Source organism: Rattus norvegicus, chromosome 2 (genome assembly GCF_036323735.1).
Source record: "Rattus norvegicus strain BN/NHsdMcwi chromosome 2, GRCr8, whole genome shotgun sequence".
Lineage (NCBI taxonomy): Eukaryota > Metazoa > Chordata > Mammalia > Rodentia > Muridae > Rattus > Rattus norvegicus.
Window position 1 is genome coordinate 201,753,203 of NC_086020.1, and position 72,089 is coordinate 201,825,291.

A 72,089-nucleotide genomic window follows, 5' to 3' on the forward strand; every position below is an offset into this window, starting at 1 on the left:
TATCTATTATTACCAAATTCCAAAATTTTGGTAGGGCCGAGAGTATAGGAAGGCCCCGCTGAATGGGTCCAAGGGATTCCATCTGATCATTAATGGCCCTCGAATCATGGAGTAATCGCCATTTTCCTGATTTTTTTCTTATTACAAATTTGGGGTGTTCCAAGGAGAGGTGGAGGGTTCCAAATGTCCCAATCTTAGCTGCTCATCCACCAGTCCTACAGCAGCCTGTAGCTTCTCGGAGGTAAGTGGCCATTGAGGAACCCACACCACGTCTTCTGTCTTCCACGGTATGGGTCGTGCTGCCCCAATGGCGCCTAGGAAAAACCCAGGCCTTGTTTATGGGGGTTGGCGATCAGATCAATGGGCATGAGACAGCCCTGTTCTAATCGCCCTAGGCCTTTCCCTTCCTGATAGCCCATCCTTGACATCATGTGGGCCACTTGTGGGGGGTATTCGTTAGATAAGGTTAGTCCCATGGTCTGCATAACATCTCTCCCCCAAAGATTAACAGGTAGGGGAAGTATATAGGGAACAAATTGTCCCTGTTGGCCATCGACAGTCGTCCAAGTTAGAGTGGCAGAGCTGATTTTAGGGCATGACTGGTAGCCTAAGCCTTGTAGCGAGTACGAAGATCTTATGGTAGACCATGATTGAGGCCACCATTTTGAGGAAATTATACTTTTATCAGCCCCAGTATCCAGTATGCCTTCAAATTTCTTTCCATTAATTTCTAAGCTCAATTTTGGGCGGTTGTTAAGATGAACCACCAAATATGCCGAATCATTACAGGGGACCCCATGGGCCCCTTGGTATCCTGTTTTGTAGCTTGGGAGCACGGAAGGAGTAATAACTGCGCTATTCTATCTCCTTCACTTATGGAAAAAACCCCATCGGGACTTGAACAAAGAATCCGAATATCAAGAGAGTGCTGAGTTTCAATAAGGCCTGGATGGACTATCAGTCCTTGTAGGGCGAGAGATCCTCTCCCAAGGACAAGGCCTATGGTTCCCGGGGGTAGAGGCCCCACAGTCTGAGCAGGAATTGGCTGAATGCCCATCTGGGGCATTAGAAAGAAGGCGGAGGCGGCACACAGGTCCAATTTTGTGTCACCTCTTGGGGAGCCTCCTCTGTAAGGGTCATGGCTTTCTGAAAGGGGTTCCCATATCTTTGAGGGCCCTGGGACCGGGGGCCCAACAATCCGTTTTTTGACATCTCATTAGGCTGAGCTTCTAAAGGAGGGAGCAGTTTGCCCTTAATATCCCTCACTGAGCGACACTGGTCAGGCCTATGGTAGCCCTTGCCACATCGGACACAGATAGTTGCAGGCCTCCTGTCTCACTTGGTTATCCTACAGTCTCTTTTTAAATGGCCCACTTTTCCACATTGAAAACATGATCTTTTATCTGTCCCTTTAAGGGGGCGTCGCTGCGACTGGAGAATGGCAGCCCTCCGAGTTCTCTGCAGACTCTGAGCCAATCCTGTAACCCTTTATTTTTTCTGGGGGCTATGGCTGCTCGGCAGTCCTGGGTGGCTTGCTCAAAAACGAGCTGTTCTATAAGCGGCGCCGCTTGTTCAGTATCACCAAAGATTCGTCCTGCAGTCTCTGTCATTCTGGCTATGAAGTCTGAGAACGGTTCCTGGGGTCCCTGGATGATTCTGGTAAGTTGATTATCGACCCCTCCTCTCCTAGTGAGTGCTTTCCAGGCCTTAATAGCTGACCTGGAGACTTGAACATAATGGTAATTAGCTTGGTCCGCTGCGAAGCGGCCCTGTCCTGTCAAGAGTTCAAACGTCCATTCCTGCTGCTCAGGCGTTAAAGCCGTGGCATTAGCTCTGGCCTGTGTTTAAGCCGCCTCATACTAAAGCGCCTTCCATTCCATATATTGGCCCATGTTAACGAGGGCCGCCTTTGCAATCATCTGCCAATCGGCTGGTTTCAAATAATTTAGGGCCAGCCTTTCAAGAATGGTTAGGGTGAAATTGGCTGTAACTCCATACTTTCTGACAGACTCCGCCAGTTCTTTAATTTGGTTAAATTCGACTGGGGCATGAACCTGCTCACCCTCCTGTGTCTCAAAGACAGGGAATGTCATGCGCAGCTTCATTCTCACCCTTTCAGAGACTAAAGAGAATGTGCAAGAGCGCGCCTCATACGGAGGGGGCGCCGTTGGCGACTGCCGTGGCAGAAGCTTTTTATTACCTCCCTTTCGTTCCTTGGGGTGATATCTCTCTTCCTCATATCTAGCTGCTTCCTCATCTAACTCGGCCTCCTCTGAATCTAAGATTCCATTCTCAGAGCTATCAGAACTGTCGAGGTTCACTGCTTCTAGCTCTTTCACAGGGTATATGCTGGCTCCCCCTCCCTGTTGCTGTGTAGAGAGGGAAGTGCCGGAATCTGAAAGCTTTAACACTCCCTTGTCCGCAGACTTACCTGGAAGGCTCTTTTTCTTTCTCAGGACGTCCTTTCTCTTGTGCGCGCCCAACCTCTCACTACGTTCGATTTCTGACATACTGTCTTGGACTACCTCGAGAGCGGTCTGTCCTCCTACAACTGCTGCCTTACACACTTCATCTGCTAAGCAATTTTTGACTAGTTTCCACATGGCTTTAGTTCCTAGACACAGATCTTTCTCCGCCAATTTTCTGTCTAGGTCTTTTCCAAGTTTGTCCCATGAGGCGATTGTAAACGAGCCTGAACAGGCAAACCAGGGAGCCACCCTGTCCACCTCCTTCACAAAGTTTTTAAGTGTTCTTCCTCTGATTTTAATGTCCCTCTGTTTTAGCACCGTTTCCAAGGCCGTGATCACAGACTGTGAGGACCCCATGAGGGGCCAAGAACGCCCGGCGGCTTATCTACGTCCGTCTGACAAGGCGTGAGTAGAAACAGACACGCTGCTCTCTTATGTACGGGAGTCTTACACGCACTTTCCCGGACGGTGCCGCTTATTTACGTCGGCCTTATCGCGTCCCTGCTCCCCAACAGTCAAAGGCAAAGGTAAAAGGGAGCTGTGCGAAGCTCACTTATTTACGAGAGCCTGAGATGCACCTCCAGCTGCTGTCACGTATTCGTATCAGACCAACCACACCAAAATCTTCCTTTTAGCAGCGGAAACGGTGAAAACAGAACATAATAATAAGAAAGAGTAGGGTGGCTCCGAGAACAAATACCATAGCCTCAACAAATCCTTCCCAAGGCGGTGACAACCCCAGACCAAAGTCCAAGAAAAGCATGCCTCTCCAAACGTACTTACCTGCAGTTCTGGATCCTCCTTGTCACCAAGGGGTCTCCGAAGGTGCTGAGGATGGCAAGGTCTTTTTCCGGGTTTCGGCACCAATTATCCCGCACTACGTCTCACCAGCAAGAACGACGCGGGACACACAGGATCCTTCTGCAGGAAATCTTTTAATGTATCTTGAGCGCGAGAGCATAAGCTTACAATACGGAGACCCTGAGTGAGGAAAAACCATCCCTTATATAGGAAACTATCCTCACCTAGGATGTGTCACTCTCTGGCTGGTCGCTGCCAAACGTGCCAGATGACGTACCACAGCATACGTGTCCCCTTGAGTGAGGAATTTACCAGGCGCTTGCGTATTGCCCTTTTTACTAGGTGCATCCTGCCGGATATCGGCGCCATCTTACAATGGAGAATGTGAGGGCGGCCCTCCACAATAATTCACACAAACTACTAGCAACATAAAATCATCAGCATTACTGTGATATTTCCCTAGATTGGTTATAGTAGAATCTTAATCCAGAAACATGGCTTCCCTGGCAAAGTATCTCATCCAAGGTCCTTCTAGGCTTGTTCGATGTAGCTGTACTGGATGCAGACATAGTACTCTCCTCTAACCACTTTGGATGGAATACAGCAGGCCATTGGTGTACACCCACTGTTAATCCCAAACAATGACATACATTGATGGCCAGAGAATGTTACAAATCACTGAAAGACTTGACAGAATGAGTCAGAGATAGTGTATTCCTAGCTCACAGAGAAGAAAGGAAAGAGAGGCTACATAAGAGCAGCCATAGATGAAATGCATGTATGATATGATGTACGGTGGTTTAAGAGTACCTAGAGCAGTTCTATCAGTACTGTTTTACAGAGACAAGTTACAGAGAGAATAAGCTAGGCACACAGGTGAAGGCAGAATGAGACAGAGAATAAGGAGTCAGGAGATTAGAATATATTGCCAAACTTAGTATAAGGACAAGCAGAGCAATTAAGTCAGAAGTAGAGAGAAGCCATTCAGCTTCGAGATTGAGTCATTTATCATGGAAGATTAGATTGTGTGGAGGTAAGAACCAGGTTGAGATCTAGGATACTTGGAACAGACAAAGAGTTCTGGGCTCATCCCAAGTCGTGTATTCACATAGCTTGGATATAGCTCTCATCTCATGTAGCACTTTATTTGAGGGTATAAAAATAACATTTATATTTGGGAATTCTCTCACATGTATAAATCGAGTCCTATAATACATTAAACATAAGAAAATTATCTTTCAGACTGTGTCAATGTCCCTTAGATCCAAAATTTCAAATATAACTTTTCCCATTTTTTCCAATATGGGAATCAGTTCCATAATATCTCAATTTGTTCTCTCATATCTTTCAGTATGAAATGTTTTTCTCTCAGTCTTCTTTTTATGACCTTGATGTTATGGGAGATGAAAGGCTAGTTTGCTTGCAAAGCACCCTTGATTGAATGATGCCTGATAATTTCTTATGATTATATTCACATCATGTACTGTTTTGGACATAAGCAGAAACTTATGCAACCGTCATTTGAGACACGAAATCATTGTTCAGTTACTGATCACAATTGTGTTGTTATCAAAATAATCAGAATCTATAAATATCCCCTTTCTAATGACATTTTTACAACTTTGTTTAATCTTTTTATGTTTAGATCCAATTAAATTACTCCTGAGAGGCTCTGCTAGAGCATGACAAATACAGAAGCAAATGCTCGCAGCCAGCTATTGAACTGAGAACCGGGTCCCCAATAAAGGAATTAGAGAAAGGATTGAAGGAGATGAAAGGGTTTGCAACCCCAAACAGTACCAACCAACCAGAGCTCCCAGGGACTAAACCACCAACAAATCATATTCATGGATAGACCCATGGCTCCAGCTATGTGTATGTAGCATAGGATGGCCTTGTTGGGTATCAGTAGGAGGAGAAGCCTTTGGTTCCACCAAGGATCGATGCCCCCGTGAGGATGAATGTCAGGGCAGGAAGGCAGGAAGGGATGGGTGAGTGGGGGAACACCCTCATAGTAGCAGGGGGAGGGGGATGGGATAAAGGGTTTATGGATAGGAAGCCAGGAAAGGGGTTAACATTTGAAATGTAAATAAAAACTAGAGAAAAAAGAAGTAAATAACTACATGCGGGGCATTATTTCATTTATGATGTGATCTTTTTATCGTGTAATTATTTTATCATCATGCTCCCTATAAGCTGGGTTCAGCACCTTTTGGCTCTCTCCAGTATTCTTTTACAGGGTATTACTTATTTTACTTTTCTCTTGTAATACATGTTTGTATTTTTGTTTCATCTCTAGAAAAAATAATTACTTTAACAAGTCTCAGTGCCCTCTATAGGCAAAAAATACAGTCTGGTCATTAAGCATGGTTTTGCCTCATTCTTGCTTACATGTGCTCCATTCCCAGTCAATCCAGCTTTAGTGTCTTAAATATAGAATGTACCGCTCTCCAAAGGAAAATGGATTTTTGTGTGCATGTATGTATGTGTAGGTGCATGCTTAAACGTATATGTGTGTCTCATTGTCAAGTGAGTACATTCAAATTTTTCTTCAACAATGATATTATATAAAAACTGTGCTTCCTTTTTATTTACAGAAGCTAAAGCTTCGTTCAGGTCAAACTTTCAAACACAAGTAAGTATAAAAATATATATTTTATGCCACTGATTATTTACTGACAGACTAAAATGAATGTTTTCTCAAACACTATATTAAAATCTCATGAGAATCAAATATGCAAATGTGTTTTCTGTGATAATTGAGTATGTTAAACTTATAATAATATAACATGATTTGTAGTTTTATTTAGTTACTTGCCAGTAACTATTTAGACACTTACCATTGTCAAACAGGAAGAAATTAGGATTATCTGAAAGGATATTAATTTTCATAAAATGTGTAGATTCTTACATAAACCATTTCCACTGATAAATAATGTATTTTAACATATACTGGTATGGTTGTAAATACAAAAGGCAAGTATTCTTAAGTAAAATTTTATGAAAAGAGTGTCATTAAATATTTCAGGTTTAAGATGTATTTCGTACATTTATGAGTAAACTGTGTGTTGAGTAACATTGCTATGCACATAATTATAATGCATTGCTAAGAGGATGCCAGGATGAGGACATTTAATCTTCATTTTCTTAGTATCCTACTTTGGACAGAAAATTAAATAGGTATATTAAAAATTAACATGAGAAAAGAAAAATGCGTAACTTTTATGGGAAGAGAAGGCCTTCAAGGAAGGCCCAGAATATAACTGGAGTCAGATACTTAGGTATTATGTTAGACAAAAAGTGTTAGCTCTTAAAGGACAATGATTTTTGAGGCTTAAAATGAGCCAGGTATTTTTTATTGTGGAATATATAGTAGTTTCTCAGACTTGAGTTTTCATCTTTCGGGTAACATCCTAACATATTTTTAGTATAGGAAGTCTTTCCTTCACATTAAATTTGCATGTTCTGACTTTTCATAATTTTTAGAGTATATATATATATATATATATATATATATATATATATATATATATATATTCCCTTGGAGGGAATCCTCCAAGGTCTCCTACGTAATCCTCCATTCTCTCTTGCAAATTCATGGCCTCTTTGGTTATTGTTACATGCACATATGACCATGTAAATATACATGGATGCTCTTTAATAAAGCCTAGTTTGTCTCTTTACTGTTAACTGTATATGTGCTTCCAGGGCTAACAATTTGAAATTTGATAGCAAATTGTTGTATTCTTTCATGGGGAAAGTTATTTCCCCTGCTCTCATGATTTTTTAGTTACCTAGAGAATATTTTGTGTACCATTCTATGTTTTAAATGAACCAGAAGAAGGATACCATAAACTTATTATTCTGCTAATCATCGAGTATTAGTGAAAAGGAGAAAGAGATTACAATGATGATTTTTGAAAGATATTTTTAATAATTTCATACATGAGCACAATGAACTATGTTAACACCTGTCCTCATTTCTTACTTCAACGTTCTGTCATGTGTCCTGATAATGTAAACTGCTCCTCCAATCTTTATGGTTATTTTATGAATTTTGTCTGTTTGGTTTTTGAGAGCTCACTAAGGCAAGTTAGTGCTGCCTGTATGTACTTGGATGTAGGCTAATCCATTTAACATGGGAGTTCTACTTGTAGCCATATAAACATACCAGAATTAATTTCTCCATCTCAGGAAGTATCAATTCTCGAAAACTTGTCAGTAAGGGATGAGGACTGGAGATCATCTACCATATGCAATAGGTGGATTTTCGCTGGCTGACTCATATGTGGGGACTATTTCTCCTGTGAGTTCAGGACGTAATGTCCATGCCTTATGCAGGAGAGCACATTTCATAGCACTTTTGTCCTTCCTCCAGCTCTTAAATTCTTTCTTCCTTTGCTTTCACAATATGACTTTGAACATTGCTGTAGCAGGAGTTAAAACAGATGCACCAACTAGAGTTGAGAAGCAAGTGTTTAATTGTCAATATCATTGACTAGTTATGTCTTTCTCCACTGAACTATGTTCACTGTAAATATAAGCTGCCATTATAGGGTATCTAACAGAAAACAAACAAAAACAACAACAACAACAACAACAACAACAACAACAACAACAACAAAATATACCCCAAATCTGGATTTCATCTTTGTTCTGCTTGACAGTATTTCATACCTGATTCCGGAATCATATTCAAGATCCCATGGATTAGGACATAGGCCGTAGTGTAGAATCTGATATTTTAAATTCTACTAAATTGCCATGCTATCAAATCAATTAATATATATCTATGTCTATACTACAGTCCAAGGTGCTCTCATCTTGAAAGTAATATTATTTTTATCTCCTTGAAAGGCCATAGGAGTGAGGAAAATGGTGTGAGATTTCTCTAGCTGTCAACAGGGTAGACATTTGATAGGACAGGACATCTATGACCTTCCTTGTACTAAGTAGAGAAGCCTCAAAGCCTGCTATTGAGTATACTTCCAAAATCAGTATTTCTATTGCTGGAGTACTTCTCTAACCCAAGGGAATTAATATAAATACAGTCTATTTAGAGAAGCAGAATTATTATTTTTAAAATGCCTAGTTCACAACAAAGAGAATGTCAAATGCCTAAGCTAGTCTTTGAGTAGTTCTAACTTCTTTATATTACTGAAAGGGGATTTTTAATCTCTTTAAAAATCAGACATAGGAAGTAAACAAAGGAAGAAAATAAAGTTGATATAATTTCTCAGCACACAAACAGAGGATCTGCTGCAATATCTAACATTTAGTTTCTCATGCATCTCTAGAACAAATCATTTAAGGTAGATTTACTTGTATTCAGTAGGAGAAGATGCAAAATATTATGTGAAAAAAACCAGTTAAATATACCATACAGACTTTCTATGCAAATGGATCTAGGAAGTGAATTATAATTAACTACTTCTCTATTTTTCTTCTTAGGATTTTTAATATTCATCTTCTTTAAGCCACTTATAAATTACTCGTAGCTCTAATTTTAAGTTTGTGCGTCTCTCAGGAATATGGGTTATATTTAAACTGATTATGTGTTTCTGAATTCTGAGCATAGGAAGCCATAATGCCTTTGCTATTGTACAGTCAAAAACATGAATATACTGAAGTCTGAAGATAAGGATTTTGTTTTATTTAAAAAAAAATAGTCACTATAGTCTCATTATACCAAGTCCAAAAGAGATATCATGGGATAAATATGCTGTAAATATTTATATTCCTTTACAATAATGGGAGTCACAGATAAAATTCCTATGTACCCTTCTAAACATTTGCATTTTTGTGTTAGTAAATGAACAATGAACAATGAACATGAGCAATCATTCTCAGATTTCACAAACAATAAGAAGAGTCACTTTATCTAGAACACTAGATATTTTCCTTTATTTAAGAAAATCTGAGCATGCTACAAAATTTTGCACATATACATATACAAATAACTTTATATTAATAATAATTTTAATAATTTAATAATTTTGTTATACACATATTATACACCCACATTTCTTTTTACCTTTTAATGAATAAGCCCAAAGATATTGATTATAATATGCGTGAGTGTAGTTCAGTAGCCTAATAGATTCGAGGTTGTTGGTTATCTTCCTTTTTAAAAACTTGCATGGTAGCTTTGGGTACTATTATATTTTATTTTTCATCTATCTATCCACCTATCATATATATATATATATGTACATATGTATATAATATTATCTATCTATCTATGATTTTTACACTCCAGATTTTATCCCCCCCCAATCTACCCTCTGACTGTTCCACATTCCATGTCCTCCACAACTCCTGTCTCCATGAGGATGTCCCCATCCCACCCACTTCATTAGACCTCTAAACTTCCTGGGGCCTCTAGTCTCTTGAAGGTTAGGTTTATCTTCTCTGACTGAACCCAGACCCAGGAGTCCTCTGTTGTATTTGTGTTGGAGGCCTCATATCAGCTGGTGTATGCTGCCTGGTTAGTGATCCAGAGTCTGGGAGAGTTCAGGGAACAGGGGGCAGGGAGGTGTTCCAGGTTAATTGAGACTGCTGATCATCCTATACGGCTTCCTCCATCTTTTCCCTAATTCAACCACAGGAGTCAGCAGCTTCTGTTTACTAGTTGGGTGCACATATCTGCATCCGACTCTTTCAGCTGCATTTGAGGTCTTTTGGAGGGCAGTAATGGTAGGTCCCTTTTTGTGAGCAACCCATAGACTCCATAATAGTGTCAGGTCTTAGAGCCTCTCCTTGAGCTGGATCCCACTTGGGCCTGTCACTGGACATCATTTTCCTCAGCTGTTCTACCTTTTTGTCCCTGTGGTACTTTCAGACAGAAAGAATTATGGGTCAGAGTTTTGACTGTGGAATAGCAACCCTATCACTCATTTGATGCCTGTCTTTCTGCTTTAGGTGAGCTCACCTGATCTCTCTTCCCACTTTAGGGCATTTCATATGGGCTCCTCCTTTGAATGCTGAGGTTCTATAACCTCCCAGGTGTCTAGTACATTCTAAAGGTTCTTCACAACCTCCATCCTCCCGAGCTTGCTGTTTCCATTCTTTCTTGAAGGCCCTTAGTGCTTCAGTCCTTTTCACCCACTCAGTAGTAGGTCATGTTCCCCTCTCCCATCACTCCTATCCCCTTTCACTCCAAGGTTCCTCTCTCCCTCTCCCTCTCCACCTGTGCTTGCTTTATCCTCCCTCCCAAGTGGGACTGACGTCCTAACTTGGGCCCTTCCTCTTGTTGACTTTTTTTGAGTTCTGTGGACTGTATCTTAGGTATTCTGTACTTGTTTATTTTGGAGGGAAGTGGGGTGATATATACTTATTAGTGAGAACATACTGGGTATGTCCTTTGGAGTCTGAGTTACCTCACTCAGAATGATATCTACTAGTTCCATCCACTTGCCTGCAAATCTCAGAATGTCCTCATTTTTAATAGCTGAGTAGTATTCCACTGTGTAAATGAACCACATTTACTGTATCCATTCTTCTGTTGTGGGACACCTGCATTATTCCCAGCTTCTGGCTATCACAAATAAGGCCACATGTAGCATGGTGGAGCATTTTGGGGGTATATTCCCAAGAGTGGTATTGTCAGCTCTAAAAGTAGATCTATTTCCAGTTTTCTGAGGAATCTCCAAATTGATTTCCAGAGTGGTTGTAGCAGTCTGCAATCCCAGTAGCAATGGAGGAGAGTTCCTCTTTCTCTACATGCTCAGCAACATGTGTTGTCACCTGAGGTTTTGATCTTAGCCGTTCTGATTGGTGTAAGGTGGAATCTCAGGGTCCTTTTGATTTGCATTTCTCTGATCACTAAGGACATTAATCATTTCTTCAGGTACTTCTCAGCCATTTCAGATTCCTGTGTTGTGAGTTCTAGATTTAGTTCTATACCCCAATTTTTGATTGGGTTTCATGTTTTTTCTGTGGTTAGTTTCTTGAGTGTTTTTTTTTTTAATTTCCACAACAATATGATAGCTTGTTAAAATCTTTCTATAGTTAGGTGGCATTCATATACTTCATTCTTTATATTTTTTACATTCTTTGTTTTTTAGATTTTATTATTTTATTGGATATATTTTATTTAAAATTTAAATGTCATCCTCCTTCTCAGCTTACTCTCCAGAAACTCGTTAACCCATAACCCCTCTCCCTGCTTCTAGGAGGGTGCTCCATCTCCCATCAACCCACCCAATCCCTCGATCTCTTCACCCTGAAATTCCCCTACACTGGGGTATCCTGCCTTGAGAGGATCAAGGGCCTCTCCTCCCATTGATACCCAACAAGGTCATCCTCTACTTCATATGCAAATGGAACGTTAGGTCCATTCCTGTGTTTTCTTAGGATGGTGGATAAGTACCTCTGAGCACTATGGGTCTGGTTGGTTGATATTGTTGTTCTTCCTATGGAGTTACAAACGACTTCAGCTATTTCACTCCTTTTTCTAAATCCTCCATTGGGTCCCTGTGCTCTGTTCAATGGTTGGCTGTGAGCATCCTCACCTGTATTGGTAGAGCTCTGGCAGAGCTTCTCAAGAGACATACATATCAGACTGTCAGCAAGAGCTCCTTAGCATTAGAAAAAGTGCCTGGGTTTGGTGGCTGTATATGGGATGTATTCCCAAAAAATCTCTGGATCACCTTTTCTTCAGTCCCTGCTGAACACTTTGTCCCAGTATTTCCTCCCAGGAATATTTTGCTCTTCCTTCTAAGAAGGGTTGAAGAATCCACAATTTGTTCTTCCTTCTTGAGCTTCATATAATCTGTGAATTGTATTTTGGATATTCTGAGTTTGGGAGCTAATATCTGCTTATCAGTGAGTACAAAACATGCGTGTTCTTTTGTAACTGGGTTACCTCACGCAGGAGGATATTTTCTAGTTCCATCCTTTTGCCACAGAATTTCATGTAGTCATTATTTTTAATAGCTGAGTAGGACTTCATTGTGTAAATGTGGCACATTTTCTGTATCCTTTCCTCTGTTAAAGGACATCTGGGTTCCTTCCAACTTCTGGCTATTGTAAATAATGCTACTATGAACATAGTGAAACATGTGTCCATGTGATATGTTGGAGTATTTTTCAGGTATAAGCCCAGGAGTGGTATATCTGGGTCCTCAGGTAGGACTATGTCCAATTTTCTGAGGGACTGCCATACAGATTTGCACAGTTGTATCAGCTTGAATCCCACCAACAATAGAGGAGTGTTCCTCTTTCTCCACATCCTCACCAGCATCTGCTGTCACCAGAGATTTGATCTTAGGCATTCGGACTGGTTTGAGGCGGAATCTCAGGGTTGTTTTAATTTGCATTTCCCTGATGACTAGGGATGTTAAATATTTTTATAGGAGGGTATTGGCCATTCCATATTCTTCAGTTGATTATTCTATGTTTAACACTTTAGTCCATCTATTAAAAGGGTTATTTGATTCTCAGAAGTATAACTTCTTGAGTTCTTTGGACATATTGGATATTAGCCCTCTACTGGATGTAGGATCAGTAAATATCTTTTCCCAATATGTTGTTTGCTATTTTTGTCCTATTGACAGTGTTCTTTGCCTTATAGAAGCTTCTCAATTTTATGAGGTCCCATTTCTTGATTCTTTATCTTAGATTGTAGACCATTGGTGTTCTGTTCAGGAAATTTATTCCTGGTCCCAGTGTTCGAGACTCTTCCCCACTTTCTCTTCTATTAGTTTGAGTGTATCTGGTTTTATGTGTTGGTCCTTGATCCACTTGGACTCGAGCTTTGTACAAGATGATAAGAGTAGATTGATTTGCATTCTTCAACATACTGACTTCAAGTTGAACAGAACCATATGTTACAAATGCTGTCTTTTTTCCACTCGATGGTTTTAGCTTCTTTGTCAAAGATCAAGTCACTATAGCTGTGTGGATTCATTTCTGGATCTTCAATTATTTTCCATTGATCTACCTCTCTGTTCCTGTACCAATATCATGCAGTTTTTATCACCATTGCTCAGTAATACAGCTTGAAGTTATGGATGGTGATTCCCCCCAGAAATTCTTTTATTGTTGAGAACAGTTTTTGCTATCCTGAGTTTTTTGTTTTTCCAAGTGAATTTGATAATTGCTCTTTCTAACTCTGTGAAGAATTGACTTGAAATTTGCTGGGGATTGCATTAAATCTATAGATAGCTTTCAGCAAGATGGCCATTTTTCAATATTTATCCTGCCAGTCCATGAGCATGGAAGATCTTTCCATCTTCAGAGATCTTCGATTTTGTTCTTCAGAGACTTGACATGTTTGTCATACAGATCCTTCATTTGCTTCTTTAGAGTCATCCCAAGGTATTTTATATTATTTGTGACTATTGTGAAGAGCAGAGTTTCCCTAATTTCTTTGTCAGCTTGTTTATTCTTTGAATAGAGGAAGGATACCCCTTTGTTTCAGTTAATTTTACATCTAGACACCTTGGTGATGTTGTTCATTAGCTGTAAGAATTCTCTGGTTGAAGTATTTGGGATCACTTAATATTCTATTATATCATCTGGAAATAATAATATTTTGATTTATTTCTTCCAATTTTTTATCCCTTTGACTTCTTTTTGTGGTCTAATTGCTCCGGCTAGGACTTCAAGTACTATATTGAATAGATAGGGATAGAATGGGCAACCTTGTCTAGTCCCTGATTATAGTGAGATTGCTTCAAGTTTCTCTCCATTTAGTTTGATGTTGGCTACGGATTTGCTCTATATTGCTTTTACCATGTTTAAATATGGACCTTGGATTCCTGATCTTTCCAAGACTTTTATCATGAAGGGATGTATGTTGAATTTTGTCAAATGTAAATGAGTTGATCATGTGGGGTTTTTTTATTTGAGTTTGTTTATATAGTGGATTATGTTGATGGATTTCCATATATTCAATCATTTCTGCATCCCTGGGATGAAGCCTACTTGATCATGATGGATAATTGTTTTGATATATTCTTGGATTTGGTTTACAAGAATCTTATTGAGTATTTTGCCATTGATATTTGTAAGGGAAATTAGTCTGAAGTTATTCTTCTTTCTTTGGTCTTTGTGTGGTTTAGGTATAAATGTAATTATGGCCCATAGTATAAACTGTGTAGTCTTCCTTCTGTTTCTATTTTGTGGAATAGTTTGGGGAGTATTGGGATGAGATCTATGAAGGTCTGATAGAATTTAGTACTAAACCCATCTAGTCCTGGGATATTTTTGGTTGGGAGACTTTTAATGACTGCTTCTATTTCTTTAGGACTTATGGGGTTGTTCAGATGGTTTATCTGATCCTGATTTAACTTTTTTATCCAATATCTGTCTAGAACATTGTCTATTTCATCCAGATTTTCCAGTTTTGTTGAATATAGGCCTTTGTGGGAGGATATGATGATTTTTTTTTGATTTGCTCCATTTCTGTTATGTTCATTTCTGATTTTGTTAATTTAAATATTGTCTCTTGAGTTTTTATATACATTGTTTATTAACCCTCTATTGGATGTGGGGTTAATAAATATTTTTGCCAATGTATAGGTTACAAATTTGTCTTATTGACTATTTCCTTTGCCTTACAGAATCTTTCCAGGTTCATGAGGTCCCATTCATCAATTCTTAATCTTAGAGCAGGAGCCATTGGAATTCTGTTTAGGAAAATTTCCCCTGTCCTGTGCCAATTGGTTTAATCTCTTTCCTACCTTCTCATTTATTAAATTGAGTGTATCTGGTCTTATGTTGAAGTTTTTGATCCACTTTGACTTGAGCTTTTTGTATAGTGACAATTATGGGTCTATATTAATTTTTTACATACAGAAAGCCAGTTATACCAGCACCATTTATTGAAGATGCTTTCTGTTTTACATTTTATATTTTTGCCTTCTTTATCAAAGATCTAGTGTGCATAAGTGTGTTGTTTCATTTCTGGATCTTCAATTCTATTCCATTGGTCAACCTGTCTGTCTCTGTACCAATACCTTGAAGTTTTTATCACTACTGCTCTTAGTAGAGCTTGAGGTCAGGGATGGTGATTTACCTAGCCATTCTTTTACTGTTAATTATTGTTTTTGCTATTCTGGACTTTTTTCCTCTTCCAGATGAATTTGATAATTGCTCTTTCCATGTCTTTTAAGAACTGTTCTGAGGTTTTTATGTGGATTGCTTTGAATCAGTAGATTGCCTTTGGTAGGATGGTCATTTTTACTATGTGAATACTGCCAATCCATGAGCATGGAAGGTCTCTCCATTTTCTGAGATCTTCTTTGATTTTTTTCTTGATAGACTTGAAATTATTTTCGTACTGATCTTTCACTTGTTTGAATAGTTAGCCCAAGATACTTTATATCATCTGTAGTTATTGTGATGGGAATTGTTTCCTAATTTCTCTCAATCTGCTTATCATTTGCAGAGAGAAAGGCTATTGATTTATTTGTATTAATTTTATATCTGGCAATTTTGCTAAAGTTGTTTATCAGTTGAAAATTTCTCTGGTAGAATTTTGGGGTTGCTTATATCTACAATCATATCATCTTAAAATAGTGATACATTTATTTTTTTCCTTTGCCACTTTGCATCTCCTTGATTTCCTTTTGTTGTCTTATTGTTCTAACTAGCACTTTGAGTACTATATTGAATAGGTATGTGGAGAGTCCCTGATTTTATTGGGATTGCTTCAAGCATTTCTCCATTTAATTTGATATTGGCTGTTGGTTTGCAGTAAACAGCTTTTATTATGTTTAGGCATGAGCCTTTAATTCCTGATCTCTCCACTACTTTTAAACATGAAGTGGTATTGTATTAAAAGATTTATCTGTGAGAAAACATTCAGGTAAGTTCCATCTCAAAGGTCTTTTGGCTAAGCGTTTAAACTTTATATTATTTTCTATCATAGAGACTTCCATTCCACCTCTGGGAGGAATGTACATTTCTTCTAATTAATTGTGAATATTATACAATAATTTTTGCTCTTATCAAACCTCCCTCTATTTCCCTCATTGCTTCTTATGCCCTAATTATTGTCAATGCATATCTACTTTATGTGAACAATTTAATATCTGCACATATTACTGACCAAACAGGAGTTAGAGACAATATATGTCTTTGTATTGTATGAGATTTCCTTGGACAACCTTGACTAACAACTTTTCTCTGTAACCTATGAGTCACCACATCTCCAAAGCATGTTATTTTTCCCAATGTGACAACGATAGATACATACCTTGAAAGTGAGGACCAGCTCTCTGACTAGTCTTTTTTTTTTTCTTTCTTTAGTTTGTATTGGTTATTTTATTTAATTGCATTTCAAATGCTATCCCCCTTCCCAGTTTCCCTTCAACAAATCCCCTCTTTTTAATCCCTCCCCTGCTTTAATGAGGGAGCTCCCCAAACCACATACCCACTCCTTCCTCATCGCCTTAGCTCTTTGCTGTGGCATCTAGTATCCACAGAACAAAGGACTTCCTTTCCAATTGATGCCAGATAAGGCAATCCTCTGTTACATATGCAGACAGAGCCATGCATCGCTCCACGTGTATTATTGGGTTGGTGGTTTAGTCCCTGGGAACTCTGGGGCATCTGGTTGGTTGATATTGTTCTTCCCATGGGGTTGCAAAACTGTCCAGCCCCTTCAGTCCTTCCCCTAACTCCTCCATTGGGGTCCCTGTACTAAGTCTGATATTTGGCTGCAAGCATCTGCATCTGTGTTGATAAGGCTCTGTGAGAGCCTCTCAAGGCACAGCTATACCAAGCTCCTGTTAGCAATGCATCTTGGCATCAGCACTAGTGTCTGGGTTTCATGTCTGCAGGTGGGGTAGATTCAGCGGTGGGTCAGTCTCTTGATGACCTTTCCTTGTGTCTCTGGTCCACTCTTTGTCCCAGAATTTCCTTTAGACAGGAGCAATTCTGGGTTAATGTTTTTGAGATAGGTGAGTGGCCCACTCCTCAACTACAGGTAATGTCTAACCATTGGAGATGGTCTCTATAGGTTCTTTCTTCCCTTCGTTAGGTGTTTTAGCTCATGTCATCCAATGTGGGCCCTAGGAACCTCTTGCTTCCTTGGCATCTGGGACTTTCTAGTGGCTATCCCTAGTTTCCCATGCCCCACTGCTACATACCTCTGTTTAAATTCCTGATCATCAGTACTTCTCCCCAGGCTCCTGATCCTGCCCCCACTCCCATTTTTTCTCCTATTCCTCTCTCCTCCCCAGGTCTCTCTCTCCCTCTATCTTCCATGATCATTTTGTATCCCTTTCTAAACAGGACTAAAGCATCCACACTTTGGTCTTCCCTCTTCGTGAGCTTCATATATCCCGTGGTTGTATCGTGGGTATTCTAAACTTCCTCTGATTATTTAGAGAAACAGCAAGAGGGAAACTATGCTTAGTATTAGAAACTAGCCAACTCCACAGAGCTAATGAAGGTATTGTATAGAAGGAGTACCTACATTTGCCATTTTATTATTCTAGCTTAATTTCTAACTAGATTCTAAATATTTATGTTTATAAGGACATAGAACTATAATTCTCATCTCTCATTCAAGCAGCTTCTTTTTGGAGCACAGACCATCACAGGAAACTGCAACTGCAGAGTACCAGAAACCATGCGGTTATTGGGTCTTTTGAGTATAATACACACTCTGGTAGAGAAGGAGCCACATATGAACAGGAAAGCTTCCCCATTTAAATACTAGATAGAAGAGTATGAATCTGGTGTTTTACAAAATCGCTAGTAACAGACATATTTGATGAGGCATTGAATCAAAAATTCTATTTTAGCAAGACCACCTGTTCAACCTTAATAGTTATAATATTTTTTATTTAATAAATGTTTACAACAATGTCAAATTAATAAATATGGACAGCTAAAGCTCAGAGTAGAATCTGTGTCTTGACCATGAATGACCTTACTTTAGAAGATAATGCATTGAGTAGGATGGGATTTGTGAACTAAACATAAGAACATTTTGAGAAATAACTACATTAAAATAAAACTTAAATGGTAATATATAGAAATTGCTTTAGTAAAATGCAAACAAAACTGTAAGTAAAATTCCATTATATTTTCAGAGTCAGAATTAATGAGTCAAATTTTAGTAAAATTTAGAAATAACCCTGCCCTCTAGTGGTGATTAATAATTAGTAAACCATACAAAAGATGTTTCTGCTACTGCTGCAAAACTATATGAGAAGAAATATTAAAATTTTATAAATTAGCTAGAGCTAATTTATATTCTTTAAACAGTGCTTTCAGATGCTATTTTATAAAGTTATTCACTTGAAAATTTAAAGGAATAAAATGTCACCAAAGAAAAACATTATTATATCTTTTCTCATAAATGATATTACAAAAACTGATTTAAATTCATTAAAAGATTCCTTTTCCCATTGAGTTTATATTTTCCATTGAGAGCAAAGTACACAAACCTAAAATGTTTTGATCCAGCCCACCAACACCTAAATACTTATTGCTTTTTTTCTCTGTTAAAGGTTGGGTTTGATATTCCTCCTCTCTTGAAGAGGACCTTTGAATGATATAGGTGAAAAAAATTATCTAACTTGAATTGGAATTTCTTTTGGATCTCTGATATCTGTGTTTGCCTGCCCACCTTTCTTTCCTTCCTTCCTTCTTTCTTTCTTTCTTGCTTGCTCTTTCTTTCTTCCTTTCTTTCTTCCTTTCTTTCTTTCTTTCTCTCTTCATTTTTATTTCATTTCTTTAATTCATTATTTTTATTAGTAATTGTATTCATTTACATCGCAAAAGATATCCCAGTCCCAGGGAACCTCTCCACAAGGACCCATCCTAAAAACTTCCTTTTCTCCCCTCACCACCTTCTTCTGCTCCACTACTCCAGAGATCAGTGGGAGGGTAGGCCCTTGATCCTGTAGAGATTTGCCCTTTTTTGGTAAATTTCATATCTTTGTTCCATTAAAATAATGTAGGGGCTAGGGAGATTGCTCAACAGTTAGAAATGCTAGATGCTCTTTCCAAAGAAAGAGGTTTAGTTCCTCAGAAACCACATGCTAGCTCACAGCTCTGTCTGTCATTCTCTTCCCCAGCCCGCCCCTGTGTTTGTATCTCTCTCTCTCTCTCTCTCTCTCTCTCTCTCTCTCTCTCTCTCTCTCTCTCTCTCTCTAGCACACACACACACACACACACACACACACACACACACACACACGCACACACACACACACACACACCAAAAATAATCTATAGTCATAAAATTTTGAGGTTAAGAGCGTTAGTGTTAGAAATTATAAACTTAGAACGATTTGATCAGCTGCTCCATTACAAAAGGCAATTATTTAAAGATAATTTAGATGTGATTGGTGCAGTAAATTTCAAATCCTGAGAGAAAAAATGGTTTTCCCCCTTTTAGCTTTAAGTAGAAACCTTTCTGGTTTCCTAGAATCAGAGCTATATCAAGGTAATTTCCTAACGCCAAGAATCTCCATTTATTTCAATTCTGAAAGAAAAGCAAGTGTGGGGTACATGGGAGAAATTAGACATGAACAGAGGAAGGGATTGAGGGAAATTTAACATATGAAAGTATCAAAAATTAATAAAAAATTATGTAAATAAAAATTTGAGAAAGTTTTCTTCATAGTTTGTGTGAATTGACCATAATAGTAAGTAAAAGAGGTAAAAGGTAGGTAATCAGAAAAGAGAATGGATGGACAAAGAGACATCAGAAAAAATGAGGATGAAAGACAAAATTAAAAGGGAGAGAAACACAGGGTTAATACTGAGTTTTGGATCTAGGATGGTGGACCCAGAAACATAAGCAGGCATGTATGTCCCAAGCAACTGATTCCTTCTTGTTGTTCCATAGTGTAGTCAAAATCTTCTCTCTTCTAAGTGAAATAAGAAACATCCTAGCAAGTGTGACATATTTTAATATGATTTTGATTTATACAATGCTGATTATTAGTAAACCTGACATCTTCCAGGATCTTTTCTTGGATTCTCTTATGTCTTATTTGACCCCTCCCCTCACCACCCAGAAAATCTCATCAAGCCTTTTAGATATTTCAAATTTTCTTCTCTTTTCTACTACTTATTCATGTATTTATATTTTTATTATTAAAACATTATCAGGTATAATTTTAAAAGTATATTCCAAGTATGCTATGCTTTTATTACGATGATATTTTTATATGCCATGAGGAAGTAATGACGCTTCATTAAATTTTGTTGTTTCTATATTTGGAGCTCCATCCAATACAGTCCCTGCTGTGGTCACCTGCATGAACTTTCTCACAGCATTTTTCCTTGGAAAGGTATACACATATGCCCTAGATCTAAGGCTGTAATCCAACGTGTAGTTATTTTTACGTCCAGTTCAAACTAAGGACCTAGTGAATTTATGCTACACATATATATCATTATTAAAAATATATTGACACTGCATGAACAGTTTTATTTCTAGAATTTCTATCCTATTCAATGTTCTCTGTGTTTTCACTTCAATGTTATGTTGCTTTTACTTTTATTGCAGTTTGACATATTTTGGGATCAGGTAGAGTCTTTCTTTAAGATATGCTTGTTTGCTCCATAATATTTGGCTATATCACTTATGGTTCCACATGAATTTGATGCTGGCTTATATTTCTATTAGGAAAATGTCGTTAGAGTTCTGATAGAGGATATTTAGAATCTTATTTTTAAAACAGTTTCCACGATACTTTTGGTTGTTTTAACAGTTAGAGATCAGACTATCTGCCCATTTACTAATGCCTTTTTGAATTTGTTACATTACTGATTTATAGTTTCCAATATACAATTATTGTATAGTGATTACTATACAATTACTTTCGTGATTAAAAATAGGAAAGCAGAAAAATCCATTTGTTTCATATACTTGTGTTTACTTTAGGTGTGTATGTGTGTGTGTGTGTGTGTGTGTGTGTGTGTGTGTGTGTCTGTTTTTCTGTCTAAATCTGTGGGCACATGACAGAAGTCAACCTTGGTTTCCTTCTGTGTATTTTGCTTTTATTTCATCAAATTGAGGAATGAAATGAGAGCTGTATGCAATCTGTATGAATATACTGCTTGGGAAGAGCCCAGAATGTTTCCTTCCCTGTTCTAACTATCCACAGGCCTAGGGTTAGAAGCATCTAACCCCCATACAATCCAATTTACAAAGTCAACTCATGCAGTGTGGGTTCTCTTAGCTTCTCACTGAATGGCTCTATTTGGAATTAAACTAACTTTGTCAATATGTTCCATTATTCTGGTTCATTCCCATTGTCTTGTTTGCTCTGTTTTCACCTGTTTCTAGCACGTTCTCTCTGTCACTTGTCTTTATAACGCTGTCCTGCCAAAGGTGTCACACAATACTGTTGTGTTAAAAAACTAAAAAAGGTTTTCTTTTATCCCGCACTACACAAGTGGCGAACCAACACGTTAGGCAAGAATCCACTACATATTGAAGTTTTTCAGTCTCAGAAAGTTTTATTTTCTAAATGAAAAGTGACTGGGGCCATGATGAGTCATGTGATGGCCCAAGCATGGGAAACATAAACAAAGGAACAGAGGGAGCGTCTGTTCACAGGCTCATGTCCCCTACTGTGAAAAGTACAGGCTGCTCCTAACCATAGAGAGCTTAAAAACAAACAAACAAACAAACAAACAGAAAACCAAAAAACAAAAAAACAGAAGCTTTCTGCTTACTTAGCAGATGTTGATTAGGGTATGATTTATTTAAAATGCTGGTTTATTTGCTTTTAGCATATTTATATGCAGAGTCTGTCCAACTCACCTGAGGAATTTTGCATACGATTTGGAACTAGATAGAAATAAATAAAAGTCTGTAACACCAGGCAGAGTGAATACAGACATAAAATATTATAAGAGTTATTAATAAATAAAAGTCTGATGCTCCGTGTAGAGAACTTAACAGATAAATATATTTGGACTAAAATCTTAGTTTGACAAGTTGCTTACTTCTTATTGGTAGTGGTATTAGTAAAAATGTGATTAAATTGTTTTATTAATTAACCTAATAATACCATATGGCTTGACAATGCCAGCTAGAGAGGGTTTGTGGTTATTTTTGATAACCATAGCAGAGTCTCATATTCTTTTAACATGTGCTACATGGAAATTTTGGGTAAATTTCCTGACATGACAGATTAGAAAAGTCTAAACTGGCTCATACATTGTTGTTTAGCTTACTTCGTTTGTTAAAATTGTTCTAATTTTCATAATGGATGTGAGTCTGAGTTTTGTGATTATATTATTTCTCTGGGAGAGAATGTGAGATACACACTTTTCTGGTTGCAGACTAAAGAACATGGTATTTTGGGGAAAAGATATTGTCTTTGTGTTTTTAAAAAAGGGTGATGAGGCTTTGGACACCTTCCAGATTTATACTTATTAGATATGATAAATGTAGGCGACCTGAAAAACTAAATTCAAGAGAATGAAACAAAAAAGATATCTTGATTCTAAGCTTTTGTTTTGAGAATTATATATTAAAGAATGTGCAGCTTGCCAAGCTCGACATCAAAATGCTGAACTGGCCTGCTTGGATTCCTGATCTCAAGGACTTTTAGCCAGATCCAGATAAGACAGACATCTGACTACAACAGTCATTTCATTTTCCCTATCTCCTCTCACACACATCCCCATCCAGGATATCTCCACGCCCACATACAGCTTGGAGAATTCATTGAGGGGTCATCACCCTGATCCTCTAAACTTTGGGAGGCTAAAAGCGGTTATTGTAAGGTTGTATTTCAAGGTAATTTAGAAATGTTCATAATTGAACAGGGAGGAATTAGCTAGAATTTATTGTACAGTCATAATCTTATTTGGTAGAAATTCTTATATTTGTTACCAAGCTAAAGTTATAATATTTTACATTGCTACAGAATTTATTTGATACAAGTTTAGATTTTTTTGTTATGAATTTCTTATCAGTTTAAAATTTATAATGTTACTCTCATATATAGGCATTGTGCCTATACCACGCATTTTAGTATACAAGGCTTATACCCAGTTCTTTATTGCTGTTAAAAAACTAATGTGTGATGATTGAACATGTCAGTTAAGGATTCTGAGTTTATGGTTAGAGTCCTTTCAAGATAATTTATTAATATAATTAACAGACAACAGTCCAGATTACTTACATAGATGGTTTTCAAAAGCACCAGTAATCCCCCAAATATGACATTTAATGTCACTTATGTTTTTGTGGAGACATGTCTGCTCCTAACAACTCCCCTTTGGTGGATTCAAAGAAGAAATTGAACATCTCCATCTCCATGTGAGATGATGTATTGTGGCAAGACAGTCACTAGTCCAAAATTGTCTCGATTTATCTACAGACTATAGACTAAATACTTTCCAGAAAATGACACATTACAAAATATTTGACCGATAATTTCTCCCAAGCCAGAATGATCAGCCCTTTGAAATTCTGTGTTTCGGTAGTCTATCAGATGATCCTAGGCTAGAAGGCTGAAGATTTGCTCTCACGTGTTGCTAACTGGGGATTATACAAGTAGAAAATTTTCTCTACAACCGGTCTCAGTTCTAGAAGACACGTTGAGCTTCCTATATTTACAGATATATTGGTCATTCTCTGATTTCTCATGAGGTTGAAGACTAATTATAGTCTCATAGCTTACCCAGGCTATTTAACTTTGAGAATACATATTTAATTATTAAATAGTATACAAACTGGCCAGGATATAACATGGATGTTAAGCCTTTCTTAAGGTGGAATAGATAACTAAATGTTCTGTTTAACTGATAATGCGTTGGACTGGGTGCTAGGTTTATTTTATACTGTTTCTGCATACAGCGATGGAAATAAAAAAGGAAGCAGTGACATGCCTAGCTTTTTGATAGTGTGCTAGGGACTGGGAATCAGGACCTCATGCTTAGGCAGTAAGTGCTCTTCTGACTTAATTACATCCCCAGATCAAAATATTACAATTTTATATCTGAGGGTGGTAGACTCTATAGCCATTACAGTTTTAACTAAAGAACTGTTTGTGAACATGCTAGAGAAGTGGGGACATTTTAATGTTTATGTAAATGTTCTTCACATTCAATTATTTTTATTGTAGTTTTTATAGTTTTGTCTATCAAGAGTTTTTTCCTTATGTAAATCGCTTCTTTTGTGTAACAAAAACATGAGGCATATACATATATGCAGTGAGACAACCCTGTGTTCCTTTCTACTTCACATTCTTATTTAAGGACTTGTAACGTCTATGAATGTGATTAGTGTGATACCATTTAGAATGGAACCTAAAACTTTTCATAAATGAAACAATATTTTTTGATTTTTGTTAAGTTGTGTAAAAATAATTGGAAAGATTTCACAATGAAATGTAAAACTTATTTTAAAAACACATATAATTCAGCTAGAATATTTTATTATTTTTTAATACTTTCAATTATTTTATTTATTTACATTCCAATCATTATCTTCTTCCTCGGCACCCCCTCCCACAGTTTCTCATCCCAATCCTCCTCCCTCTTGCCTCCAAGAGGATGCACCTTCCCTCACCAGACCTCCTTGTCTGGGGTCCCAATTCTCTAGAGGATTAAGCTCCATTTCTTGCACAGAACCCAGATCAATCAGACCTCTTGAATATGTGCCAGGAACCTTGGACCAGCCCATGCATGCTCCTGGTTGGTGGCTCAGTCTCTGGGAGCACACTGGGGTCCAGATTAGTTGAGACAGCTGGATTTCTTATTGGGTTGCTCTTACCTTCAGCTTCTTCAATCTTTCCCCTTATTCAAACTTGGGGTCCCAACTTCAGTCCAATGACTGGGTGCAAGAATCTGTGTCTGTCTCAATGAGCTGCTGGTAAGGACTCTCAAAGGACAGCCATGCAAGGCTCCCATCTTTAAGCACATCATAACATCACTAATAGTGTCAGGCCTTGGTACCCCTTCCCCCGATGAGATGGATCCTGAGTTGGGCCTGTCATTGGACTGCCCTTCCTTCAATGTCTTCTCCATTTTTGTCCCTGCAGCTTTTTTAGACAGGAATAGTCCTGAGTCAGAAATTTTACTCTGGGTTGATAAGCCAGTCCCTCTACTTGATGATGCCTTGTCTATTTACTGGAGGTGGACTCTTAGAGTTCCTCTCCTCAATGTTGAACATTTTGGCTAAGGTCACTCCCACTGAATACTGAGAATTTCTCTAGTCTAGGTATCTAGTCCTTTCCAAAGGGTACCCTCACCTTCCTTCCCCCAACCAGGATGCCTATTTCCATTCATTCTCTTGGCCCTCTAGGGTTCTCTCCTGCCCCTCTCCCATATTCTGTTTCACCTTTCCCCTACCCATTCCCTCTCTCTCCCAGGTTCCTCCCTCCCTCTGCTTTATTAGAACATTTTAATTAATGAGAACTAAGTAAGGCCTTGTTTTACTTTCAGCATTGAGTCCTCAGGAAGACTCAATAAAGTAAGAAGTAATTGAACTATGTATGCTAATTTCTTGGACTGTGTTAAACACAAGCACAGTGATACTAGATCAGCAGTTCTTGTGATTAAGCCTTTTATAAGAGTTACCAAAACCATCAGAAAACACAAATATTTCCTTTATAATTTATGAAATAACAATGAAGATAATTTCATGGTTGGAATCACCACGACAAATGGTATTAAATGGACTCAGTATTAGGAAACTTGTGAATCCTTGTCCTATAGGAAGTCAGTCTAGATTTTATAGAACAGTCAAAAATAAACAGTATTATTTTTTAAATCCATGTAAAGCATTTATATGAAGCTAATGAAGGTGCTATTTGGAATATAAGATAACTCATTAAAATCTTCTGAACAATTAAGATATATGCATACCTCACTAGTAAGCTGGGCTTCACACTTTGCTCATTTGTTCAAGAAGGCTGGAGCTACTGAAATGGCAAGGAACCTTCCAGACCATCCATGATGAAGCGATGTTCTCAACAAGGGTGAGACATGGAACTGAATTCTAGTTGTCTTAATCACTCCTCTAAAACTTTGGTGGAAAAATTTATGAATTAAAAACATTGCTTCTCAACCAGAGCTTCCAGGGACTAAGCCACTACCTAAAGACTATACATGGACTGACCCTGGACTCTGACCTCATAGGTAGCAATGAATATCCTAGTAAGAGCACCAGTGGAAGGGGAAGCCCTGGGTCCTGCTAAGACTGAACCCCCAGTGAACTAGACTGTTGGGGGGAGGGCGTCAGTGTGGGGAGGGTTGGGAGGGGAACACCCATAAGGAAGGGGAGGGGGAGGGGGATGTTTGCCTGGAAACCGGGAAAGGGAATAACACTCGAAATGTATATAAGAAATACTCAAGTTAATAAAAAAAAAGAAATTAAAATTTTTGTGATATGAGAAGTTAGATAAATGTTATGAAGAGAAAAGTGGTTAAAAAGCGTATGAAATTTAACAAGGAGACTGGATAGAGAGGATAAGAAAAAAAATCCTCAATCTTTGTGTGAAGCACTCTGGTCTGGCCTATTTTCTTCTTATGCACACTCTTGTGGAAGCTCTATTTCTGCTGATTTGTTGAGTGACCTATATCAGTCTTTTCTGATGTTCTGTTGGTTTAGTTAATAAATGTTGTTACACTACCCATCAATTATAGAGCTTTATTGGTTCAGAGGTTAGAGAAAGCAAATATTGTATATACTTTTATATTCAGATGCTCAAGTTGCTTGACAAAAAACTATTTACCTCATTCATCATGACTTATGAGTGAGATGAGAAAATTACATCATCTTAAAGCTATCAAGGAGATTTGATGAAACTGTACCTATAAAACAAATGGTGTTATATCAAATATAATAGATAAGTAAATAAGATTTTAGAAGATTGTCTGTTATTTGGAATTAAAGTACATACTTGGTTAAAGCACCCTTTTCAATTACCACATGTATCTTATAATTGGATTTTCAATTTTTAACACATTTTAATGCATATATAATAAAATTATTATTGGATTTTAAAATATGAAGTTATTTGGACCAAATAGAAAATTAGGGATATAAGATTTAACACTAAGAACTGAAAATTCATATCCATGAGATGAACAAGGACAATACAAACATGTTAACCAGGATGAAGAAAAGCCCATGAGGCCTCAGCCCTATTCAAAGAATTACAGGCAGCTAAGAAATGTTGCCAGTGGAAGAAATAATCTTCTTCAGAGAAGAGCATACAAGTTGGCAAGCCAATACTAAATAGTGAGCTCTGAAAAGATACAAAAAATAACATGTAGAAAGAGGAAAAGAGAGAATACAAGGGTATTTGGGAGGATTTGGCAGAAAGAAATAGAACAGAAAGTGAAATAAAGGTATTACAGTCCAATGGTTCTTAATGTTTCTAATGCTGGTACATTTAACATAGTTCCTCAAGTCATGGTGTCCCTAATCACTAATTATCTTCATTGATATGTCATTACTGTAATTCTATTATTAGTTATTAATTGTAACATAAATATGCATGTTTTGGGATGATCTTTCATGACCCCTGTAAGAAGGGTATATTCCCCCATACATGTCATGACACACAGTTTGAGAACCACTAATATTATAATCTAATCACAAAAATAAATGAAAAAAATACCTATATAGATAATTATGGAAAATAAAAAACTAAATAAATCATGACATTTTATCAAGTGTCTGCTTGAAAAGATTTTGAAAGTCTCTACTTTTTACTACTCTATTTTTATTTCAACTGACGATAATGAACAGATTCTATATATACCGACAGTGGCTTTTTGTCATTGATGTTTATTATTTGTCAGAAGTTTTATGAACCAAATTAGTGTTTTTGTAAGAAATCATATTAAAATAAGTTTTTCTTTGATTTAGTTTTACTTTTTTTTCTCCTAACTTTTCTTCCTGTCTCCCATCCACAGTCATTTCTAGGTCTTCTGATGGCCTTCTTTCCATCAAAAACTCATGGCCTTTGTTTTAATATACCTGGCAGTCTCTCAAGCGAAGGTGACTGTAAGTCGAAGGTGATGGCAAGGGAAGTGAGTATTTTTTTTTCTTTATTCACTGGAAAGGGCATGTTTCATTTTTGAAATAGTGTTAATTACCAGATTTCTAAAAATTCTCTTAGTTCCCCATTGATTTCTGAGTTTATCAAAAGTTTTAAAGTGTGTCTTCTCTTAAAAATTCATAAGGATTGTGCTGTTATATTGTGCTTGCATACAGGAGCCTAGCATGGCTGTCGTCTGAAAGAGCTTACCAGCATCTGACTGAGACAAACACAGATATTTCAGCCAAACATTAGACTGAAGTCTGAGGACACCTATGGAAGACTTAGAAGAGAGAGTGAATGTGCTAAAGGACATCGCAACCTCATAGGAATATCACCAATATCATCTAACCGGGATCCTGGGAACTCCTGTTCCTTGCCTTCCTTGGGTCTGTGAATTGTAGCATGCTTATCCTGTCGTTTAGGAGTATTCTCCACTTACGAGTGAACACCTACCATGTATGTCTTTTTGTGTCTGGGTCACCTCACATGACATGAAATTTTCCACTTCCACACACCTGCAAACTTCATGAAGTCCTTTCATGTTTTTAATAGCTGAGCAGTATTTCATTGGGCAGACAACGAACCACATTTTCTTCATCCATTTTTCACTTGAGAAACATCTGTTTCCAGATTCAGATAAGATAAAAGAAATACAAAAAAAAAAACCAAACAAAAAAACCCACCTAAATAGGACCAAAAAAAACTAATAGAAGTAAAAGAGCCAAAGAAAAAAACAGAGAAAATACATATGTATGTACAGACAAATTGTGTTCATTCACACAGGACTCCTATAAAACACAGAACTGTAAGTCATATATATATATATATATATATATATATATATATATATATATATATATGTTCAAAGCATGAGTAAGGTTAAAAAAATAACCCGACCAAACATTATGAAATGAGAAATATCTAAAAATGCCATTGAAATTACTTTATGTTGGCCATCTACTGGTGGGTATGGCACATGCCTTTAGGAGTAATTTGTATCCTCATTGAGAAGTTTGCGTTGCTACACTCATGGTAGCTTTTTGATTTTGATTTTTCCATGGAAGTAACTGAATCCTATTTTTCTTAGTACACTGATTCATTGGGAAAGGCCATAGACACCTTCATTATACAGTTTTAATCAATAAGTGTACATTTTACTCATAAACAACTAATGTCATTATCTAGAGTCATGGACTGTTGAAAGTTAACTATGATTTTTTCCAGTTATTTATTTTTATTTACTTTATGTATGATCAATGCTCCCTCCCTCCTCTTTTCCAAATCTCTCCGTACAACCTCACCCATTGCTTATTTCCAAGAAGGGGAGTCCCCATTTGTACTATCCCACCAGGGACACCTAGTCCCAGAAAGACTAGGCCCATCCTCTCTCACTGAGGCCCAACCAGGCAGTCCAGGTAAGGAGAAGGGAATTCAATGACAGGAAAAAAATCACTCGTTAGCTAGAGGCCTGTGGCCTGTGGCAGGGAGGATGTGGTAAGGTTATGGGGGTTACCCTACTTGAAATTCCTACCAGAAGGGAATATAGAAACTGAAGAGGCCCCATTCATGGCAGGACTTCCACTGGAGTGAGGGGACAGCCAACCAATGATTGCTCTGACTTGAGACCATCTCTTGGAGAGAGCTGGTCTTTGACTCAATGATGCTTTGCTGTGCTTGCAGACAAGAACATGACATAATTGTCTCTTGAAAGACTTCATCCAGCAGCAGATGGAGGTCGAAACCCACTACCAAACTTCAGATGGCATTCAGGGAGTCTTTTGGAAGAGCGAGGAATAGAAGTGAGCAAGCCAGAGGAAGGATACCACAAGAAGATATACAGAATCAACTAACCTGGGACGATGCAGTCTCGCACAGCCCAGGCCACCAACTAGGAGGATACAGGAGCTGGAAATAGACCCCCTAGACCTTTGTGGCAAATGTGCCTCTTGGTGTTCATGTGAGTCTCCTAACAAGTGGAGCTGATACGACTGATTTTTTTTTAATTTTCAAGATTCTAATTTTTTAAAGAAATGATCATTTCTCTTGTCACCTCGAGCAACATTTATTAAATGTTTCTGAACTGAATATATTTCAAAAGGGTATAAATGTTCATATAGAATACAATAGTAATTATGGAAGAGCATGATAAAATTTATATAAGAATTTTCAATATTACCGGGTGGTGGTAGTACACATCATTGGTCCTAGCAACTGGGAGGCAGAGGCAGGAGTATAACTGTGAGTATGAGGCTAACCTGGTCTATAGAGAACATTCGAGAACTGACAGAGCTATAAAAGAAATCCCATCTCAAAACAAAACAAAACAAAACAAAAATCTTCAATATCATATTGTCACATTTCAAAATTCATAATGTTTTTAAACTTTCCTATGCAATAAATATTGTTATCTTCATCAATAATGTAATTTGATTTCCCGTAATTTATATGATAATGTGGAATCTACTAATTTAGAATAAACTTTTGATAATTTTGCACTCCTAAATTTGGAGTCAGTGGGCTAGATGTGATAGGTAACATAGTCGATATGCTTTGAGAATTTTGTAAAATCAACTATGCTTAAGGAAAAAGGAATCCTTAGTTTGATCTGAAAAGCTTTGCCTTATTATTCAAATTATAACCTAATATTTTCAGGTGTTTTGCTAATTCTTCTAATATAAAGCTACTTTATTATATGTAATCCTATAGTAAATGAAAGAATGTAAGTATTTTGTTTAGTATCTTTCAGGAAACTATTTTTTACAATAGTAGATATTTTACTAATATAATTTTTGCTATATACATGATAACTATAGGAATAGTTTGGATGTGTTTGTGTACATTTGTGTGTGTGTGTGTGTGTGTGTGTGTGTGTGTCTGCAGGTATTAGTGCAGAAGTCATGTAATTACATTTGTAGGCTATTAGGTGACACTGAGAGTTCTCTTCTATTGCATTCTAATTTTTTTTAAAATACTGTCTCCACTGAATCACGTGATTTCTGATAGACTTTCTGGCCATGCATTCCCGGGGGCTGATTTTGTGCAAATAAGTAATGTCAGGGTCATCTTTTCATTGGGTGCTAGACACGTGGACTCATGTTCTTACGTTTGTGCAGTTAGGAGATTTTGCACATAATCCTCTAAATAGACCTTAGTAATACCTTTCAAATAATAGTTTAGTAATAATCAAAATTATCATGTGAAATAAGTGACTGAAGTGAAAGTTGAATAAAACTGTGATATTTAGGGAATATTAATGTAGAAAAAAGAGTTGGAACATATTATATTCATTAGTAAAAAACAGATGTTAAAGACATTTCTTTGTAAACATAGCGTAACTGGCAATAGTTTTCCTTATTGCATATCATATGAAGCAGAGTTTCTTCAAAAATACATCTCTCTCTCTTTCTTTCTCATATATGTATATATATATATATGTATATATATTAGAATGTTCCATCATCCATGCTTGCATTTCTTATAGACAGGATACATCATTTTTGTTGGTGGTTTGTGTCATTGTCATTTCCCTGGGGTTCCTGCCTGACTACAGGAGATGGCCTCTTCAGGTTCCATAGTTACTATTCTGTGAGTCACATCTAAGACTCTTGGGTGCCTGTTTTAGCCCAGGTTTCAGTCTTATTTTGGAGTTCAGTTGCAAATGAAACATATTTCTTAGTTGTATATATTTTCCCCAGTTTTCTAATAAATTCTTTTCAATATTTGATTTCAAATTAGTACTTATGGCTAGTTCAGACTGCATATAATTTCATGACACATAATTTTCCCATAACATTATCTGACACTGAAATGCATTCTGAAGTGTTTTATATTTCATATCAAATCAAGTGGTTTTAAAAAGGGTTGGTGACAAGATATGTTGTTTCCATTTTTATATTTCCTGTTTTTTCCTTGTTTTAAATTACTATAATAAAATACTGTAGCTTGGGTAATTTATGTAAACTAAACATTATCAGTTTATATCTCTGCTATTCAGGAAGTCAAAGATTAATGTGCTGCTGTCAGCTGAGCAATTTCATGATGCATCATGGAACTGCATTGTACACTAAAGAACAAAACAGAGAAGGAGATAGAGAGCAGGAGGTGAGAGAATCTTTGGATGGGGGAGATATAGGGAAAGGGAAGGTCATATAGAAAGAGGAGGGGAAGTAGAAGAGGAGGAGAGGGAGGACAAATTTGTCCATTAATAAAATATACTCTACTGAACACTCTATAATAATCATCCTGTGATGGATTTCTGCCTCGGTTTTCATGTGCAGATATCCATAACTTAACAACTCGTGAATAAGGCATATTGGAGAACTTGCACTATATGAATACCTCCATATCTTCCTACTTATATTCTCCTGAAAAGTGACTAGAAGTGCATCAAAGGGTACTATACAAAACTGGGAGGAGTGGAACAGTAGAACACGAACCTGGTTTGCATCTTATAAAAGAGATGGGTTCAGTGCAGAATTCGATCAGACCTTCATAGAAGACCTCATACCATTATTAACCAAACTATTCCTCAAAATTGAAACAGATGGAGCGCTACCGAATTCCTTCTTTGGAGCCACAATTACTCTTATACCTAAACCACACAAAGACCCCCCCCAAAAAGAGAGCTTCAGACCAATTTCCCATATGAATATCACTACAAAAATAATCAATAAAATCGTTGCAAACCGAATCCAAGAGCACATCAAAGCAATCATCCATTATGATCAAGTAGGCTTCATCCCAGGCATGCAGGGATGGTTTAATACACGGAAAACCATCAACATAATCCACTCTATAAACAAACTAATATTAGCTACTGGTTTGCTGTATGTGGCTTTTACTATGGTTAGGTATGGGCCTTGAATTCCTATTCTTTCTAGGACTTTTATTATGAAGGAGAGTTGAATTTTGTCAAATGCTTTCTCATCATCTAATGAAATGATCATGTGGTTTTTATCTTGCAGTTTGTTTATAGAGTGGAGAGAAACTAAATGGAGAGAAACTTGAAGCAATCCCACTAAAATCAGGGACTAGACAAGGCTGCCCACTCTCTCCCTACTTATTCAATATAGTTCTCGAAGTCCTAGCCAGAGCAATCAGACAACAAAAGGAGATCAAAGGGATACAGATTGGAAAGGAAGAAATCAAAATATCACTATTTGCAGATGACATGATAGTATATTTAAGTGATCCAAAAAGTTCCACCTGAGAACTACTAAACCTGAAAAACACCTTCAGCAAAGTGGCTGGGTATAAAATTAACTCAAATAAATCAGTAACTGGAAGAGCTTGAAGGGGCTCGAGACCCCAAAAGTACAACAATGCCAAGCAACCAGAGCTTCCAGGGACTAAGCCACTACCCAAAGACTATACATGGACTGACCCTGGACTCTGACCTCATAGGTAGCAATGAATATCCTAGTAAGAGCACCAGTGGAAGGGGAAGCCCTGGGTCCTGCTAAGACTGAACCCCCAGTGAACTAGACTGGTGGGGGGAGGGCGGCAATGTGGGGAGGGTTGGGAGGGGAACACCCATAAGGAAGGGGAGGGGGGAGGGGGATGTTTGCCCGGATACCGGGAAAGGGAATAACACTCGAAATGTATATAAGAAATACTCAAGTTAATTAAAAAAATGAAAAAAAAATAAATCAGTAGCCGTCCTCTACACAAAAGGAAATTAGGGTGACAACACCGTTCATAATAGTCCAAAATAATATAAAATATCTCGGTGTGACTTTAACCAAGCATGTAAAAGATCTGTATGATAAGAACTTCAAGCCTCTGAAGAAAGAAATTGAAGATCTCAGAAGATGGAAAGATCTCCCATGCTCATAGATTGGCAGGATTAATAAAGTAAAAATGGCCATTTTACCAAAAGCAATCTACAGATTCAATGCAATCCCTATCAAAATACCAATCCAATTCTTCAGAGAGTTAGATAGAACAATTTGCAAATTCATCTGGAATAACAAAAAACCTAGGCTAGCTAAAACTATCCCCAACAATAAAAAGACTTCCGGGGGAATCACTATCCCTGATCTCAAGCAGTATTTCAGAGCAATAGAGATAAAAACTGTAAGGTATTGGTACAGGGACAGGCAGATAGAGCAGTGGAATATAATTGAAGACCCAAAAATGAACCCACACACCTATAATCACTTGATTTTTGACAAAGGAGCCAAAACAATCCAATGGAAAAAAGATAACTTTTTCAGCAAATGGTGCTGGTCCAACTGGAGGTCAGCATGTAGAAGAATGCAGGTCGAACCATCCTTGTCACCCTGTACAAAGCTTTAGTCCAAGTAGATCAAGGACCTTCACATCTAACCAGATACACTCAAACTAGTAGAAGAAAAAGTGGGGAAGAGTCTCTAACACATAGGCACTGGAGAAAATTTACTGAAATAAACACCAATGGCTTATGCGCTAAGATCAAGAATTGACAAATGGGATCTCATAAAACTACAAAGATTCTGTAAGACAAAGGACACTATTGTTAGGACAAAACAGCAATCAAAAGATTGGGAAAAGATCTTTACGAATCCTACAACTGATAGAGGGCTTATATCCAAAATATACAAAGAACTCAAGAAGTTAGACAGCAGGGAGACCAACAACCCTATTAAAAATGGGGTTCAGAGCTAAACAAAGAATTCACAGCTGAGGAATGCTTTATGGCTGAGAAGCACCTAAAGAAATGTTCAACATCTTTAGTCATAAGGGAAATGCAAGCTTAAACAACCCTGAAATTCCACCTCACACCAGTGAGAATGGCTAAAATAAAAAATTCCGCCGACAGCAGATGCTGGCGAGGATGTAGAGAAAGAGGAACACTCCTCTATTGTTGGTTGGATTGCAGACTGGTACAACCATTCTGGAAATCAGTGTGGAAGTCCCTCAGAAAATTTGACATTGCACTACCTGAGGACCCAGGTGGGCATATAACCAAAAGATGCTCCAATATATAACAAAGACACATGCTCCACAATGTTTATAGCTGCCTTATTTATAATTGCCAGAATCTGGAATGAACCCAGATGCCCTTCAATAGAGGAATGGGTTCAGAAATTGTGGTACATCTACACAATAGAATACTACTCTGCTATCAAAAACAATGACTTTATGAAATTCATAGGCAAATGGATGGAACTGGAAAATATCATTCTGAGTGAGTTAACCCAATCACAGAAAAACCCACATGGTATGCACTCATTGATAAGTGGATATTAGCACAAATGCTTGAATTATCCTAGATGCACAAAACACATGAAACTCAAGAAGGATGACCAAAATGTGAATGATTTACTCTTTCTTAATTTTTTTTTTAATTTTTTTTTTCGGAGCTGGGGACCGAACCCAGGGCCTTGCGCTTCCTAGGCAAGCGCTCTACCACTGAGCCAAATCCCCAACCTACTCTTTCTTTAAAACAGGAACAAGAACACCCTTGGGAGGGAATAGGGAGGCAAAGTTTAGAAGAGAGCCTGAAGGAACGCCCATTCAGAGCCTTCCCTACATGTGGCCCACACATATACAGCCACCAAACTAGATAAAATCGATGAAGCAAAGAAGTGCAGGCTGACAAGTACCAGATGTAGTTTTCTCCTGGGAGACACAGCTAGAATATGGCAAATACATAGGCGAATTCCAGCAGCAAACCACTGAACTGAGAACAGGACCCCCGTTGAAGGAATCAGAGAAAGGACTGAAAAAGTTTGAAGGGGCTTGAGACCCCATATGAACAACAATGCCACACAACCAGAGCTTCCAGTGACTAAGTCACTACCCAAAGACTGACCCTGGGCTCCAACCTCATAGGTAACAATGAATAGCCTACTAAGGGCACCAGTGGAAGGGGTAGCACTTGGTCCTGCCAAGACTGAACACCCAGTGAACGTAGTTGTTGGTGGGAGGGCAGTAATGGAAGGAGGATGGGGAAGGGAACAACCATATAGAAGGCAAGGAGAAGGGGCTAGGCAAATGTTTGCCTGGAAACCGGGAAAGGTAATAACAATTGAAATGTAAATAAGAAATAACCAATTTAATAAAAATGGAGAAAAGAAAAAAAGAGAACAATCTTTGAAAATACTCTAATGTTCTAGATTTCTTGTTCTTTGATGGGATAGCCAGTCTTGTTGATGTGTGAAATATTTTGGAGTAATTTACCATAATTTAATGAAATGAGAATCAATGCCTTTCTGATTGTCCACATCCAACTTTCTTAGAAGAATTGTCTTATAGATGTATTCTTTTTATGTCCTTATTCTAATGACAATGTGGGTGCAAGAAATTGAAACATCATCTCCATTAAAAGCAGTTAGGGTTCTCAACTTCTTAACCACTTTTCGAAACCCAAAGATTTTATTGAATAATTTCGTTGTCCAAATCTAAATGCTGGAATTCGTTCCACAAAATTTCCCAAACCCAAAACAAACTACAGATCTTCAAACATTAGTTACAAAATAAAAAGCTCTTTACAGTATCAACTTTCTATCTTGTGACATGTTATATTATTTTAAGATAACACCACAAAATAAGCAATTTATAAAGAGCAAAAATGTTTTAGCTCAAGGTTCTAAACCCTGAGAAGTGGAAGACCAAGACAGGTGACACCTTCTTAGAGTTCCAGAGAATCTGTTGTTCCAGAGAATCTTCTGCATGCTATTATTGCACAAAATTCATGGAAGCTCACTCATAAACAAATTTACTATGAATAAATCATTGAATGATGGAACATAAAAAATCTTCCTGAAAATTGTAACTATAAATTCATATCTCACTTGGAATATATCTCTTTCTGTCTATCTGCCAGTCTGTTTGTCTGTCTCTGTCTGTGTATCTATTCATTTATCTATACTTCTACCCATTTATGCATATGTGAAAATAAGAATAAAAGCATATTGACAGTTATCTATTTAAATATGCCTAACATTTTGACAATTGGCTATGTGTCTACACATGATATTACTACAATTATACTTTTGGGGCCAAGAGAGGTATCTCTGACAATCAGAGCACATATTACTCTTGAAGTTGGCCCTAGATGAATGTCTACCACTCACAAAAGTGCTCAACTATCTGTACATATTACTAAAAGGGATTTGGTTATTTTTCTGACATCCTTAAGCTCTAGGTATGTAGATGGTAAACATATGTATTTTCAAATTCAACACTCATCACACCAAATAAATAATTCTTTCCATATTAAACACATATTTCTTTTTTAATTATTTTATATTTCTCCCCACACATCTAAACAAAAAACTTTGACAATAAACAAACCAAGCACTTTAAGCCCGGAGATGCATAAATAATCTCAAGGTTGATAGCATTGCCTCTATTGCCAAGGACAACTCATTTATAGAATCTTCTGTATGAGAGATTCTTCTATGCTGTTAATGTTATGAATTGAGTTCTAATAAATGCTCAGCCACTAGCTGAAATATAGGCCTTAATATCTACTAGCATCCAATAGCAACTGGGAGAAAAAAAATGCATGTGATTTCTAGAAGCAAGAATCAAACTCATAATTTAAAAAAATTACCCAGGTTCCATTTAGTTTTAATATATTTGCACTTTTTCTTTATTTCATATCTGTAAAAATGTGTTTTATTATATCCCCTTATTTCTTCCAACTCTTCCAAGATTCATCATTAAGTTCCATTCAAATATCATATGCTATCTTTCTAACACTCTGAGTCCACCTTGCATGTGTAGTCTTCTATAGCCATACAGTGGTGCATGGGCAATGTTCCAGTGTTTACACCTCCAAAGAAACTGAAGTACCTTTTCTTAGCAGCAAACAACTTCTTGTTGATCCTCAAATACGAGTAGGAATTTTGAACATCTTCATCATAAATGTTAGAAGTTTTATTAACTTGAGTATATGAAGGTTTTTCTGTTTTATTAAGTATTTTATGGTTTTACATGCCAAATGTTACTCCTCTGGTGTGCCCATCAGAGTACACAAACCCTGTCCCCTTTTCCCACGATCCTGCACCATCACATCTCTTCAGGATTAGCCACAATCTCTCCTAATGAACCTAGAGAAGTCAGGCCTCTGCTTTGTGTCAGGGGCCTCATATCAACCCACATATTATCTCTGGTTGGTAGATCTGTCTTTGGAAGATCTCAGAGGTTCAAGTTAGTTGGCCGTGTTGGTCATCCTAAGGGATTGGCATCCCCTTCAGTTCCTTTACTATTTCCCCAAACTCTTCCATAGGTTCATTTACACAATGGAATACTATTCAGCTATTAAAAACAAAGGAATCAGAGCTTAAAATAACCTTATAGATACCTGTCAGCTGTAACTATTTTGATGTCGAGGATCCATCCTGCAACTAGAGAAGAGGTTTCAGTACATGATCTGACCTTCTAGTGAAACTATGAAGTGTTTGATAACTCCATAGTAACAAACACTATGGTATATCCCTGATCCATGCTACCACAAGCTGCAGGACGTTAATGATCCCACAACCCACTTGGGACCAGGATTATTATATTTAGTGATCTCACCTACCAATGGAATCAATGTTGATTTTAGTAATACCTGTTGTAAAAAAAACAAGATGATATCCTTAACTGCTATTAAGATTCTACCTGCCATGGGAAACTATGGTGGTAAAGTCCTTGATGCATGCATACATCCTTTGCTATAGACAATATCATGTATACTACCACCAGAAGTGGTCTTTATGTTAGTAATCCATCCTGTGACTCATGAAGAGATTTATGCCAATAACCTCTTTCCCTCTGGGTATATACTAATATCACTGACATAACTGGCAATATATATATATATATATATATATATATATATATATATATATATATTATGCTATAGCCAAAGATCGATGCTGCTACAGGCTACATTGTTGTCATTATTTCCTGATGCCACTGAAACCATACTAATATCATCAATCTATCCTGGCCTCAGAAGGTATGCTGATGTCCATTATCAATGCTGCCAAGAGAACCCATGTTGATACCCATAGTCCTTGATGCTTCTGAAGAGATTGGTAATACCAAGGAGTCCTGTGGACACCAGAGTCTATTCTGAAATTTATGGTCAATATTGCTGCTTGAAGTTATTTTGTGAAGTGTTCTGAGATATTTTATATTGAGATCATTGATATATTGTGAGAAAACATACCATTGTATTTCCACAATCCTTGAAGCTAGGAGCAGCCAGGATGGCAGTGTTCTCTGCTGCTGCCATTTGGAACCACATGAATATGAATGACTCCATTTGCCATCCAAATCTATCCTGATGTCAGTGATCCACACGTCTGCCGTCTCACACCGTGTTACGTATATGTGCTGCCAGCTGTAACCAATTTGATGTCAAATTTTTATCCTGCCACTTGAGAAGACATTTCTGGCCATGGTCTGATATATCCTCTGAAACCGTGTACATGTCAATGATAACTCCAGGCAACAAACACTGTGGTTTAGCCCAGATGATGGATGCTACTAGCCACCAGGATATTTGGGATTCTTGCTGCCACTCTGGACCATATTGATTATATCATTGATATCAATTGCAGAGCAAAATATCTTGATGTCACTTAACACTGCTGCCCTTGGTAACCATGTTGCTATCCCTAGTCTGTTTATTCTAAAGAGCATGTGAGTCCTATCGCCAGAAGAGTCTATCCTTAAGTTCACAGACAATACTGTTGCCTACTTCACGCTAAATGTTCAGTGCCATCTGAGAGATATGTGTGATAATATGTGCAACTGGAAGCTATAATGATATCAGTGCTGCCTGCTGTCTCCAGTGAAAAACATGGTGTCTATAGATATTATTGAGATCCTATCTGCCTCAAGAAACTATGATTTACCTGATGCATGCATACAGCACAACATGTAGACCATATAAAGTTAAAAAATCTTTTATGACACCAGAAGAAAAAAACAAAAACAAAGGAATCATGAATTTTGCAGACAAGTGGATGTAACTAAAAAATATTGTCCTGGCTGCGGTAACCCAGACCTAAAATGATATGCAAGTTATGTACTCACTGATACGTGAATATTAGCCAAAAGTAAAGAATACCCAAGATAGACCCTACAGACCTGAAGAAGTTAAATGAGTAGGAAGAGTCAAGGGAGCATGCTTAAATCCCACTTAGAAGGGGGAACAAAATAACCATGGAATGCCTTTCAAATGGTATCTTAACTATTGAGAACTACAAGTGGAACAATATAATCACATCTGAAAAACATTGATTTGCAGCTATCTTCCCTAAGTTCTGTTTATCAAGTTCTGTTCTATCCTATCTTCTTCCACATTTACTAGCTTTTAAAAGAAAATTATGACATAGATAGCTCACAGTTTGAAATAATAACTCTGTAGTCAAATATTTTATGGTCATTGATCAGTAATGAAATTTATATTAACTGTTATCTATTGCAAATGTAACATTCTCTCATGGAAAGTAATATTTGAACTAATTCATACATATAAAGACAAATATTAAGAAGTCAATTTGTTATATGTCCATTTAGAATAATAATATAGCTTCTTCCTCAGGGCCTATGACCTATCCAACTGTAGGTTCTTAACCAAATTTTTAGTTCAAGGAATCAGGTCTACCATATAGAACAGCATTATATTCAAATATGAGATGGTTGTTTATTACCATAATATTCATGCTGCTATTGAACCAGTAAAAATAACCTAAGAGAACGGGCGTTATTGTAGGTTACAGAGTTCATGGTAGAGTAAGAAGGGGAAAATGAAAAATCATTAAATCAGGCATCTCTCTGAACTTTGTCTCGCTGCATTCTGTTTTTTTTTTCTTCCTTGATTAACAGTATAATGTTTCAAGACCCTCAAAAACATGGCAAGAGACTATTATTCAGATTAAGTTGAAGTCATAATTCTGAAATTTATGGTCAATACTGCTGAGTGAAGTTATTTTGTGAAGTGTTCTGAGATGTTTTATATTGAGATCATTGACATATTGTGAGAAAACATACCATTGTATTTCCTCAATCATTTATTGTCCATATAACCCATTATTGCCCATAATCAGTGGACAATAGAAGAAGAATGGAGTTTTGAAAGCTATAATGTGACTTAAATATATTTGGCTTGAAAACAAATACCTAAAAAGAATCAGAATTGTATTACTTGACATTGAGAATTAAGCAAAATGTATGCAGAAATAGATATAAAGCAAGGTTTAGACTTATTTTTATGAATACTAGCTAGGGTTGTGATACATTTCATATAACAGACTGACAAACATAGAAATAACATTTGTGTAATGAATGAATGGATAAGTAAAATAATTCAAAATATTGCTGAGAAGTACATGCAGAATAACTCACAATGTATGTCTAAAGGTTTTTAATTATTTTGTACGATTAGAGTGTAGATATCAATCAGTCAGGAAATAGTTGTAAGAAGAGGACGGAAGAGTAGTTATATTATGTCGAATGTACTGAGATGCTGACAGCCAATAACTACTTATTTTGTATGTGTTGTTGAGGGGTTTTCCATAGGATGTTACTGAATATGTCATTAGACTGAGTAAAATTGAGTGAATCATCTTAGTACAAATGTATAGCATTCAATCCATTTATGGTAATGGTACAATAAAAACATGAATAAAGAGTAAATTTAATGTATTTTATAGGGGTGATCCATTCATTGTTTTTCTTTGAAATATATACTTTGACAGTTATTGGGCCTTTGAAAACAGTATCGTATTTTATTTATTTATGTATTTATGTATGTATGTATGTATGTATGTATGTATGTATGTATGTATTTATTTATTTTAAAACTCCAGATTGTATTCTCCTCCTAGTCCACCCTCTGACTGTTCCTCTTCAGCCCCTTTTTCCACAAGGATGTCCCCACCCCCCATCCCCACATCCCTCACCCTTGACCCCATCAGATCTCCCCACAACCTGGGGCCCCCAGTCTCTTGAGGGTTAGTGACATCTTCTCTGACTGCATCCAGATCTGGCAGTTCTCTGCTGTATATGTATTGGGGGCCTCATATCAGCTGGTGTATGCTGCCTGATTGGTGATCCAGGGGTCCAGGTCAATTGAGACTACTGGCCCTCCTACAAGGTTGTCCTCCTCCTCCGCTTCTTTCAGCTTTTCTCTAACTCAAACATAGGGGGTAGCAGCTTCTGTCCATTTGTTGGGTGTAAATATCTGGATCTGACTCTTTCAGCAGCTTGTGTCTTTTGGAGGGCAGTCATGGTAGGCCGGTTTTTTGAGTACTCTGTACCTTCAGTAATAGTGTCAGGTCTTGGGACCTCCACTTGAGCTGGATTCCTCTTTGGGCCTGACACTGTACTTTCTTTTTCTCAGGTTCTTCTCCAGTTTTGTCCCTGCAGTTTTTTCAGACAGGAACAATTATGGCTCAGAGTTTTGCTGTAGCATGGCAACCCCATCCCTCACTTGATGCACTGTCTTTCTGCTGGAGATGAAAACAGTATGCTTACAAGCACTCAAACTTTTGTAATAGATAAAATGTTGTACCAGTAGCCAGATAAAACTTGGACTAGATTTCACCATTGTTTTCTGTAGACTTCCATCTTCCAGAGATGGCATTCATGTTAAAGACAGTAACTCTAATTATCTAAGCCAATTCCCATAAAACACACACACTCACACACACAGACACACACACACACACACACACACAACTCTGAAACTTAAAACTAGAGTGGATTGAATTAATAAAAAAAGGCTTATGATATAGCTGCAAGAGAGTTTAGAGTCTAGTATAATAATATCAGAGATATCTGAGCTCTAGCACTCCTGATCTTTGTCTCTGCATCTCTTCTAGAGATATCTATGCAAGTAAAATTATGCCAACCTTAAAAGAACATAGGAATGATAGAATATGACAAAAATGCACATAATCAGAAAGGGGTACTCTCTCAGTTGTGCATAGTTTGACTTTCTGGAGCAATCATATAATATGATGATATAGTGTTTTTGATTTTAGTAAAACAGGATGTATATCAAGTATTTCTAGAATTTTCCAAAGTATAAAAAATCCTACTACATTACATGGTATATAGAAATGACGCTAAAATATTTGTGTTAATGTATGTAACTATCACAATATTTATACAGCTAAAGTCAGTGTTATTTAAATTAGATGAAGAGAGGACAATAAAGAAGGTTTAAAAACTTTTAAATTTTATTTGAAGTTACTTCTAAACTCCTTGTGAAATAAATTGTTAGTGTTCTTTTTAGAATAACAATATCTTCATTCAAACCATTCCTTATTCATTGTAGGAAAAATGGAGGACATGTAGGAAACTTGTAGAGATCATGTTGAGTATTGGTTTAAGGTCTATATCTATGGTAGATAGAGGGTATGAGAGAGAGAGAGAGAGAGAGAGAGAGAGAGAGAGAGAGAGAGAGAGAGAGAGAGAGAAATACTATTACTGGAACAAACAGGCATATCAAGCAAAAATTGAACGATTCATAGCAAGTAAAAATTTGGTTAATCAAGGAATATAAGGAGACAAAACCATAAATAATTTTATTTTTATCTCTTCAAGTATAATCAAATCTGTGTATAACATTTAGATGATTCAGATTATGTTCTGGGACTTTTCAAATTGTAATTTATTAAAATGATCTAATTTGTGTTACTTTACCTTAAATCTATAATCATGTTGAGAAAGTTTGTCAGGATAATAAATGAGTCAAAAATAATAATTAAAATTATAAATTTTATTTAGTGATTTCTCTCAGTCCAATTTGACTTTTAGGAAATACTCCTGTTTAGATAAAGGAATCATTGCAGGTTTCTATTTGCCAAAACTATTTGTCTTCAGTACCTTCAGGCAAGTTACTACATGTGAACTTTAACTTGAAGTCCTTCAGGGATCAACAAAAAGAAATGAGAAATTTATTAAACACATAATTAAATAAAGTCACCAAAGACAATTTTTACAATAAGCAGCTCAGGCAATTTTATTTGTACATACAGAAGAATGGAGTCAATCTTTACATCAAACCATAAAGAGCTAATAACTCAAACTTATCAACTATATCAATGTAAGAACTAAAACTATAAAACTATCAGAAGAAAATGTGGAGGAAGTCACTGCCTGGGATTTGACATTGATGTTTTGAATATGACCTTTTTTATAAACACAAGCATTGAAAATGAAAGTAGATAAGTTGAATGATGTGAATTTTTAAGGTCGTTCTCTCTGCAAAGAAGGGAGCTCAGGACTCATTTTATAAATCTGGTCAAGAGCTGAGCTGGATCTCCTAGAGGAGTTTCTACTACAATCACATTGCCAAAATAATATGTCGCCAGACTCTTTTCCAAATATTATGTCTGGTCTGTCATTCCATGTTCCTGTCAGTAATAGTCAGGTACCTTTTTTATTACAGTGAGCATAAGTTACTACAAAGTTTCTTACATTATTGAATTGCCACAAATAGGAATAGTGAAGTCCTCAGTTCTCAAGAATAATATTATGCCGTCCCTATCACCCACTCCAATGCTCAGGGAGCATCATAAAATGGTTAGGGGCTGTGAGCATTACATCATGCAAAAGAAAGAAATCATAAGATTAAGCCACTGCATGAGGGACTACTGAAAGTTAATGGTTTCTAAGAGAAGGCATGCTACTTTTTAAGTGGGGTGGCTAAGTAGCTTCAGAGAAATAGTGCACCAGATCTAAGAATGTATCTTCCACCCATGTTTTTGCAACCAGTCAAAATAGTCCCAGGGGTCTCACATGTAAAACAGATATGAGAGAAGGGAAGTTCTGGGGAACAAGAGGTGGTTAGATGGAAGGAGTGGAAATGAAAGAAGGCAAAGTATGCAAATTACTAATGTGATTTGTGACCATATAGAAAAATATCAAATAATGGTAACTTATAACATAATAAAATATAATTCTGTCACATATCATATGAGACATTCATGAGAGACAAAAATATTCCATGTAATCAGAAAAAAGCCCACTGGTATATCTGATAAGGATTTAATATCACTAATAAAAATTACTTTATAAACAAGTAAAAGTCAGGTAATGTTTATTGAACAATCTATGATACATGTTTCCAAAAAAACCCTACAAAAATGATGAAGAATAATATAAAATGATTTTTCCATCAGTTAGCTATGAGAGGAATGATATGTTAAAATATAATGAATTCTCATACAATAATTAATGCTGCTGATATAAACCAAAAAAAAATACTACCCTCCAGAAAATCAAGTGTTGTCAAATACATGAGGAAAGTAAAACTTTCAAAACTGTTGGTAAAAATTTTAAATATTATAATGACTAAGGAACTCCAGTAGAGTACCTCAAAATATTAGGAACATATATATATATATATATATATATATATATATATATATATATATATATATATATATATATATATGTTTCAGGAACTCCATTTCTAAGTCATGTGTTTTATTCTATTAGACTATCTGAGGAAGAAAATAATGGTTACTATTGGGGATACAAGGAATAAGGGTATGATTAGTGGGTATAACATTTGAGTTTTACATGAATAAGTAAAGATTCTAATATTGATTTCACAACCATATGAGTATAAATTTGTGCATTTAGAACACAATACAAATGGGTCCTACAGTAAAGGTCATATATGTAACAAATGAAATAAATGCATATGCACATCTCCATAATACAAAAGCACTTTAATAAATTAATAAAAATTAGAACATCAAATTACAACTCAAGAGTAGACAATTGCCCTTTCTACTTATGAGCTTATTTTCTGGTGTGTTCTGGTGAGTTCTCTGAATGACTTCCCTGACTTTGTTATCATAGATATTTCTAGAAGGCTTAGAGACATACAAGCAAACCCTATATGTACTGATAAAATTATAATTAGATTTTATATAAATACTCAGCATGTTCAGGAAATAAAACTCATACTTCTATAGTGAAAACAATACACTATTAAATAACCACAAGTTAAAGTATCTTTCTTGAGTTATGAATGGAGATCTAATTCCAATATATGAAGTTATACATATCAAATATTTCAAAGATTAGTGTACTGGAGACATTTGCACTACCATTTCTGTGTAACACCACACATCATACTCACCTTATACAATCAGTCCTAGTCTCCATTACCAGAAACAAGGTAAGCAAAATGTGATATACATACAAAACTTAAAACTCTTTAATATTAAATTTCATTGAAAAGAATCAAAACAAAGACAAATACTGTGAACTAGATGAACCATACTACTATTCAGAATTTAAGAGAATCACTCACTGAGGTGTTGTGGAAGGGTGGTTTCAGAGAAGCGAATGGTAGTAAAGACCAATGGTGAGGACACAAAACCTTAGGTATTCAGGAAGAATTAATTATCTCATGGCAACTGAAATGAAGTGAAGCATCATGGTTGTCCCCTGGAGTAATAAAACCAAAGTCCAAAGGTATCATGGGAAAGAATGAATATATTTCAGCTTATATTTTCAAATCATACTCTATCAGTGATGTAAATCAAAGAACAAAAGGAAGGAACCTAGAGGTACGAGTTGAAGCCAAAGTCATGAGAAATTCTGCTTAGTGCGTTGCTTGCTCCTCATGAATTGCTATAGCTTAATTATATCACAAGGAACACCAGTCTGAAAGTGGTATTGGCCACAAGAATCCAGACCCTCACATAACAATATTAATTAAAGAAAATTTACCTCAGGCCAATCTGATCACAGATTCTTCTCAATGATGATTCCTTCTTCCAAAAATTCTCTAGTTTGTGTCAATGTGACATATAAAACAGCTGTTATACCTCCTATATAATTATATAGAGACAAATCTTCCAAGACTTATAAAGAGTAATGGAAATACAATTGTGTATGTTGACAGTTTCACAATTAAAAATATCTTATCATTATTTAATTGTTGAGTATATATTCTTCATTACAACAATACAAACGTAAATTTAGACCTTAGAATTCAAAAAACACTGAGAATAAGTGATCTTTAAATATTCATCTTCGTCTTCAAATAAGATTCCTGGGAAAGAAAGAATTATCTGATTATGGGTTGATATAAACACACTGAGCCATAAAAGGAATGTCATAATCAAATCTTTCCCCTCAGAGTTCAGTGAAGAGAGAGAGAGAGAGAGAGAGAGAGAGAGAGAGAGAGAGAGAGAGAGAGACAGAGACAGAGACAGAGACAGAGACAGAGAGAGATCCCATCCCATAAAAACAGAAAAACTACAAACCAGAAACTATACTATGAGGAGGACATGTAAGTTAAAGAGAAATGTCATGAATTAACATTATGAAACAAAGTTCCTTCCAATTTATTGAGTTTCTTACATGTTTACCTCCTACTCTGTCATCTCTCCACATCTCTCTCTGAAGTGAACTGTGAAGAAGAGGCAGAGAAATTACAAGAGCCAGAGGAAGAAAAACACAACAAGGAATCTAATCCTTCTAGAAAGCGCAGGGCTGTCACACTTGACCTCTTAGAAACTGCAGCAACATGGACAGGGTCTCAAAGGTATGCTCCAAATGAGGTCTAAAATTCAAAGAAGTGGACACGTGCCCCTGTAATTTACCCCAAACTATCTTTTTAATTCATAAACATTCGCCAAAGAAAATTTAGTTTTGCCAAGGGAGTCTCACAGCTGAAACAAAACACTGTTACAGGTAGGCCTTATGCCCTCTCTCTCTCTCTCTCTCTCTCTCTCTCTCTCTCTCTCTCTCTCTCTCTCTCTGTGTGTGTGTGTGTGTGTGTGTGTGTGTGTGTGTGTTTGTGTGTCTGTGTCTCTTTGTCTTTCTCTGTCTCTGTGTCTCTGTCTCTGTGTCTCTCTCTTTCTCTCTCTCTCTGTGTTTGTGTGTGTGTGTGTGTGTGTGTGTGTGTGTGTGTATTATTATATGTTTCTTGGCCTTTTCTTTTGATTCCTCTTTTTTTTTTTCTGGAGCTGGGGACCGAACCCAGGGCCTTGCACTTGCTAGGCAAGCGCTGTACCACTGAGATAAATCCTCAACCCTTGATTCCTCTTTTTGTTTGGGTGTTTTAACAGGTTATGATTTGTTCTTACTTATTGTATTTTATTATTACTCTTTATATATCTGTATTCTAAGTGGATATAGAAGGTGGAATTGGATATGAGGGTAGGTAGGTGGGTAGGAGTAGACAGATGGAAAACCCTAATCAAAATACATTGTATAGAAATTATTTTTATTGGTTATTTTATTTATTTATATTTCAAGTGTTATTCCCTTTCCCAGTTTCTCCTCTGCAAAATCTCTATCCCATTCCCCTCCCACTTGCTTCTATGAGGGTGCTTCTCCACACACCCACCCATTCCTACCTCACCACCCTAGCTTTCCTCTATGCTGGGGCATCAGGTCTTCATGGGCCCAAGGGCTCCCCTCCCACTGATGCCAGATAAGGCCATCGTCTGCTACATAAGCAGCTGGTACCTTGAGTCTATCCATGTGTACTCTTCGGTTGTTGGTTTAGTCCTTGGGAGCTCAGAGCAGTCTGGTTGGTTGATAATGTTCTTCTTTCTATGGGGTGGCAAACCCCTTCAGCTCCTCTAGATCTTCCCCTAAGTCCTCCCTTGGGATTCGCATGCTCAGTCCAATGGTTGGCTGCATGCATCAACATCTATATTGGTCAAGCTCTGGAACAGTCTCTTCTCTCTGATGGAGATAGCTCTGTCAGGCTTCTGTCAGCAAGCAGTTCTTGACATCAGCAATTGTGAATGTATTTGGTGGCTGCATATGGGATCCATCTCCAGATGGGGCAATCTCTGGATGGCCTTTTCTTCAGTCTTTGTTTAACTCTTTGTCTTTGTATTTCTTTTAGACAGGAACAAGTCTGGGGTAAAATTTTTGAGATGGGTGGTTGGCCCCATTCCACAACCCAAGGCTGTGCCTAACCTATGAATATGGTCTCTATAGGTTCTCTCTCCCCTTTGTTGTGAATTTTAGCTAATGTCATTCCAGTTAGGTCCTGGGAGCCTCTTGCCTTCCTGGTATCTGGGACATTCTATGGCCACCACCAATTCCGCATTCCCTACTGCTACAAACCTCTGTTCAGTTTCCTGACAATTTCCTCTTTACATCTTTCCTGTCTCCTCCCATACCTGATCCTACCCCCACTTTTTCCCTACCCCTTCTCTCTCCCTTCCAAGTCCCTCCCTCCCTCTACCTTCCTGATGTCATCCACACTTTGGTTTTCCTTCTTCTTGAGCTTCATATGGTCTGTGAGTTGTATCATTGGTATTCCAAGCTTTTGGGTTAATATCCACTTATCAGTGAGTGCATACCATGTGAATTGTTTTGTGACTAGGTTACCTCACTCAAGAAGATATTTTCTAGTCCATCCATTTGCTAAGAATTTCACGAAGTCATTGTTTTAATAGCTGAATAATACTCCATTGTGTAAATGTACCACATTTTCTGCTGAGGCACATCTGAGTTGTTTCCAGATTCTGGTTATTATAAGTACTGTGATGAATATAGTGAAGCATGTGTCCTTGTTATATGTTGGAGCATGTTTTGGGTATATGTTCAGGAGTGGTATAGCTGGCTTCTTAGTTAGTACTATGTCCAATTTTCTGATGAACTATCAGTCTGATTTCCAATTCGATTGTTCCACCAGCGTTCTCCTTTCCCCACATCCTTATCATCATCTGCTGTCACCTGAGTTTTTGATCTTAGTCATTCTGGTTGATGGAATTTCAGGGTCGTTTTGATTTGCATTTCCCTGATTACTGCCTACTTTGGGTTCTTCTCAGTCATTGTCAGTTGAGAATTCTTTGTTTACCTCTGTATCCCATTTTTAATAGTGTTATTTGCTTCTGTGGAGTCTAACTTCTTGAGTTCTTTGTATATTTTGGATATTAACCCTCTAGTATGTGTAGGGTTGGTAAGGATCTTTTCCTACAATGGAATACAACAATAAGAAAAATACATTCAATGCAGAAAAATCTATCTATCTATCTATCTATCTATCTATCTATCTATCTATCTATCTATCTACTTAGATAGACAAATAAATAGATTGATGATACATAAAAAGATATTCTTTCATATATGGTGGTTGGATTCTATATCTTTCAACAAAAAATACTAAAATATTTATTATGGTACCCTGTAAGAATTGAGTTCCTTCTCCTTAGGTTTTTCAGAAGATTTACCAGATATGAAATTCCTCTTCCGTTGAGCATCAAATAGCCTGGGAGTATCTGGTTAACTCTGTTACAGTTGTGTTATTATTGTAAATGTAGGGACACTGTGACTAGTAGTTTGGTATCATTGTTTGGAAAATTCCCAATGATATAAGTCTATTGGTGTTCCCCCCCAGACCAGTAGCCTCTCTAGATACAGTTGTTGTGTAAGCCAATCAGGCAGGAGCAGACTTCCAGTATAATTCTACTTTGAATTTCCTATACCATAAAACCAAAATTATTGGATCTTCAGCAACAAGGCCATTTAATCTAGATCTGCTGGCAAGCCAAAACAATATAAACATATCCTAATTTTTTTGCCTTCACGTTTCTTCTTGAGAAACATCTTGTAAACCAGGAACAGTCTCAAGTTCAGTTGGATAATTCCCAATCTGTTACTCATGCAGACAAACTTAATAATCCAAAATTCATAAATCTTGGAGAGTGTCAGATAGGAGGAGATTCTGAAAGGAGTCAGGGATGGAGATAACAGAAGATACAAAAAATTAGCTAGAATATGTTGTATTCATGTGAAAATTTGACAAAGAATGAGTTTATAATTCTTCTACACAAAGAGAAACAAGCCAAGAAAGAAATTAGGGAAATGACACCCTTCATAATAGTCCCAAATAATACAAAACACCTCGGTGTGACTTTAACCAAGCAAGTGAAAGATCTGTATGATAAGAACTTCAAGCCTCTGAAGAAAGAAATTGAAGAAGATCTCAGAAGATGGAAAGATCTCCCATGCTCATGGATTGGCAGGCTTAACATAGTAAAAATGGTCATTTTACCAAAAGTGATCTACAGATTCAATGCAATCCCCATCAAAATTCCAATCCAATTCTTCATAGAGTCAGACAGAACAATTTCCAAATTCATCTAGAATAACAAAAAACCCCAGAATAGCTAAAAGTATCCTCAACAATATAAAATAATTAAAATCAAAAACTAGGAAATTAAAAAGAGAAATGTACTGTCATTGCTACCACCAAGTTAATTGCATATATTAAACCCAAAGACCTTAAAGAGATCTCAGATATTTAGAGAACAATAGCATATTTATCGATTTGAAGATTCATTACTATAAAGAAATTACTTTTACAAATTTAATTTAAAAGTTCAACACAGTTTTTCATGTAAACAATCCAATAACTTTTACAGGAACTATTAGGTTAGAGATACATGGTAGTTTTTAAAAACACACTATCTGCAATTATTTGTGGTTAAAATAAATCCTCAAATAGATCTTCTTCTAAAATAATCACAAAGATAAAAAAAATCATGAAAACTTCATGAAGAAAAGCACATTTTCCTGTCTGTCTCCACACCTAATCCTCACCCTCCCCATCCCCCTCTGCATCTACTCTCCCACCAGTTCCCTCCCTCCATCTGCATCTTATGACTAATTTACTCCTCCTTCTAAGTGAGAGTCAAACATCCTCCTTAGTGCCTTTCTTCTTGTTTAGCTTCTTTAGATCCAAGGAGTGTAGCAAGGGTATCCTGTATTTTATTGGCTAATATTCACTTACAAGTGAATACATACCATGCATGCCTTTTTGGGTCTTGGTTACCTAACCCAGGATGATATTCTCAAGTTCTATCCATTTGCCTACAAAATTCATGATGATTTTACTTTTTATAGCTGTATAGGATTCCATTGTGTAGATAAACATGCCACATTTCCTTTATCTATTCTTCAGTATTATTAAATTTATTAATATTATTTTTAACACTTTAGATTTCATTGCCCTCCTGGTCCACCCTCTGACTGTTCCATATCCGATACCTCCTCCCCTCTCCTTTCCCCTTTCTCCAAGAGGACCTCCCCACATCATCCACCACCCAGATTTTTAAAATCCCTGGGGCCTCCTGTCTCTTGAGGGTTAGTTGCATCTTCTCTGACTGAACCAAGACCCAGCAGTCCTGCTATATATGTGTTAGTGGCCTCATCTCAGCTGGCCTATGTTGCCAGGTTAGTGATTCAGTGTCTGAACCATCTCAGGAGTCCAGTTTAATTGAGACTGCTGGTCCTCCTACAGGGTTGCTCTCCTCCTTAGCTTTTTCCAGCTTTTCCCTAATTCAGCCACAGGGGTCAGCAGCTTCTGTTCATTGATTGGGTGCAAATTTCTGCATCTGACTCTTTCCTCTGCTTGTTGGGTCTTTCAGAGGACAGTGATGAGAGGTCCCTTTTTCTGAGTGCCCCATAGCCTCAGTAATAATGTTCAGTCTTGGGGCCTCCCCTTGAGCTGGATCCCAAATTGGGCCTGACATTAGACTTCATTTTACTCAGGCTCTTCTCCATTTTTGTCTGTGTATTTTTTTTCAGACAGGAACAATTACGGATAAGAATTTTGACTGTGGTATAGCAACCTCATCCCTCACACAATGCCCTGTCTTTTTGCTGGAGGTGGACTCTACAAGTTCCCTCTCCCTACTGTAGGGCATTTCATCTTGAATCTCTCCCTTTGAGTACCAAGAGTCTCTTACCTCCTAGGCTACAATCTGGAGGATCCTCCCAACCTCCTACCTCCCTAGGTTGCCTGATACCATTCTTCCTGCTGGCCCTCAGTGTTTCAGTCCTTTTCCCTACCCAAAATCAGATTATGTTTCCCTTCCTTCCCCCCACATTCTCTTTCCCTCCCAGGCCCTTCCCTCTCCCACCCCCGTGGTTACTTTCTTCTCCCTCTCAAGTGGGAATGAGGCATCCTCACTTGGACTATTCAACTTGTTAACGTTTTTGAGTTCTGTAAACTGTATCTTGGGTATTCGGTTCCTTTTTTTTTTCCCCTTGGCTGATATCAACTTATTCATGAGTACATACTGTGCATGTCCCTTTTGGTCTGAGTAAGGTCACTCAGGATGATATTTTTCTAGTTCCATCTATTTGCCTACAAAACTCAAGATGTCCTCAGTCTTAATAGCTGTGTAATATTCCATTGTGTAAACGAACCACAATTTCTACTGTCTGTGGACATCTGATTTGTTTCCTGCTTCTCGCTATCATTAATAAGGCAACTATGAACATAATGAGACACATCCCTCTGTAGCATAGTGGGGCATCTTTTGGGTATATTCTCAAAAGTGGTATTGCTGGGTCTTCAGATAGGTCTATTTCCAACTTTCTAAGGAACCTCCTATTTGATTTCCAAAGTGGTTGTACCAGTTTGTAATCCCAGTAGCAATAGAGGAGTGTTCCTCTTTCTCCACCTTCTCAGCAACATGTGTTGTCACCTGAGGTTTGTTTTTTTTTTTTTTTTTAACTTGAGTATTTCTTATTTACATTTCGAGTGTTATTCCCTTTCCTGGTTTACGGGTCAACATCCCCCTAATCCCTCCCCCTCCCCTTCTTTATGGGTGTTCCCCTCCCCATCCTCCCCCCATTGCCGCCCTCCCCCCAACAATCACGTTCAGTCTTAGCAGGACCCAGGTTTTTATATTAGCCCTTCTGACCGGTGTAAGGTGGAATCTCGGGGTCGTTTTGATTTGCATTTCTCTGATCACTAAAGACTTTGAATATTTCTTTAGGTGCTTCTCAGCCATTTGAGATTCCTCTGTTGTGAATTCTCAGGTTAGTTCTATACCCCATTTTTGATTGAGTGGTTTGGTTTTTTTTGCTTGTTAGCTTCTTGAGTTCTTTACATATTTTGGATGTTAGCCCTCTATTAAATGTGGGGATAGTGAAGATTTTTCCCCAAACTTTAGGATGCCAATTTGTCTTTTTTTTTTAATAATATAGAATAGAGTTTGTTCTTCAGGGCATGGGGAGGAGAGTTAAGAGAGTAGTAGGGCAGAGAAGGTAGAGAGAGAGAGAGAGAGAGAGAGAGAGAGAGAGAGAGAGAGAGAGAGAGAGATGGCAGGAATAGAAGAGTAGAGGGAGACCACCAGCACATGGAGGAAAGCGGGGAGGGGAATGGGGAGAGAAGGAACAAAGGGGTAAGAGAGCAAGAGAGGAGCAAGAGGAAGCAACAGAGTGAGAGCAAGAGCCTGATTTGTCTTATTGACTGTATCCTTTGCCTTACAGAGGCTTTCCAGGTTAATAAGGTCCCATTTATCAATTCTTGATCTTAGAGCATGAGATATTGGAATTCTGTTTAGTAAATTTCACCCTGAGCCTATGAGTTCAAGGTTCTTTCTCACTTTCTCTTCTGTAAGATTGATTGTATGTGGTTGTAGGTAGAGGTCCTTGATCTACTTGGACTTGAGCTTTGTGCAAGGTGACAAATATGAACCCTTTATCATTTTTCTACATATAGCCACCCAGTTAAACTAGCACTATTTATTGAATTTGCTTCCTTTTCTCCATTGTATATTTTTGGCTTCTTTGCCAAAGATCAAGTGTGATTAGGTATGTTGTTTTGTTTCTGGGTCTTCAATTCTATTCCATTATTGATCAACCTGTCTGTCTCAGTACCAATGCCATGAAGGTTTTTTTTTTTTCCACTATTGCTCTGTAGTAGAGCTTGAGGTTAGGTATGATGATGCCCCAAGCACAACTTTTATTGTTAAGAATTGTTTTAGCTAGCCTGGACTTTTTGCCTTTCCAGATGAATTTGAGAATTGCTTTTTCCATGTTAGAAGATTTCTGTTGGGATTTTGGTGAGGATTGTATTGAATCTGTAGATTGCCTTTTGTAGGATGGCCATTTTTACTGTGTTAATTCTACCAATCTATGAGCATGGAATATCTCTCCATTTTTTGGGATCTTCAATTTCTTTCTTGAGAGACTTGAAGTTATTGTCATAACTATCACTTGTTTGATTAGAGTTACCCCAAGATATTTTTTTTATCATTTTGGCTATTATGAATGGAGTTGTTTCCCTAACTTCTTTCTCAATGTGTTTATCATTTGTGGAAAGGAAGGGTACTGATTTATTGCAGTTAATTTTATGCCTGCTCACTTTGCTGAAGTTGTTTATCAGCTGGAGAAGTTCTATGGTAGAATTTTTGGGGTGGATTATAGATAGTATCATATATAGTGACATATATATAGTGTCATATTGCAGATGATATAAGGTATCATCTGCTAATAGTGATACCTTTACTTCTGCTTTGCCAATTTTTATCCCTTTGATATCCTTTAAATTTTTAATAATTGCAATTTAATTAAATTAAATAAGGAAATTATTAAAATTGGGGAGGGGCAAGAGATATGGCCGGATGGCGATGAGGATGAATAGAAATCTTTAATTGACAGTGTTGAGGATGTGGAACATCTTCAGGATTTGACAGAGGCTTGGAATAATCAGTGTGGATGTCCTTATGTCTGACTCATAGCACTGGGGAAATGGAACCTGAAGAGACCCCTACCTGTTGCTAGGCAGGAAGCCCAATGGGGTGATAGGGATACCAAACCACCAACAAAACTTTCAACAAAACATTTATTCTGTCTACAAGAAACGCATAGACAAAAGATGGAGCAGAGATTCAGGGAATGAACAACCAATAACTAATCTTATCTGAGACTCATCCCGTGGGCAAGCATCAACCTTGACACTATTAATGATACTCTGTTATGTTTGTAGACAGGAGTCTAGCCTGGTTTTCCTCTGAGAGGTTCCATATAGTAACTGATTCAGACAGATGCAGATACCCACACACACAAATAATTGCTATAGCTAGGAAACTTTTATGGAAGAATAGGGGGAAGGATTGCAAGACAGGAAGGGGATAGGAACCCCACAGGTGGATGGAGAATACTAACTTGTATCCTTGGGTCTCTCAGAGACTGAACCACCCACCAAATAATATACATGGGCTATACCTAGGTCTTTCCGCCTATATCATCAGATGTGTGACTTGGTCCTCATGTGGACCAAGTGGGAGCTATCCCAAAAGCTGTTGCCCGTATGTGGGATATATTCTTATACCAGGCTCTCTTGTCTGGCCTCAGTGGCAAAGGATGTGCTGAGGCCTACTGAGACTAGGTGACCCAGCAGAGGGGGTATCCAGTGGGGCCCACCAACACAGAGATGAAGAGGAAGAGAAAAAGGGAAGAATGTTGGGAGGGAGTGACCAAGAGACGGCACTGAGTGTCCTGTAAAGTGAATAAATTAAATTAAATTAAAAGAAATGGAAAAAAAGTACTCTTTCTCTTTGCTGTCATTTTCCACGTAAGTTAGGTCTCATTGTTCTTGGTTGTGATTGTATGAAAATATTAATTAGATTGTATGCCTCAGTGGGTATAATTTGTGTGTGTGTGTGTGTGTGTGTGTGTGTGTGTGTGTGTGTGTGTGTGTGTGTGTGTTTTAGGCATCTACCTCAGAAAAGTTAAGAGGCCAATTAACAGAAACTGAACTTAGAACCACTATGAACATTTTAATCACTCTGTACCTAAGAAATGAATGTGTATTGAGATTTTATTATTTCTTCTTTCTTCACTTGATAGTTTCTCACTCTGTAAAAACAAAGAATATCTTATTGTTAACTATTTTGGCTCTGTATGGGTTTGATAGAAAAAAATAACACCGACTTTTTTCATAGTAGCTGCTATTCATCTATTACCAAGTGAAGCTGACTTTATTAAATCAGTTAGCATTTAAGGTGCTTATAAATAACTTCTGCAAAAATTCAGATTTTAAACTTTAACCTAATATTTCTATTTCATTCTTTTTGTTACAGCTGTAAATCTTAACAAATAATTATCAGAAATTTCCTGAAGAAAAAGAACAATAAGTGAACCTATTTTTTACCTGATAATTTATTTTTCATTAAATATTTAATAAGTAAAATTGTGAAGTATCTTCTAGGAATAGTAAAGATATTTCAAAACTTTTAAGTTAATAAATTAACTAAGCCATGTCTAGTCAGTTTCCTAGTAAGGCAGGGTGCTCTTAATTTATTTCCCATGAGATGTATTTTAGCCCCACTCTCAAGACATTTTAATGAAAATGCTGATCATTGAATTAATTATTGCTTTATAAATTGAATTTTTCTATCCCCAACATGTAGGACTACAATAGGACACGGGGTTTTAGGTTCGGAGCATGCTCAACAAACCCTGGAGTTCCAGTATCAGCTTGAAAACAAAAACTCAAACATTTAATACTTTTTTGTCCTCATTTGTAGTCCAAACACTGACACAAAGAAAAGCTATTTTATTTGAAATTTGACATTTTAGATTTAGGACTACAATCAAATAAATCAGCAAAGCAGCTTTAGAAACCAAATGTGGCCTAGTTTTTTCTTTTTTCTTTTTTTTTCTTTTAAGAAGCCTTCCTTTTTTCTTTTTTCTTTTTGACCTGACGTAAAGCTCACAGCTTCTGAATCCAGAATAGATAATATGAAATAGTATGAAGCGGGCATTTCCTTATGGAACAGCTCCTCACAAGTCACGATTAACCTCAACTGCAGATTTTGTTTCTAAGTTATGGCCCTTCTTTCCTGGACCCAATCAAAAGGGAACATTTCTGAAATCCTATTCAGAGAGGTCTTAAATTTTGTGCTATTTCAAAATAAGTATCAGTTGGCCTGATTTTTCAAGATATATGAAATTGAGGGAGATATGTCTATGGCTTTTGTAAAGTCACAGTGTTCAAAACACAGGGTTCATTTGGGTGAGTCATATTTCAAAACCTAGAGTGACCTGAACTGAGGAAGTTATCTTGGGCTGTCTTTGGGAAAATCCTATTTCTGCAAGAGCTTATCATTAACCAACTCTTTCATGTACTCTAGAGTCATATTTACAAGTATAGCTACTGAGTTTGTATAGATAAGAGACACACAGAATAGAATTAAAAAAAAATCCTGGAGTCCACTGAGCCCCCTGACTTGGAATGATATGTAGTTTTTTAACTACAAACGAAAATGAAACTATGATGCTATGAGTTCTGAGTAGAGTGAAATGCTTCACATGAAGCTGTTTAAGTAATGGAAGAACACATGCTACATTGGCATGGCTCTGCACATCACCATCAATCACATTTTCACTACAGACTAGGACACAGGATATCCTAGAACTTCGCCAAGAACTGGATATTGGCCTATTGATTGTTGTGAGCTGGCGTGGGAAGAAGAATCGTAGGGAGAATAAGTACATTTTACCAAGATTAGCTTGTGATAAATTTTAGCACTCAATTGAAATAAATCACAGCATACAAATGAGGCCTAGAGCTTAATATTTCCTGACCAATGCTTCTGCTTTAAGAATGTGCTTGAGTTGTATCCATTTTTAACTTACATACAGTTCTTTTCTGTGTAGCTAGATTTACATCCAAATATATGGCTTTATAAAAACAACAAATAATTGTTTAATTTTACTTAATTCATGTTAACAAAGCATCTGCTTTATTCACTGTACTGTGATAGGTCTATGTAGGACCAAAAAGAAAAAAGAAAAAAGAAAAAAAGAAAGAAAACGAAGAAAAAAAGAAACTTAAACAAAAACACAAAAGAAAGAAAGAAAAAAACAGCAATTTAAATTATAAAAAGCTACTGAAATTTTCCTAAGTGATAATTAATTACTTTCTCTGCCTTATACTTTTCTACATGTGAATCGATTAAACTAATTCTAACTTGATGTCCTAGGAACATGCGCATACAATAAAATTTATGTAAGGAAATGAGTTGGTCAGCATTAAGAACAGCTCATAATAACTGACATTAAATGTTATTATTATTAATTGAGACACTGTTTTCTTTCTTGTTGCCTTAATGTGTGTTTAGTTAGCATATGAAGCCCCAACTTGAAATGCTAATATTTTAGAGAGTTATCTTATAATTCTTTAAAAAGTAAATCAGTGCTCATTTTAGGTTTTATAATCATAATTAATTTATATGATACAACCAGACGTGTGATACATGCCAGTAAACTTCCAAATGACTTAGTGTATAGTACTGCAAAAGGTTTCTTGAAAATAATCATAAATGATTCCCACCATGCTATCTCACCTTTTTGATCACACTGATAACCATCACCATGATGCTTTTTTACCATTGCCATGTACCCAGCTTTCAGACTTTAGCCTTCTTCAGATTGCTTCCACATCCATATCACAGCAATTGCTAGTTTTCCTCAGTATTTGTCTCCTTTGAATGCTTTTGGTTTTTTGATTCAGTAGCTAATTATGAGGAAGGGGAGATTGTGCACTGTTAATTTCTTTTACATAGATCTAAACTATTATGCCCTTAAACATGCATAGCACATGGTACTCTTCAAACACATAATAGGACATTTTCAGTGGATAAAGCTACCTGGGTGCATACATAGTGCTATATGTGATGTAATTATACAATTAAGTAATATTTGGAAATATTTGAAAATATTCCTTGAGTATCCAGTGGATGTAAAGAATGAAGCAAAGGTATATAAATTAGTTCATTATTTCATGTGGAATTCAAACAACATTGGATATGTGAGAAAAGTAGAGAGTGAAAATAAATGTTTGTCTCATTATATGGACTTTACATCATCACCATGATACAGTTCACCATTGCATATAAGCCGCTCTCTGACCTCATCTCTATCCAGATGGCTTTGACATCTGCATCACAGTGATTGTTACATGTCACCAATCTTTTTCTCCCTTTTGAATGTTTTTGTTCTTTGATCCAGTAACTAATTATAAGAAAAATGAGTCTATATACATTGCAAATCCTCCTCAGAGAAATGAAACATATGCATGTCTCAGAAATTACATATAGTACTCTAGACAGAAAAATTAGATTTAAATATTAGATTTGTGATTAAGTCATTTGCTGAAGCATGAGACACATATTTTACTTATTTGAAAGTGCTGTCTCATTTTAATATAAGATACATTTACTGCATGGCCTGGACTCAGAAAAGATGCACCTAACTCCCAAGAGGCTGGAGAACCCAGGGAGTGGGTAGGTCTGATGAGGACGGGTTGAGAGTGGGTGGGGACATCCTTGTGGAGACAGGGGTGAGGAGGAGTGGAATGTGGAACAGTAAGAGGAGGGACAGGGATAAAATCTGGACTGTAAAAAAGATTAAATAAAATTTAAAAAAAGAAAGAAAAAGATATGTTTACTATGTATTTGTTATGCAGGAAACATAATCCTTGAATGTAAGAAATATTTTCCAACTTTCTTCCAAATATGCTGCTCTGTGGAGTGGAAAGAAGCAGTGAGAGGAAACACCTAAGAGTCAGAAGGTTCTTCTCCTAATCCCTTGAGCTGGTTTTGGTGGGTGGACATCAAGGTCTGGTGTCTTGCTATGTATTGTAATGCTAAATACTGATCCCTAAGACCAGGCCCCTCAGGGACAAAGAAATTCTCATGTATACCAAATGATACTATGTAACAGTGCTCCTTAATTTATAACTACTGATTGAATAAAGATGTCTACAGCCTAAATGTGCAGAAAAGGGGTAGGCTGGGCTTTGATCAGGGTTGTGGTCTGAGGCAGAGACCACAGGAGAATAAAGAGAATGCAATAAAAGGAGGTGGTGAATCATGAACATGTGTCCATTAGGGCTGGCAATCAGAGTAAGAGTGGCCCAGGCAGAACCAGACAACCCTTATCTAGGGGTTATTGGCAGGAAAGTAGACAACATAGCTTAGAGGATTGATATATGTCCAGCTATAATGCTATTAAGGCTTATTATAAATATACAAGTTTTATGGCTTTTATCTGGGAATGGAATGATCTCAGGCAGTGTAGAAATTCGTAATTGATAATAAATCTTTACCAGAACAGGTGCACACCCGGCCTTACTCACAGTCTAAGGCCACCTTTACAAGGGCATCGAGGCACATTTAAAATTGAATCTTGATAGTTAAAAATGCTATATAAATCCAACAAAGTTAAAATGAAAAATAGGGTCCTCAGTTTTCTCTGTCTTATTGTAAATACAGACATGGGCTGAGGCGGGGCTGAAACAAGGTCTAGGAAGAAAATCATGTTCAGGGAAATGTTTTGTTCTCAGAATTCAGGAAAGAGGGAGTAGCTTTGATTTGCTTTGATTTGCTTTTTTCCATGTTCAAACTTTCATGATTTATTAGTTTGCAAACCAAGGTTGAGTAATATCAGCATTAGAGGAAGAGCAGTTTTGGCAATTATTTCTTTATATACATATGTATATACATACATACATACATACATACATACATACATACATACGTACATACATACATGCAAACATTCAGTCTGTTTCATGTTAAGTTTGCATGTGCCGGTGTGTCTGAGACTTCCTTGCTTTTAAGTCAAGACTGAATTATCACTGCCTCAGCCCCCTTCACTCTTCCTGCCAGTACATGACGTTGACTTTTGACACTGTGTTTTTCTGATACAAACTGAATTTCTTTCTCAGAAAAGCGCATACACAGAGTTCTCAAAAAAAAAAAAGACCTCTATCCTCCAGAAATGTTTAATTAGACTTCTGGTGCACAAAAAGGTTCCTGTTATTGGTCTCCTAACTCCTAATAGCCTGCTCACCTGTGTGTTTATTGGCGTAACCATGCCTACCTCTCTACATGTTGAACCATCCACCCTGCTGTGGACACTCTGTGTCTGGATTACTGAGAATGACTGTCCTGTACTGTATCTTATTCAGCTGTTCCATTCCAATAAGCAATTTCTGAACATAGGCCGTAACCAAAATTTCTTCATGTAATTTCTTACCTCCAAGTGTAGCATTGTGCTTGTTTTCAAATTCAGAAAGCATTTCCAAATAAACTCTTAAAAAGAATAATTTTATGTATCAAAATAAACTTGAAGTGATACAGTGAACATTCTAGCAGATCTTCTTTCAGGCAAGGATAACTTAGCGAATGCCATCCTAAGCCTGTGTGAACTTGAATAATCATGTAAACATTTGCTCACAATGAGTCGGGCATTTTAGTCTCAGTAATTTTGCCTTGGTATGATTCTGAAGAAGTAATTTCCTGAAAATAATAATATATAAAATGTTCTCTGGAATGAATATCAGCTAGCATTTTATCAATATCTTCTACATTGAAGTTGTATAATACACATCAGATAGGCTTCATAAGAATCGTGCATACTTAGTTTTAATCAGAAAAAACAAACAATACCAACTGATGTTGTATTAGATGAAATTCATATTAGAGACATTCACCTGTACAGTACAGAGTAATAACTTTCTGTCTAGATAGTTTAGAGATTTGTAAACCAAAGTGTATGTATGTTTCTTCCTATTCATGGATAAATTATTTAAAAACTAAGTCAAAAATTTAGCTTCCCTGAAGAGGAGTCTTTTCTCTTGAAAGTATCCTCCTGGCCAATGGTTTGGCTTTGCCTGTGTTGTTCAAATGTAACCCAGTTTTACATGTAATGTTTGATCTTCAGTGTTTTAAGACATTTTCAAGTTCCTAACCAGTTTTAACCTCAGGAGAATGATTGCCAAACTGAATGTTTACAGTTACTCTGTGGTATCATTTCTGTTTTGATTTTTTATTCATTTATAGTACAAAGATCACTCTCAGATGTATGTGTGAGAGGGTGTGTGTGTGTGTGTGTGTGTCTGTGTCTGTGTGTCTGTGTGTCTGTGTGTCTGTGTGTTGAGAGAATGAGACAGAGGAATGGAGTGATATAGGATTGTTCTTATATTTAAAGTCATCGTAATACTTCTTGGAAACTCCATTTACCAATGGCTGTTACTTGCTTAAGCCCTTCCCTTCAGCATACATAGAATGTGTCTTCTGCTTGGATGTGTATGGCCTATTCAGGTAAAAGGAAAAATATATCATCTAGGATAATTTCTTTTCAAGTTTCAAGAACTGATTGTAAAGAGAATTTTTAAATGCATTTAAATCTAATGGAATGAGTAATAGAACTGTACAGTTCATAATAATTAATATGTATGGGATTTATGTAAACTCTGGTTGAGAGTAAACCATTTCAAACATGTCTACTTTATTCGAACTTGTTGCCATGTCCTGTAGCACAGTGATTGATACAGTGACCCAATGGAAAATGAGTATGATTATGGGGGTGGGGTGGGGCAGGGAGACAGAGATGGAGACAGAGACAGAGAAACAATGAGATATTGTGTGCATGTTTTCATCTCTATATGTGTGTACACAAAGAGATCAGAGATTAATTATAGTTCTATTCATCTCCATGTACTTTTGTGGAATTTTTCAATGAGAAGCTCACTGGTTGCTAGACAGGCATTGCACACAAATGTATATACACATATGCAATCTTATTTACTTTAATAAATACAAATATCAACACAAAGCACTTACTAAATTTGTGTGTACATCAGTAAATCATTAGGATATGATGCATAGATCCAGGAAAAAATACTTGTTTAGCATGATCAAGACCCTGAGTTCACATTAAAATGTGCAAGAGTAGCCAGGAAACATCAACTAGACTACCTACATGTTGATTGTGTATTTACTTAATGTTGAAGAGAAGCAGAGGAAGGGGGCATTAGGTGGGGAAAGAGGAATAAATATGATATACATATAAGGATATTTTTAGATAAATATACATTAATTTGTGAGTCAATAATCACCATTTCTAGAAAAAAGAATTTGAAAATTCAATAGTATTCCATTAGATAGAACTAATATATAGCTGTCATCATTCAACTTGGAAATTGCAATGAAAGGCAAAAGTCAGTATTTAAAAATCGATCCTAAAACCAAGTGACAGGAGTACATACGATTATTTCCAGTACATGGGAAGCAGACGCAGGTGCATCTCTGAGTTTGAGACAAGCCTAGGTTACAGACTGAGTTCCAGGACAGCCAGGTGACCGAGTGAAACTAAGTCTGAAAAAAGACATATGAATAAACAAATAAAAATCTATCATAGCCTCAGTACAACTTTTACCTGAATTGATTTTAATTAATTCTGCCCCTGATCTACCTTATTTGTGTCATTAAATACCGTTTTCTGAGGTTATACTATAAAACTTATTTTTCCAGGGAAACTACATTGTACTTTTATGTGTCCTAATTTAAAATGATACTGCAAGGAAATGCAAATGATCCTAATGCAGCGCTTGTAAGAATGCTTTTCTATCTAGTCATATTTCAAACTCACAGTTAATATTTGTGTTCTTGTATGTAATTACCTGCGGTTTTCTGCTTGTTTGGTGTACACATGTCTGATTATGTGTCCTGACTTCATCCCAGTAATTTAGTCATGCTTTTATTCTGTGTTGCTGGATAAATCACTACAAGGTAAATCAGGCATGAGCATTTAATAGTGTATGACAAATGCCTATGGGGTTTTTTTTGTTTCATCTAAATATTTAGAATAATACCTTACTTTGAAAAGTTAAACATTGAGTGATTTTAATAATTAATTTAATAAACGTCTTATATAATTTTAATTTGCAGTTTAAACACCAGCAATAATTTCATGTAAAATCATGCAACTAAATCATGTTTTCTCTTCTGGTATGATAAACACCAGCAATAAATTTCTATAAAATCATGTAACTAAATCATGGCTTCTCTTCTGGTAGGATGACAAAATTGAAAATACATCAAAATGAATTAATTAATCTGTGCTGCTATTCGCTATTCCATTCAGTTTATACATGTGCCTAGAAATAGTGAAGCATTCCTTCCAGTCTATTTGAATAAATAATTAACAATAGTTGGCATAATTTCTTTATAACCTAGTAGACATTATAGTATTTGAATATTTTGTTTATATATTTGTTGAATATATGTAACATATATATTTCTGTCTGCTTTTAATCTTGTTATAAGAACTAATGCATATCTGACAAACTTTTGATATTTCCAATGCAAGTCATGGTTATTTTAAAGGAATAAATGGGTTTGTATATTTTTAGTCAGCATGAGATTGCACAGTCACTGTTTACATTTCACATGATTCTGGAAATTTTCATGCTTCAAAAAATGTCTATAATTATATAATTAAATAATCTCATGGTGATTTTCTAATGTTGTTGATTTTAAGTTTTCTTCCCCAGTGAATAAGCACAAATTATATTGGTCAAGCCCTAATATGGAAATCTGTAGTAGTTTCAGATCTCATAGAGCTAATGTGACAAAGATTTCCAAACTTTAGCCTATCACAATGTCAGTCAGTGGGCTGACTGAAACCCGTTGTCTTTGTGTAGCTTTATGCCTATGGCTAGTAGGAGGAAAGTGAGAAGGTAAATATTGGCTCTGATGAAACTTCAATATCCAGGACGTATCTACAAAACACAGCTCGTGGGTTCATAGATCAAGATTTCTTTTGTTACAGAACTATGTCAATACAAATTTAAATTGTATCCAAATTTTCAAATAATTGATTGATTTCCATCTAATAACACAAAACATTTGTCTTGATTAACCTGCAGCATATGAAAACCTCCACTCCTTTTCTATAGCATCTGAGTAGAATATTTACAGATTCTGGAAACCAGAGAAAACCGATGTCCTATTCATTTTGCCTTTTCTGAATACACATTTTTCACAGAGTGTTTAAATGGATGACTCACATTTAGCATTTAGGAAATAAAATGTTGGCTTGTAAGTATTCACAATGCACATTGCTCAGTAGATATGTTACAAAGTACCCAGTATTTAGAGTTAAAAATACAATGTTTGAGGAAGAGAATTTGGTGGAGTTTTTTCCAAAGCTCATTTAAAGGACCTATAAGGAAACTAAAGTTTTTAATAGTAAAGGACCCTTAAGCAACCATTATTTTACTAATACATCTTATACATATGACTTCATTATATGAGACATTAAGCATAAACAGTCTTAATATCAATTGTTTCACCATCCTTACTATTGTATTTCATCATACAATCATCTTTACTGTATAGAATTTTAAGATACATGATTGAATATAGTATATTTTTCATGTGGTGACATTTAGATGTTCTTAGCATATGTTATCTCAGTATTAATCAATTTTAGGAATATTAAACTATGTAATATATTTCATTTTTAGTAGTGTATCACATATAAAGTGATACCACAGAAAAAGAGAAACATCTTTTTCCTTCCATTTGTGAATGTGTATATGTTTATATTTTGAGGAGTATAACATATGTTTTCATTCACATGCTAAATTTTCAATATCTATACATTTCTATAACATCTAATTTATAAGATATCTGTAGTGTATATTTCAAAAAACACATTTATGGAGAGCGGAAGAGACCACCAACACTGCCCACCCCTGCCCACATCCCTGGCACAAGAGGAAACTGTATAAGGCCTCTGGCCTCCCGTGGGGGAGGGCCCAGGAGCGGCAGGACCCCTGCCTGAGACTCCTCCGGAACCTGAAGGAAACAGACCTGATAAATAGTTCTCTGCACCCAAATCCCGTGGGAGGGAGAGCTAAACCTTCAGAGAGGCAGAAAAGCCTGGGAAACAAGAAGAGACTGCTCTCTGCACATACATCTCGGACGCCAGAGGAAAACACCAAAGGCCATCTGGAACCCTGATGCACTGAAACTCCCAGAAAGGGCGGTGCAGATCTTCCTGGTTGCTGCCACCACACAAAGCCCGTGGGCAGCACCCCGCGAGCGAACTTGAGCCTCAGGACCACAGGTAAGACCAACTTTTCTGCTGCAAGTGACCTGCCTGGTGAACTCAAGACACAGGCCCACAGGAACAGCTGAAGACCTGTAGAGAGGAAAAACTACACGCCCGAAAGAAGAACACTCTGTCCCCATAACTGACTGAAAGAGAGGAAAACAGGTCTACAGCACTCCTGACACACAGGCTTATAGGACAGTCTAGCCATTGTCAGAAATAGCAGAACAAAGTAACACTAGAGATAATCTGATGGCCAGAGGCAAGCTCAGGAACCCAAGCAACAGAAACCAAGACTACTTGGCATCATCGGAGCCCAATTCTCCCACCAAAACAAACATGGAATATCCAAACACACCAGAAAAGCAAGATCTAGTTTCAAAATCATATTTGATCATGATACTGGAGGACTTCAAGAAAGATGAGAAGAACTCCCTTAGAGAAACACAGGAAAACATTAATAAACAAGGAGAAGCCTACAGAAAGGAATCGCAAAAATCCCTGAAAGAATTCCAGGAAAACACAATCAAACAGTTGAAGGAATTAAAAATGGAAATAGAAGCAATCAAGAAAGAACACATGGAAACAACCCTGGATATAGAAAACCAAAAGAAGAGACAAGGAGCTGTAGATACAAGCTTCACCAACAGAATACAAGAGATGGAAGAGAGAATCTCAGGAGCAGAAGATTCCATAGAAATCATTGACTCAACTGTCAAAGATAATGTAAAGCAGAAAAAGCTACTGGTCCAAAACATACAGGAAATCCAGGACTCAATGAGAAGATCAAACCTAAGGATAATAGGTATATGAGAGAGTGAAGACTCCCAGCTCAAAGGACCAGTAAATATCTTCAACAAAATCATAGAAGAAAACTTCCCTAACCTAAAAAAAGAGATACCCATAGGCATACAAGAAGCCTACAGAACTCCAAATAGATTGGACCAGAAAAGAAACACCTCCCATCACATAATAGTCAAAACACCAAACGCACAAAATAAAGAAAGAATATTAAAAGCAGTAAGGGAAAAAGGTCAAGTAACATATAAAGGCAGACCTATCAGAATCACACCAGACTTCTCACCAGAAACTATGAAGGCCAGAAGATCCTGGACTGATGTCATACAGACCCTAAGAGAACACAAATGCCAACCCAGGTTACTGTATCCTGCAAAACTCTCAATTAACATAGATGGAGAAACCAAGATATTCCATGACAAAACAAAATATACACAATATCTTTCTACAAATCCAGCACTACAAAGGATAATAAATGGTAAAGCCCAACATAAGGAGGCAAGCTATACCCTAGAAGAAGCAAGAAACTAATCATCTTGGCAACAAAACAAAGAGAATGAAAGCACACAAACAACCTCACATCCAAATATGAATATAACGGGAAGCAATAATCACTATTCCTTAATATCTCTCAACATCAATGGCCTCAATTCCCCAATAAAAAGAAATAGATTAACAAACTGGATACGCAATGAGGACCCTGCATTCTGCTGCCTACAGGAAACACATCTCAGAGACAAAGACAGATACTACCTCAGAGTGAAAGGCTGGAAAACAACTTTCCAAGCAAATGGTCAGAAGAAGCAAGCTGGAGTAGCCATTCTAATATTAAATAAAATCAATTTTCAACCAAAAGTCATCAAAAAAGATAAGGAAGGACACTTCATATTCATCAAAGGAAAAATCCACCAAGACGAACTCTCAATCCTAAATATCTATGCCCCAAATACAAGGGCACCTACATACGTAAAAGAAACCTTACTAAAGCTCAAAACACACATTGCCCCTCACACAATAATAGTGGGTGATTTCAACACCCCACTCTCATCAATGGACAGATCATGGAAACAGAAATTAAACAGAGATGTAGACAGACTAAGAGAAGTCATGAGCCAAATGAACTTAGCGGATATTTATAGAACATTCTATCCTAAAGCAAAAGGATATACCTTCTTCTCAGCTCCTCATGGTACTTTCTCCAAAATTGATCATATAATTGGTCAAAAAACGGGCCTCAACAGGTACAGAAAGATATAAATAATCCCATGCGTGCTATCGTACCACGAAGGCCTAAAACTGGTCTTCAATAACAATAAGGGAAGAATGCCCCCATATACGTGGAAATTGAACAATGCTCTACTCAATGATAACCTGGTCAAGGAAGAAATAAAGAAAGAAATTAAAAACTTTTTAGAATTTAATGAAAATGAAGGTACAACATACCCAAACTTATGGGACACAATGAAAGCTGTGCTAAGAGGAAATCTCATAGCTGAGTGCCTGCAGGAAGAATCAGGAGAGAGCATATGTCAGCAGCTTGAGAGTACACCTAAAAGCTCTAGAACAAAAAGAAGCAAATACACCCAGGAGGAGTAGAAGGCAGGAAATAATCAAACTCAGAGCTAAAATCAACCAAGTAGAAACAAAAAGGACCATAGAAAGAATGAACAGAACCAAAAGTTGGTTCTTTGAGAAAATCAACAAGATAGATAAACCCTTAGCCAGACTAACGAGAGGACACAGAGAGTGCGTCCAAATTAACAAAATCAGAAATGAAAAGGGAGACATAACTACAGATTCAGAGGAAATTCAAAAAATCATCAGATCGTACTATAAAAACCTATATTCAACAAAACTTGAAAATCTTCAGGAAATGGATAATTTCCTAGACAGATACCAGGTACTGAAGTTAAATCAGGAACAGATAAACCAGTTAAACAACCCCATAACTCCTAAGGAAATAGAAGCAGTCATTAATGGTCTCCCAACCAAAAAGAGCCCAGGTCCAGACGGGTTTCGTGTAGAATTCTATCAAACCTTCATAGAAGACCTCATACCAATATTATCCAAACTATTCCACAAAATTGAAACAGATGGATCACTACCGAATACCTTCTACGAAGCCACAATTACTCTTATACCTAAACCACACAAAGACACAACAAAGAAAGAGAACTTCAGACCAATTTCCCTTATGAATATCGATGCAAAAATACTCAATAAAATTCTGGCAAACCGAATCCAAGAGCACATCAAAACAATCATCCACCATGACCAAGTAGGCTTCATCCCAGTCATGCAGGGATGGTTTAATATATGGAAAACCATCAACGTGATCCATTATATAAACAAACTAAAAGAACAAAACCACATGATCATTTCATTAGATGCTGAGAAAGCATTTGACAAAATTCAACACCCCTTCATGATAAAAGTCCTGGAAAGAATAGGAATTCAAGGCCCATACCTAAACATAGTAAAAGCCATATACAGCAAACCAGTTGCTAACATTAAACTAAATGGAGAGAAACTTGAAGCAATCTCCCTAAAATCAGGGACTAGACAAGGCTGCCCACTCTCTCCCTACTTATTCAATATAGTTGTTGAAGTTCTAGCCAGAGCAATCAGACAACAAAAGGAGATCAAGGGGATACAGATCGGAAAAGAAGAGTTCAAAATATCACCATTTGCAGATGATATGAAAGTACATTTAAGTGATCCCAAAAGTTCCACCAGAGAACTACTAAAGCTGATAAACAACTTCAGCAAAGTGGCTGGGTATAAAATTAACTCAAATAAATCAGTTGCCTTCCTCTATACAAAAGAGAAACAAGCCAAGAAAGAAATTAGGGAAACGACCCCCTTCATAATAGACCCAAATAATATAAAGTACCTCGGTGTGACTTTAACCAAGCAAGTAAAAGATCTGTACATTAAGAACTTTAAGACACTGAGGAACGAAATTGAAGAAGACCTCAAAAGTTGGAAAGATCTCCCATGCTCATGGATTGGCAGGATTAATATAGTAAAACTGGCCATTTTATCAAAAGCAATCTACAGATTCAAGGCAATCCCCATCAAAATACCAATCCAATTCCTCAAAGAGTTAGACAGAACAATTTGCAAATTCATCTGGAATAACAAAAAACCCAGGATAGCTAAAGCTATCCTCACAATAACAGGACTTCAGGGGGAATTAGTATCCCTGAACTCAAGCAATATTACAGAGCAATAGTGATAAAAACTGCATGGTATTGGTACAGAGACAGACAGATAGACCAATGGAACAGAATTGAAGACCCAGAAATGAACCCACACACCTATGGGCACTTGATTTTTGACAAAGGAGCCTGACCATCTATTGGAAAAAAGATAGCATTTTCAGCAAATGGTGCTGGTTCAACTGGAGGTCAACATGTAGAAGACTGCAGATTGATCCATGCTTATCACCCTGTACAAAGCTTAAGTCCAAGTGGATCAAGGACCTCCACATCAAACCAGACACACTCAAACTAAGAGAAGAAAAACTAGGGAAGCATCTGGAACACATAGGCACTGGAAAAAATTTCCTGAACAAAACACCAATGGCTTATGCTCTAAGATCAAGAATCCACAAATGGGATCTCATAAAGCCTCAAAGCTTCTGTAAGGCAAAGGACACTGTGGTTAGGACAAAACGGCAACCAACAGATTGGGAAAAGATCTTTACCAATCCTACAACAGATAGAGGCCTTATATCCAAAATATACAAAGAACTCAAGAAGTTAGACCGCAGGGAAACAAATAACCCTATTAAAAATGGGGTTCAGAGCTAAACAAAGAATTCACCGCTGAGGAATGCCAAATGGCTGTTTAACACCTAAAGAAATGTTCAACATCTTTATTCATAAGAGAAATGCAAATCAAAACAACCCTGAGATTTCACCTCACACCAATGAGAATGGCTAAGATCAAAATCTCAGGTGACAGCAGATGCTGGCGAGGATGTGGAGAAAGAGGAACCCTCCTCCATTGTTGGTGGGATTGCAGACTGGTAAAACCATTCTGGAAATCAGTCTGGAGGTTCCTCAGAAAATTGGACATTGAACTGCCTGAGGATCCAGCTATACCTCTCTTGGGCATATACCCAAAAGATGCCCCAACATATAAAAGAGACACGTGCTCCACTATGTTCATCGCAGCCTTATTTATAATAGCCGGAAACTGAAAAGAAGCAAGATGCCCTTCAACAGAGGAATGGATACAGAAAATGTGGTACATCTACACAATGGAATATTACTCAGCTATCAAAAACAATGCCTTTATGAAATTCGTAGGCCAATGGTTGGAACTGGAAAATATCATCCTGAGTGAGCTAACCCAATCACAGAAAGACATACATGGTATGCAC